At 37.3% G+C, this 60,948-nt stretch overlaps 2 protein-coding genes across 4 annotated transcripts in view; both read left to right on the forward strand.

Moving 5' to 3' along the window:
* Positions 1–7,733, forward strand: part of LOC127420696 (deleted in malignant brain tumors 1 protein-like) — a 24,133-nt gene extending 16,400 nt beyond the window's left edge. The window contains exons 10-16 of one of the 2 annotated variants that reach the window (XM_051663177.1): positions 232–336; positions 435–554; positions 742–816; positions 4,128–4,217; positions 5,138–5,275; positions 5,534–5,641; positions 7,259–7,733. In XM_051663177.1, the coding sequence (XP_051519137.1) occupies positions 232–336; positions 435–554; positions 742–816; positions 4,128–4,217; positions 5,138–5,275; positions 5,534–5,641; positions 7,259–7,395 (773 nt within the window). In that variant the 3' untranslated portion in view covers positions 7,396–7,733. The remainder of the gene's footprint in view (positions 1–231; positions 337–434; positions 555–741; positions 817–4,127; positions 4,218–5,137; positions 5,276–5,533; positions 5,642–7,258) is intronic. The other variant, XM_051663178.1, reaches the window with a different exon arrangement.
* Positions 7,734–15,602: 7,869 nt separating this feature from the next.
* Positions 15,603–60,303, forward strand: top2b (DNA topoisomerase II beta). 2 transcript variants are annotated; one of them, XM_051663136.1, is made up of 35 exons: positions 15,603–16,094; positions 17,362–17,556; positions 17,741–17,831; positions 19,776–19,839; positions 23,276–23,421; positions 29,573–29,670; positions 29,821–30,033; positions 30,144–30,317; positions 30,554–30,655; positions 30,801–30,938; positions 35,660–35,798; positions 36,045–36,202; positions 37,157–37,282; positions 37,417–37,527; positions 37,620–37,725; positions 37,812–37,921; positions 38,083–38,175; positions 38,638–38,752; positions 38,848–38,969; positions 39,689–39,837; positions 39,984–40,215; positions 44,148–44,282; positions 44,394–44,594; positions 44,885–45,080; positions 46,710–46,801; positions 48,555–48,710; positions 50,138–50,221; positions 50,315–50,512; positions 56,911–57,070; positions 57,168–57,332; positions 57,453–57,648; positions 58,764–58,849; positions 58,929–59,021; positions 59,446–59,669; positions 59,834–60,303. In XM_051663136.1, exons 1-35 carry the CDS (start codon positions 16,053–16,055, stop codon positions 59,987–59,989), a joined length of 4,866 nt encoding a protein of 1,621 aa, XP_051519096.1. In that variant the 5' UTR covers positions 15,603–16,052; the 3' UTR covers positions 59,990–60,303. The 2 variants fall into 2 exon arrangements, with proteins under 2 accessions (XP_051519096.1, XP_051519097.1); XM_051663137.1 differs by having other exon boundaries at positions 17,377–17,556.
* Positions 60,304–60,948: the final 645 nt, after the last annotated feature.

Raw genomic sequence — 60,948 nt, forward strand, 5'->3', positions numbered from 1 at the left:
TTCAAAATAGGCACAAATAAATAAGAAACAATTTGAGTGTATAATATCTTGCTTTCATTGTGAGTGCAGATGTTCTCTACAGAGGACACACCAAACCATACTTATGTTTCTATTCTGCAAACACTACAATGACGTGAAAAAAACATTTTATTTGCTATGTCTCCGGAGGTAATAGATGCATGCTTTACAGATACTGTGTGAAGAAAACAGTGTTTTTTCTGTCACTCTCAGCTTTGAAGGTCCAGCAGAAATTTGCAAACCTGCAGAGCAGCACAGAAGCCGAGGAGAATAACTACAGAGAATCCATCCATCTCGTCAAAGTCACAAACAACTGCAGTGAGTGTGTGTTTTAATCTGTCTGAGCTGATATGACATGATAGACAAATCACTGTTGTTCTCAATCATTTTAATGAGTCTTTTCTCTGTATTTGCAGTTCCCACAGTTCCTCAGCTTATATGGCCTCAGAGTAGCATTGAGAGCGGATCATATGACACAGACTATGAGCAAAATGATATCAGTCCAGAGGCGGCTTTTCCTTTATCCACTTTTCGAAGTTAGTTATTGTCACGTATGATGGACAGTCCTTTAAAAGGATGCAAAAATCTGATTTGTAAACCAACATTAGAACTAATTTCTGTTCATTAGATTACATTAGATTACACTGGCATGCTCAGAGTCTGAAACTAAACATACACAATAAACAGAATTGTGTGACTGCTCCACCCTATCTGTCCCTGTAGACTCAATGCGGTACAGTGCAGATGGCAAAGCTCCTGTTGTGAAGGCCACAAACCTGAACAGTGTTACTGAAGAGAGTAAGACCTTATTATTTTTATATTTAATTTCTTGTGACCAGCAAAAAAATACAGGGATAGTGTACCAAAAAAAATTAAAAATCAATTCTGCCATACTCATACTCATTTCTTTATTCCCTGAAACAAAACAAGATGTTAGGCAGAATGTTAGCCTCAGTCACCATTCACTTCCTTGTATAAAAAAATGCAACAAAATTTGCAAACGATGTCAAACAAATGATGACAGAATTTTCATTTTTGAGTGCACTTGCCCTTTAAAGTCAATATGAAATAAAAATTGACACTATTTACTTTATAAATACACATTTCTGGTCTTAATGTGAATTTACAGTGCATATTATTCTTTAAAAAAAAAATGTCATCTTTGTAATGTATAATCAAAATATAATAACATGTAATAATGTAAAAGACTTTCCTTTTTGGTAACATCAACTGGGCCACAGGAACTATAGAGCAAAACCTTTCCCCATAGGCAAATTTTAAACACTTTTAGCGTTTAAACGCTAACATTTTAACCTTTAAAGACAGACCTACTGTGATGTCTGAGGTTGTTAATCATTGGTATATGCTTCTGTTATATCTATCAGTTCACAGTACTTCAACTTCATTTTAAAAAAATCATGTTTAGTTGATGAATTCCTGGTGAAGAACTACACTACCAACTAGAAAAAAAAGTTTGTCAAGACAAACTTTGATGTTGGCTTGAGAAAGCCTAGTCTGAAAGTTTGAAGTAGTTGTAAAAGCTTGAAGTAGTTACAAGTTTTAGTAGTAGTTTTAAAAGTTCAAAGTTTAAATATTATAAGACCATTCAGTCTATCAGTTAGATAGATAGATAGTTAGATAGATAGATAGATAGATAGATGGATAGCTCATTTGGTTGCTAGGCAGTTACCAAGGTGATACTTAACATGGTTACTTGCCATCCTGAGTGAAATAAGACAACCCGGAAGTCTCTATGATGTTCTGGTGCAGAGATATTGGTGTTGTTCAATGGTTGCTAGGGTAACACCATCTGGTTGCTAGGCAGTTACCAGGGTGATACTTATCAAGGCTCCTTGCCATCCTAAGTGAAATAAGTCAACCTGGAAGTCTCTACGATTTTCTGGTGCAGAGATATGTGATTTGTTACTTGGTTGCTAGGGTAACCCCATGTGGTTGCTAGGCAGTTACCAGAGTGATACTAAATGAGGCTCCTTGCTATACTGAGTGAAATAAGTCAACCAGGAAATCTCTACGATTTTCGGGTGCAGAGATATGTGATTTGTTACTTGGTTGCTAGGGTAACCACATCTGGTTGCTATGCAGTTAACAGGGTGATACTTATCAAGGCTACTTGCCATCCTGAGTGAAATAAGTCAACACGGAAGTCTCTACGATTTTCTGGTGCAGAGATATGTGATTTGTTAGGGTGGTTGCTAGGGTGTTCTAAATGGTTGTTAGGGCATGGCTAGCCAGTGACCAGAGTGATTCTTATTGGCTGCTTACTAACCTGACTCAAAAGAGCCAATCCCCGAGTGTCTATGACATTCTGTTCTGAAGATATCCTTCTGAGCCATTTTGAATGGAAGTCTATGTGGGCGGTTGTTAGGGTGTCATATATGGTGGCTAGGGAGTGGCTACACCATTTCCAAGATGATACCTAAAGACTAATTGAAAGCCAGAGTGAAATGAACCCGCCCCCATGTCTCTACAACATTCTGATTGGGAGATATGATCTGACAACTTTCTTGCATTGACTGCCATAGTAGGGGGAAAAAATTGTTTTCATGGGCGAGACCCTTGCCATAGTATGTCAATGGGACATTTTCGGGACATTTTTTGCCTCCCAGGGGTGCACTGTACCCCCAACCCCTTAGAAAAGTCATAGCACAGGTGTCGTCAATAGGCCGGTCGATTTGACACCTCATTTGTGGGTCTACAACAAACGGTGCGGGACGAGTTAGGTGCCGAAATTTGTACGGAATAATAATAATAATAAGTATGTGAAATTACAATAGTGATGCTTAGCTCCGCAAGCACTACTACTACTACTACTAATAATAATAAGTTTAAATAAAATTTCAGTATGTTGGCATTCTCAAGCCAACCTAATAATAATAATAAGTTTAAATAGGATTTCAGAATGTTGGCTTTCTCAAGCCAACATAATGATCCTGAAGAGAGATCCACCAATCAGATAATCCCAGCCAACAAAGATGTCTGAAAAAGTGGGCAGGCACTGTTGCGCTCTATAATAGCATTAACACTTTACAATGAGGTTCCATTTGTGACATTAGTTACCAACATTACTGAACATGAACTAACAATGAACAATACTTTTACGGCATTTATTAATTTAAATTCATGTTAACTAAAAAATGTACTAATACATTTTTAAAGGCAGAAGTGAAAGCAACAAAAAGCATTTTCTTTGCACTAAGTGCAAATAGCGTTAGATGCTACTAATGCACTGATCCAACATTTTGACACATTCCTTGGTCTTGGTAGTGTGCTAAAGCCCCCTAGTGGGTCCCAGCCCCCTGGTTGAGAACCACTGCTCTAACCCACTAAAGGTCTAACCCATTAACCAGTTCATCGTCTCTGCCCCAAGGTGAAAAATTCAAATATGCCCGCCTTCATTTGACCAGTAGCTGACCCCTAAGAAATTAGTTTGGCTGTCTTAAGTTTGGTCTCAGCAATGATGAGTGGAGTTAGTGTAAATATCCTTTGCCAACAAGATGGGCTATTTGCACTTTTAAAATCAAAAGTTGTTTTTTGTTTACATTAGTTAATGCACTAACAACAAATAATTGTATTTTTATTAACAAAGATTAACAAATGCTGTAAAAAAATGTATTGTTAATTGTTTGTTCATGATACCTAATGCATTAACTAATGTTAACAAATGAAACCTCATTGTAAAGTGTTACCCGTATAATGATAGATTTGAAAATTAAGCATTACTATTGGGATATGTGGAGATGCTCTGCAGGGTGAACTTGACTTTTAATCTCCACGAAGAGTAGTGCTCCATAATCCACTAAAAACTCTCAAATTGTAAAAATATTAAGGTCTGCCTCCATTCTGGTGTGAAACAACCACTTTTCACCATCCAGTCAATTCCTGATGGATACAATCAAGTCTGGCCCCATATTTTTACTTGAATAACCTGTTTCACTTGATGTCACATTACACAAGTAAACTGGTTTGTGAAACCTGTTTCATGTTGACTTTAAACTCTGGCACATCATGCACATTAGTCTGATGAGTAATAACTGTTCAGTCTGTCTATCAGCATGTATTTACTGGTGAAACACTGATGTTTGTCTCAGCTGTCCCTGATGAGGTCAAAATTAGAGGATACCAACAAAACTGTGCCACTTCCTTTGATCATAACCAGATGCGTGTCTCTGCTGCAAGTGGTGAGTGAGAATTATTACAAACCTGGTGAAACTACCATTTGAAGCCAAGCCATGTTCTTAATCTTTGAAAACTTTAGCAGAGTAGAATGATATCAGTCAGCTGCAGTTCATAAGCACTTGAAAATTCAAAAGCTTATGTGTTTTCAAAGCATTTTGTTTTTCTCTCTCTCTCTTTATGTACATTAGATGTGCTTCCAAAGTCCTTGTTTTGCCCCTACAGTGAATATTATCATCTCCCCTGTGAGAATATGCACAGTCCCAAATAATATTTGGACAGTTAGGCCACACGTAAAAATGTATGTTGTTGCATTTGACAATACCAAAATATCAAAGTAAGTGACATTTATTTTGAGACAGCATAAAAACTTTAAGCAAAAAAAGTTTGTTGGTTTGACATAATAAAACAATAGATATATGGGTGAAAATGTCGATGTAACATTTCGGGAAAGAGGATGCGGGAACCGGAGTAACAAACGACAAAACTTTAATCAAACAGAACATCAAACTGAAAACACAACAACATAAACACACAGACACACACACACACACACACACACACACACACACACACACAGAGAGCGGCACATGTGTGTGTCTTTCTCTCTCTGACGTACCCGGCTCTTCCCTTATCTCTTACCCACTGATTAGGCAACTCAGCGCTGGGCGTGTATCCTCACGGCCCGGCCACGCCCTCCTCCTCATCACAGTAGGCAGAAAATGAACTTGAGAGGAACTGACTTTGAAAATTCAAAAATGTCTCGGTTCTCAGAAATGTTCTAGCATCATTTGTTTGCAGATACAGACATGTGCTTTGAAATTTCATCATCAAATGCATGACATTCACACATTTTTAAGTGTGATTTAGGTGAATACGGAAGGCTTTATGGGGCCACAGTACTGATCTCCTCTTCTTCTCACAGTGGACTCGTTCGAGTCGTCCTGCACCTCATCAGGAGAATGTTATGAGAACAGTTGCACAAACACACAGGATCGGTGCTCGCTGGAGTTGGCAGAATGTTATGAGAACATAGGAGAAAATCGAGATGGAAAGACTGCAGGTACTGAAGCTATCAGGAGTTTCATGAACATTTTGAAAAGCAAACACAGATGATGCAGGATAATAAATAAGAGTGAAAGATATGTGATGCCTTTTAAAATGATGTCAATTTAGACTTAAATATGGAATAATGAACAGTCAGCTGGTCATTATTGAGAAAAACAAAGAACCCTGACAGGGTGATCCATGCAGTTTGTCTTACAGCTGTGTTTCTGAAAAGCACAGACATACTTGTTTCATCTCTCCACTTCTGACTCAGATATGTTCCACCAAGACAACAAAATCCACATTAATGAAGATTTCCTAAAGCTGAAGTCTGGAAAACCAGTCCAGGGTCACATCACAGATCTTCCCTTCCAGGACCAAGGTGTGTATCTGCCAACAACAGAAAAATAAACATTTATTGTCCCTCTATAACTCACATTTTAGTAGTTTGTTGAGGTCAAAAGATGGACAGCTTTACAAAGAAATTGGAAGACTTCGCTGTAGGGTCCTGAACCATCATGACGTATCCCTAACAGCAAAGCTTAAGATCTCCAAAGCTGTTGTCCTCACATCACTGTTATACCGCTGAGACTCTCTGCTGCCATCACACCAAGCAGCATGAGAGCCCTCCGCTCCATCATGGGCATAAGATGGGAGGACAAATCTCTAACCTTGAAGTCCTGGACTGAGCAAAATCATCCTCCAATGAAGCCATGTTACTGAAGGCACAGGTACGCTGGTCAGGCCATGTGATCGGGATGGGCGTTGAGCGGATACCAAAGCAACTGCTTTTTGGAGAACTTGGCCAGGGATGATGCAGATGAGGACACCCATGCAAGCGCTACAAAGATGTTGTAAAGAGTAGTCTTTAATGGTGTGGTATAAAACTTTCAGAGCTGGAGGCAACAGTTCAGGATCGACTGGCATGCTCTTATACATGGAGCGCCTCTCGGAACTACAGTTGCAGTGCGCAACATCAGATTTAAAGTTCCCCAACTGCCTCGTAATGCAAATCCAGACTGGGATGCAGAGCCATTCCAGAGTACACAAGAGACTAGCACAGACTATATCATCCTTGTAATCAAGACAGCCAAGACCGACTCTTAAATACGTTAGACTGGGGCTAGTTGTCACACTTTTTACTTTTTAATATATTTTTCAAGCTATGTTTCTTTTTGAAGGCCATTTTCTGTACGGGTACATACCGTGAAGTCTAGGAGGAAGTTATCACTTACACAGCTTTTAGGCGTTCAAAAAAACAAAATAGTTATGAAGCACAAAATGTTTTAATATTCAAAAAAGGGTAACATACAAATTGATCAAAGAATTTTGTCAGATAATAGAAATGAATGTATTAAATACTGTATAAAATTTCAACATATACAACACGTATTAATTTGCCCCGACCTGACATTTATTACAACAGCTAGTACAAAAATAGTGTGCTGTTGAAATTTTAGTTTGGAGAACATAATTCACAAATATATGGTTGTTTCTTCAACTTTAGGCAACTTCATGTCCCAGGGGTTGATTTTTATTAAAACTAACCTTTTTCTTTTTGTTAAATGAAGGTGTCATTAAACTGACTTGGAAACTTTTTACCTGGCCTTCACCAGTTATATTTGGTAACTTTTATGTATAGATTTGACTGTTTTAGACTTCAAACTATGAAAATCTATTGTAAAAATACAAATTATTAAATGTTTAAAACTAAACAAAGTTTCAAAGTTGAAGAAACACCCATATATATTCTTTTGTTTTTAAAACCAACACCACTGCTAGAGAAAACACACATTTGTGTTATTGGACCTTTGACTCAAAACCTTACAGTTACTGAAATATTATATCCCTTGTGACAACTAGCCCCGGTCTCCCCTATATGAGGATCCACAGGTTCAGTTTACTGAATACAAACCTTAACTGTTATGATGCTTCATTTCGTGTTTATTGCACAGAATATGTGATTTACTTTTTTGTTTGTCTTGTCTTTCATTGTCAGAGCATGATAATGGGGGTGTCAGTAGAGAAGACTCCCCGCTGTATTCACCCGTCAGCTATGATCATGACGCCGTCTCCTGTGAAAGTGAATATGATGACATTGGCAACTACCTACAGCAACCAATGACATCAGCCTGAGTGGCTCAGAGACTGTGATGTCATAGCGGTCCTATTTACACTCAGAAACATTCATACCTTTTACATCGTCATAGCTGAGAACCATTTCATACTATTCTTCTGTCAAACATTTCAATGTTTTGTCCATTTGTGCATGCTTCAAAATAATTATAGATATATTACTGCAGAATGCTACAAATGACAGGACTGAAGGCTGTGAGATATCGGACCACTTTAACATGTTTTTAATACTGCTTTTTTATTTGAAACTGTAATTTCACTGTTATTGTTGAAAGGAAAGACATAAATATCTTTACTAAGTTCATTATTCTATTATAAAAAGGACAATTCTTCCATATCATCACACCATATCTCAATTCTTTTCAGACATCCTGGAGGATAGTTCGGTCTGTCTGTCTGACTGTCCATACATCAGTTGGGGTTGGCTAAAGCAATGTATATTTTGTTAACTAATCTTAGTGTAGATGATCTGTTTATGGTACAAATAGTTGTGAACAATTCCCATCACACTCACAAATTAGCCAAAGTCTCCTGTAAGTGCATAGCTTAGTTTATTTAATTTATAATTGTTTAAAAACTTAAATGGCTTAGATATACAGTTGTGCTCAAAAGTTTGCATACTCTTGGAGAATTGGTAATATATGTACCATTTTTAAAGAAAACATGAGTGAGCAGGCAAAACACATTTCTTTTATTTCTTATGGGATTCATATTCGACTGTAGGTTATAACAGAATCACAATCATAAAACAAAACATGGCAACAAAGAAGTCTTCATACCCTTAGTTCTTAATACTGTGTATTGCCCCTTTTAGCATCAATGACAGCATACAGTCTTTTGTAATAGTTGTCTATGAGGCCCCAAATTCTTGCAGGTGGTATAGCTGCCCATTAGTCTTGGTGAAATGCCTCCAGGTCATGCAAAGTCTTTGGTCGTCTTGCATGAACCGCATGTCTGACATCTCCCCAGAGTGGCTCGATGATATTAAGGTCAGGAGACTGTGATGGCCACTCCAGAACCTTCACCTTTTACTGCTGTAACCACTGGAGGGTCAACTTGGCCTTGTGCTTAGGGTCATTGTCATGCTGGAAAGTCCAAGAGCGTCCCATGCGCAGCTTTCGTGCAGATGAATGCAAATTGTCTGCCAGTATTTTCTGATAACGTGCTGCATTCATCTTGCCATCAGTTTTCACAAAATTCCCCATGCCTTTAGAGCTCGCACACCCCCAAAACATCAGTGAGCCACCACCATGCTTCACAGTGGGGATGGTATTCTTTTCACTATAGGCCTTGTTGACCCCTCTCCAAACATAGCGCTTATGGTTGTGACCATAAAGCTCTATTTTGGTCTCGTCACTCCAAATTACAGTGTGCCAGAAGCTGTGAGGCGTGTTAAGGTGTTGTCATTTGTGGCATTGGCACAGTAAAGGCTTCTTTCTGGCAACTCGACCATGCAGCTCATTTTTGTTCAAGTATCGTCGTATTGTGCTCCTTGAAACAACCACACCGTCTTTTTCCAGAGCAGCCTGTATTTCTCCTGAGGTTACCTGTGGGTTTTTCTTTGTATCCCGAACAATTCTTCTGGCAGTTGTGGCTGAAATCTTTCTTGGTCTACCTGACCTTGGCTTGGTATCAAGAGATCCCCGAATTTTCCACTTCTTAATAAGTGACTGAACAGTACTGACTGGCATTTTCAAGGCTTTGGATATATTTTTATATCCTTTTCCATCTTTATAAAGTTCCATTAGCTTGTTACGCAGGTCTTTTGACAGTTCTTTTCTGCTCACCATGGCTCAGTATCTAGCCTGCTCAGTGCATCCACGTGAGAGCTAACAAACTCATTGACTATTTATACACAGACACTAATTGCAATTTAAAAAGCCACAGGTGTGGGAAATTAATCTTTAATTGCCATTTAAACCTGTGTGTGTCACCTTGTGTGTCTGTAAAAAGACCAAACATTCAAGGGTATGTAAACTTTTGATCAGGGCCATTTGGATTATTTCTGTTATCATTATGATTTAAAATGGAGCCAAACAACTATGTGATAATAAATGGCTTCATATGATCACTATCCTTAAATAAAAGCCTGATCAGTCATATTTTCAAAATCAATGCCAAAATTTCACAATTTCTGCCAGGGTATGCAAACATTTGAGCACAACTGTAAGCTAATAATGACAAAGAGGAGACAAGAAAAGAAAATTAAACTTGGTCACTGAAGGCTGTAGTACACTACATGACTTTTAAAATCTGAGCAAATTCAAATGGTCAGAAGAACACGAAACATTTTGCACCCTCTCACTTCTGAAATAATAGAGCGCAACAACCCACCCTTCAGCTATCTTGGTTCCGAATGTATTTTTTCCATTCATTTTTTTTTTTTTCTAAAGGGATTTCATAAAATCATTCAAGAGTTGTAAGCCATGAACCAAACCAACAAGCTCTGAGGTGAATCACAACATTTCAAACTTTGATTTGAAGCAAAAAAGGTTTTTGAAAATCAGACCAAACCACAATGGTACAAGACTGTCTCCTAAACATAAAAAAAAAAAAAAAAAAGGTATCTGTTATGTTCGGGTCAAAAATGACCCATATAGAGTTAATTAGATTTTCAGTAAATTTACACTTATGTATAAATTATGAACATGAAAATTGGCTTAGGCTTACCTACATGTTTTCATACTGATAAAGACGTCTATAGTAGCATTGTAACTGAAAAGAGTTCCACCTATTTGTGAGTTGTGGTACTACATTTGTACAATAGATATAAAGTAAATCTTTAGCTTTACTCTATGGATTTACAGTACTTAGAATAAGCTGATACTCATATTACAAATTTAATTAGTCTGAAAGAAAAACATAATCATGGTTTCAATTCGGCAACATTACAACCATAAGAATATTGCAAACAAAACAACATATTATTGTCAGCTTTGTCAAATCAACATATTAAGTGTTTGTGTGCGCGTGCGTGCGCACTACACACAGTTTTGGCAGTATGTGCAGGTCTGTGTGTGATATCTGCAAATATTAACTTCATAAAGCTGTGTGTATCGTATCTCATAAATTATTTTCTAAAAATTCTACATCATCAACATGATAAATATTTTGCTGAAACCCTGTTGTATGCAATGTATTACATGTTTACTGCCTCCCGGTGAAAGTTTCTGTACTTCTGGAAGTAGAAGACATTGAAAAATGGTTGGCTAAAATGATCATATTTTTATTCACAAGTCTTTTTTAGGTGAAATCTTTGCTGATTTTGATAAAGTAAAAGTAACAATAATGTTTATTAAGTCTTTAAGAGAGAGAGAGAGAGAGAGAGAGAGAGAGAGAGATACACTATATTGCCAAAAGTATTCGCTCATCTGCCTTTAGACGCATATGAACTTAAGTGACATCCCATTCTTAATCCATAGGGTTTAATATGACGTTGGCCCACCCTTTGCAGCTATAACAGCTTCAACTTTTCTAGGAAGGCTTTCCACAAGGTTTAGGAGTGTGTTTATGGGAATTTTTGACCATTCTTCCAGAAGCGCATTTGTGAGGTCAGACACTGATGTTGGACGAGAAGGCCTGGCTCGCAGTCTTTGCTCTAATTCATCCTAAAGGTGCTCTATCGGGTTGAGGTCAGGACTCTGTGCAGGCCAGTCAAGTTCTTCCACACCAAACTCGCTCATCCATGTCTTTATGGACCTTGCTTTGTGCACTAGTGCGCAGTCATGTTGGAACAGGAAGGGGCCATCCCCAAACTGTTCCCACAAAGTTGGGAGCATGGAATTGTCCAAAATCTCTTGGTATGCTGAAGCATTCAGAGTTCCTTTCACTGGAACTAAGGGGCCAAGCCCAGCTCCTGAAAAACAACCCCACACCATAATCCCCCCTCCACCAAATTTCACAGTTGGCACAATGCAGTCAGACAAGTACCGTTCTCCTGGCAACCGCCAAACCCAGACTCGTCCATCAGATTGTCAGATGGAGAAGCGTGATTCGTCACTCCAGAGAATGCGTCTCCACTGCTCTAGAGTCCAGTGGTGGCATGCTTTACACCACTGCATCCGACGCTTTGCATTGCACTTGGTGATGTATGGCTTGGATGCAGCTGCTCGGCCATGGAAACCCATTCCATGAAGCTCTCTACGCACTGTTCTTGAGCTAATCTGAAGGCCACATGAACTTTGGAGGTCTGTAGCAATTGACTCTGCAGAAAGTTGGCGACCTCTGTGCACCATGCGCCTCAGCATCCACTGACCCCGCTCTGTCATTTTACGTGGCCTACCTCTTCGTGGCTGAGTTGCTGTCATTCCCAATCACTTCCCCTTTGTTATAATACCACTGACAGTTGACTGTGGAATATTTAGTAGCAAGGAAATTTCACGACTGGACTTGTTGCACAGGTGGCATCCTATCACAGTACCACGCTGGAATTCACTGAGCTCCTGAGAGCGGCCCATTCTTTCACAAATGTTTGTAGAAGCAGTCTGCATGCCTAGGTGCTTCATTTTATACACCTGTGGCCATGGAAGTGATTGGAACACCTGAATTCAATTATTTGGATGGGTGAGCGAATACTTTTGGCAATATAGTGTATCTTGTGACACCCTTCACTCAAGAGAAGCTTACTTGCATTGAAAACCAGCATTATTTACCCCGGGTCAGATTTGACCTGAACATAATAGGTGTAGACAAAATGTTTGACATTCCATATATATAAACAGATATTATAAACAGATATTATAAAAACCTAAAAACTTTTTTTAACATATTAATTTTGTCAATGTTGTGGATAAACCAAAAGCATTTTGACCAAACTTAAGATTAAGTCTAGTTTTTCACTGATTTTAACTCTTAATGACCCAACAATGACCCAAACATAACAGGAAGGTGAAATGATGTTTTGGGCTTACTCGTCCTGAAAGTTTGATTTGATTTGACATTGTGGTTTGTGTTCTCCAAATGTGAATTATGGGTTCAATGCATCACAAGATGTCTCTCTTATTGCCAATATCTGTGGAATCTTCTTGACTTCACAGACCAAACTTGCCAAAACCATAGCTAAAATGTTTGAAGCAGGCTAAAGTCTAAAAGATTACCAAGTGAATATTTTCAGACACCTAGGCTGCCACCTGGAGAATGCAGGTATTGATCCCACTATCTCTTGCATCCTAAGTGGGCACTCTTCCATTTGAGCTAATTCATCTGTGCTGACAGAAGCCTCAGACGCGCTCTGTTTTTCCTACTTATTGCAAATAGCGTCTTGCCTTTCAAATGTCCTTCGGAAGAGGAAGACAGTTAACAACTGGTAGGCTAGTTGATCTTGAGTATGATTCTTGCTTTGGGTACGAGAGGTCCTGGAGGCAAATCCCAGATGAGCCCGGCTGTAGGTTCCAAGCTCTATAAACAAGGATGGTTAAATGACACTTTGGAGCTTACTTACTCTGGGTCGTTGAATTTTGAGTTGAAGTGACATCGTGGTTTGTGTTGTCCAACTGAGAATAATGGGTGCAGTGTCACAAGATGTCTCTCATATTGCCAATATCAGTGGAATCTGCTTGACTTCACACACCAAACTTGTGCCAAAACAAAAGCTAAAAAGTTTGAAGCAGGCTAGAGTCTAAAAAATTGCAATGTAAAAAATTTTGAACATCTAGGTTGCCAACTGGAGAATGCGGGCACTGATCCAGCTACCTCTCGCACACTATGCGAATGCTCAACCATTTGAGATTATTCCCCTGTGGTGAATGAATCCTCAGACACACTCCTTTTTTGCCTCTTAATTGAAAATAGCATCTTGCCTTTTAAATGTCTTTTGGATGATGAAATCAGAAAAAAACTGAGTGGATAGTTGGTCTAGGTGTATGATTCTTGCTTTGGGTGCGAGAGGTCCTGGATTCTATTTCTGGACAAGCCCGGCTGTAGGTTCCAAGCTCTGTACACGATGATGGTTAAATGATGCTTTGGGGCTTACTTGTTCTGGGTCGTTTGAGTTGCAGTGACATTGTGGTTTGTGTTTTTGAAATGTGAATTATGGGTTTAGTGTCACAAGATATCTCTCTTATTGCCAATATCAGTGGAATATGCTTGACTTCACACACCAAACTTGTGCCAAAACCAAAGATAAAAGGTTTGAAGCAGGCTAGAGTCTAATAAATTGCCATGTAAATATGTTCAAACACCTAGGCTGTCACCTGGAGAATACAGGAATTGATCCCACTACCTCTCACATGCTAAGCAGGCGTGCTTCCATTTGAGCTAATTCACCTGTGCTAAAAGAAGACTCAGACTCGCTCCTTTTTTCCCCTCCTTATTGCAAATAGCATCTTGACTTTGAAATGTCCTTCGGAAGAGGAAGACAGTTAACAACTGGGAGGCTAGTTGGTCTAGGTGTATGATTCTTGCTGTGGGTACGAGAGGTCCTAGATTAAAATCCTGGACAAACCTGGCTGTAGGTTCCAAGCTCTGTACACAAGGATATTTAAATGACGCATTGGGGCCTATTTACTTTGGGTCATTGAAGTTTGAGTTGAAGTGACATTGTGGTTTGTGTTGTCCAAATGAGAATTATGGGTGCAGTGTCACAAGATGTCTCTCATATTGCCAATATCAGTGGAACCTGCTTGACTTCACACACCAAACTTGTGCCAAAACAAAAGCTAAAAGGTTTGAAGCAGGCTAGAGTCTAAAAAAATTGCCATGTAAACATTTTCAAACACTAGGTTGCCACATAGAGAATGCAGGCATCGATCCTGCTACCTCTCACATGCTAAGCGAGCACACTATTACTTGAGCTAATTCTCCTGTGCTGAAAGTATCCTCATACATGCTCCATTTTTGCCTCCTTATTGCAAAAAGAGTCTTGCCTTCAAATGTCTTTTGGATGATGAAGAAAGTGAGAAACTGGTAAGCTTTTTGGTCTAGGGTTATGATTCTTGCTTCAGGTGTGATAAGTTCGATGTTCAAATCCCGGATGAACCCGGCTGTAGGTTCCAAGCTCTATAAACAAGGATGGTTTAATGATGCTCTGGGTCGTAGAAGTTTGAGTTGCTGTGACATTGTAGTTTGTGTTGTCCAAATGTGAATTAAGAGTTTAGAGTCACAAGATGTCTCTCTTATTGCCAATATCAGTGGAATCTGCTCAACTTCACACACAAAACCTGTGCCAAAACCAAAGTTAAAGGATTTGAAGCATGCTAGAGTCTAAAAAATTGCCATTTGAATATTTTCAATTTCACTTCCACCTGTCAAATGCAGTTATTGATCCCGCTACCTCTCACATTTAAGCTCATTCACCTGTGTTGAAAGAATCCTCAGACATGCTTCTTTTTTTGCCTCCTTATTGCAATTAGTGGCTTGCCTTTCAAATGTCCTTTGGATGATGAAGACAGTAAAAAGCCGGTTGGCTCATTGGTCTAAGGGTATGATTCTTGCTTTGGGTGTGAGAGGTCCTGGGTTCAAAACCCAGCCAGTCCAGCCTACAAGCTCTGTACAATGGTTAATGAGGGAATAAACTGCAACCACTTAAAGCATTGTGAATGATGTAATAAAATTAAAAACAATGGAGAGATATAAAGTTTGAAATTTAAAGTTGTTGAACATACTGTAGGTATAGAAACAATATATTTTAATTGTATTGCAAAATATTCAGATATTCACAACTGTATAAGTAGTTAATATATAATTCACAGTTCATCATGCGAGTGGGCAGTCACTGCAGAGCTCTTCTGGTGCCCTTTGTTTGCAGCAATTCTCTGATTGGAGGAGCGTTTCTCTTAAGGACGATAGTGGTTCTTGACCAGGAATGATTTCTTAATACATTAAGATGAAATAATAATGGACTGCTTCATCAGAAGCATATACCATCGATGAACAACCTAGGAACTCATGGTAGGTCTGTATTAAAAGGTGTATAAGTTATTAATGTATCTTTATTGCACATTACAAAAACAGAACATTAGCACTGAGAAGAATTGAGAAAAAAATACTAACTAATTAACTAACTAACTAATTAATAATTTTAAAAAAATTCTCAGACAAAAAAAAAAAAAAAAAAGGTAATAATATTTTAGAAATTCGGACAAGCGTTTTTTTTCCCCGAAATTTAAAGTACATAACGTCACATACCACCTATTATAATCTGATTGGTTTAAATACCGGCGTCTCAGATTATCTTGTATCCTATTGGTTGGGTGGAGCGGTGGGGGCGTGTCGCCGTGCGGATGGTGAAGCCGGACGGACGCCGCGGCTGTGTTATTTAATGAAAATCCTTTTTATCGAGCAATAATCCTACTTAGTTCATGGGGAAATTAAGTTTATTTGTTTGTGTTATTTATTAACTTATTTTGTCTTTATTAGCGTGTAATTACGCCGTTTATATCACTATTTAATATTAAGGAGCGCGTTAAAAGTCTTAGTTAGTGTCGCAGGCCTTGAGCAGACGCCGGTGGTCGATTTTAACAATAGCCGAGGAACATTCTCTCTGTGCGGGCACAGTGCCTTCAAGAGACCAGCTCTCAGAAACCCAGCTCTGTTACGGCAGTAAACAAAGAAAAGAGAAACCACACCAGCCCGGATGGTGCCGGGCGTTTGAGGCGTTTGCAGACCACATATGGACAGTTTCTGATTGTTTTTCTAGGAACACACACACACAATAGAAAATGTCTAACGGTGCAGCGGGAAGCGGGGGTTTAACATGGGTGGTAAGTCATAAGTGATTATTAACATGATAATGCATGCGTTATTACATGCACACGTTGACTGTGAATGATTATAAGCACCGTGTGTTGACCTGCACACATGTGCTTTAGCATTTTAGCTGTGAGATTCATCAAGCCCGATAGAAATGAGCTCATAGACTCATCTGCATTCATTTATTACTCATGTGACGCACAATATATCCATTTATATTGCACCTCTTCTCTAAACTACACATGTAATCCTAATTGTTTGGTATGGTAAGGATTTGTGAAGCTCTTGGTGGTAATGTAGAGGAAAGTTCTTTTGTGTTTGATTCACGTTAGCTGTGAATAACTGACTTTCCTCTGATTTCAACTTTTTCGTGAGTCAAATTCACTGTTGAGATGTTTATATAGAGAGGTCGTGCGTTTATTTTACCCCAAAGCCCTTAAAAGCCTCAACGATTATTATTACATGAGCTGGATTTGAGCGTTTGATCTGCATTTAAAAGCACCCAGAGCCAAAACAAAGGGGTTGCCGGTGGTGAGACACATGGGGTCACATGTGGTCCTGTTGATGCTGATCCCAGACCAGTATTAATGCATGAAGTTACTATGAGCATAGATTACAGATCAAAACATATGATGTGAAGGCGTTGGAAATGCAACCATATAGGAGGATGACGTCAGTACACATAGTAAACATGACCTTTGACCCAAAAATGCATAGTTGCACATTAGTAATTGGATTATCCCTTATTAGTGACATGTTTGTCTGACTTGAGGAAGTTTGTATTTAGTAAGTCCTAATATACAGGAGTCATGAATCGAGCACAAGAAAATTATGAGAATACAGGCCTGATATCTCATCATTTTCACTTTGAGCACAGAACTGCTGCTATTATGCAGCTTAATACATGTCAAAAGTGTGACAAACAACAATAACTATATTCTTGGAAATAACTGTAGAGAGCAATGTAACTGGCACTGACACTTTTTGCCTTCTCCAGCCTATATATATATATATATATATGTGTGTGTGTGTGTGTGTGTGTGTTTTCCTCAATTTATAGAAATGTTGAAGGACGAGTATCTGTTGCACAAATGTATTTGCATTTCCAACCTCATTTAGTTAGAACAGTTAGGCAGTCTTAGTTACCCTGAACATTTCTCCAGAATGGCATAATTCAGCCATGAAAGAGTGAAGATGACTACAGCAAACCGCTTTTAAGTCATCATTTGATAGCCATATAGAAGTTTAACAGAGTTGCACGGATGTATCTAACAACAGACCCTCTTTGACAAGAACAATGGTGCGAAGAAAGACGAGCTGAATGGCCGTGGAGATGCAGGCAAGAGTGAGGCAGGGAAGAAAGAGACTTCTAAGAAGATGTCAGTGGAGAGGATCTACCAGAAGAAGACTCAACTGGAGCACATCCTCTTGCGTCCGGACACTTATATCGGCTCGGTGGAACCCGTCTCACAGGTGAGAGCCAACACAGATTTAACCTGGATCCTGTGGCAGGTATCAGGATAAAGATTAGGGATGTTGTCAATGATTTAGACTGTTATTCAGGAAAATGTGATCCCAAACCTTTGTGGTCAAGCATGATTGTTTCAATACCGTGAAACAACTGTACATAAAACTCAACCGATTGTGTGTTTTTCAGCAAATGTGGGTTTTTGATGAAGAAATTGGAATGAACTTGCGGGAGATCACGTTTGTCCCTGGATTATATAAAATCTTTGATGAGATTCTTGGTAAGATTACTCCTTATGTTTCACTCAACGACTTTATACCTTGTTTGTAAAAATGATAATTTTTAAGTACCAGTTAGTGATCATTTATATTGCATGACATTTGGCATGCTGTAAATTAGTCTGTTTCATCTGATCAGCAATTGGAAAATATTTTCCAGAGTTGCTTAAAAGAATTTTAGAGAATTGTAAATAGTGCAGCAGATTATGTCTGCCTTTTGACGTTCAATGTTTTAATGTTTTTCATAAACAGTGTACAACCCCAACTCCGAAAAAGTTGGAACAGTATAAAAAATGCTAATAAAAATAAAAAGGAGTGATTTGTAAATTATATTCACCCTTTGCTATATTGAAAGCACTACAACTACACATTATATGTTTTAACTTGTGAATTTCATTGTTTGTTTTTTTATGTACCGTAATCTCAAATCAGATGATTGCAACACGCTCCAAAAAAGTTAAGACTAATAACAATTTGATGAGTTGAAATAACATGGCAGTGTGAAACAGGAGATGTTAAACAGGTGGGACAATCATGTCATAGTATATAAGGAGCCTCCAAAAACAGCCTAGTCCTTCAAAAGCAAGGATCATTCGAGACATGTCAATTTGCCAACAGATACTTCAGCAAATAATCCAGCACTTTGAGAGCAATGTTCCCGAAAAACAAATTGGAAGGATTTTGGGCATTTCACCCTGTACAGTGCACAATATAGTTAAAAGATTCAAGGAATCTGGTCAAATCTCAGTGCATAAAGGGCAAGATGAAAACCATTTCTGAATGCGCGTGATCTCTGATCCCTAAGACGTCACTGTCTTAAAAAACATCATTCATCTGTAATGGATATCATGAACATGGGCTTGGGATTACTTTAGTAAACCTTTGTTAGTCAACACCATTCGCCGCTGCATCCACAGATGCAAGTTAAGACTTTATTATGTAAAGGAGAAGCCATACATCAACACTGTCCAGAAGCGCTGCCGACTTCTCTGGGCTCGGTCTCATCTTAGATGGAAAGTGGAACAGTGGAACTGTGTTTTTTTGGTCTGAAGAGTCCACATTTCAAAAAGTTTTTGAAAAACAAAGCTGTTGTGTTATCCAGGCCAAAGAGGAAAAGAACCATCCGATCTGTTATTAGCGTCAGGTCCAAAAGCCAGTGTCTGTATGGGCCAGGGGGGTGTGTCAGTGCCCATGACATGGTTAACTCGCACATCTGTGAGGGCACCATTAATGCAGACAGATATGTACAAATTTTGGAGCAACATATACTGCCATCCAGCACCGTCTTTTCCAGGGACGTCCCTGCATTTTCCAGCAGGACAACTTCAAACCACATACTGCCCAGATTTCAAGTGCATGGCTGTGTAAGCAGAGAGTGCGGGTTCTAGATTGGCCTGCCTGCAGTCCTGACCATCTCCAATTGAGAATGTGTGGCGCATTATTAAGCGCACCATCCGGCTACGAAGACCCTGTACAATTGTGCAGCTAAAGACTTTCTAAACTTAACAAACTTGTGTCTTCAGTGGCCAAATGCTTAATAAGTGTTATTAGAAGAAATGGTGATGTTTCACAGTGGTAAACACTCGACCAACTTTTTTGGAGCGTGTTGCAATCATCTGATTTGAAATTACTGTACATTTTCAAAAAACAATGATATTCACAAGGTAAAACATCATATAATGTGTAGCTATGGTGCTTTCAATATAGCAAAAGGTGGATATAATTTACAAATCATCCCTTTTTGTTTTTATTAGCATTTTTCATACTCTCCCAACTTTTTCGGAATTGGGGTTGTATAAATATTCTTATTAATAGCATAACCATTAGTAGTAATAATATTGCTGTCTTTGCTGTTGTTATAATATTACTAAAAAAGATCTGTTGTTTTCCAATAAAAGCTGTCTGAATGGAAATGTTTGTGATGTTTTATTTTTCTGTATCAACAGTCAATGCAGCTGATAACAAACAGAGAGACAAGAACATGACCACCATCAAAATCAACATTGATCCGTGAGTACTGCTGTAACATTCTTATTCCCATTTGCTGTAATACAGATTTATACTTCTGTGCTGAACCCTCACCGTTGGCTCTGTGTGGTGGCTAACGCGGTGGTTTGCCTTTATAGTTCTGTGTTCGTGTCAGTCTGTGAGTACACAGCCAATGTGCCTTCATTCCTGAAATAATTGTACATATAATAAAGAAACAAAAGCAGTGTGATTCATGGATTTCAAAGTGTTTATTAAATTATTTTAGCATTAAAAACAAGTTCATTAAAGTGTGTGAACATGTTTTGATTTAGGTACATATTATTTACTGTACATGTTGTCTGCCATGCAAAGAGCAAATAAATCATGGATGTACTAAATGCTTACTCTTGAGTCTCTTAAGTAATACAAATAAATATTTTATATTTGCCGCTTCTTACTGGGAAAAAAAAACACCCATCATATTAAAGAATAACTATTTGCTTGACCAACACAAAACATGTGTAATTTGAAAGCTTAAAAGCTGGTTTTTACAATGCATATAGGCAATATAACCAACTCTAAACAGGTGCTTTTTAATTTGCTGACAAATTAAAAGTGTTCATAATATATGAAATATGATTATTTACTGTACACCACTGTCTAACTGGAGCCCGACCGATATGGGTTTTTTTGAGACCGATACCGATTTTAGAGGGGGAAATTCACCGACTACCGATATGGTGGCCGATATAGTTAATTTTTGAGCTAGAATGAAAACAGACCTTTTCTATGTGGCTTGTTCACCGATTTTGCACTGATATGACTATGCAAAGGTACTCAGAAGGCTGCTTTCTTAAATATTTTTATCAAAGAATATTTGACATTATTATCATAATTGTCAACAAATTCTAGAAATGAACACTGAGAAAATCAAGAATAAATAAAAATACAATAGCCAGCTAAATAAACATCAGTACTGTTTAGTTTCAGTCGATTGCTGACCATTTAAATAAAGAATAAATAAAAATAAAAATAAATAGTTAAATAAACATCAGTAGTACTGTTTAGTATCAGTCAAATGCTGACCATTAAAATAAAGAATAAATAAAAAATAAAATAAATAGCTAAATAAACATCAGTACTGTTTAGTATCAGTCAAATGCTGACCATTAAAATAAATAAATAAAAATAAAATAAATAGCTAAATAAACATCAGTACTGTTTAGTTTCAGTCGATTGCTGACCATTTAAATAAAGAATAAATAAAAATAAAAATAAATAGTTAAATAAACATCAGTAGTACTGTTTAGTATCAGTCAAATGCTGACCATTAAAATAAAGAATAAATAAAAATAAAATAAATAGCTAAATAAACAAAAGTACTGTTTAGTATCAGTCAAATGCTGACCATTAAAATAAAGAATAAATAAAAAATAAAATAAATAGCTAAATAAACATCAGTACTGTTTAGTATCAGTCAAATGCTGACCATTAAAATAAATCAATAAAAATAAAATAAATAGCTAAATAAACATCAGTACTGTTTAGTATCAGTCAAATGCTGACCATTAAAATAAAGAATAAATCAAAATAAAATAAATAGCTAAATAAACATCAGTACTGTTTAGTGTCAGTCAAATGCTGACCATTAAAATAAAGAATAAATCAAAATAAATAGCTAAATAAACATCAGTACTGTTTAGTATCAGTCAAATGCTTACCATTTAAATAAAGAATAAATAAAAATAATATAAATAGCTAAATAAACATTATTACTGTTTAGTATCATTCAATTGCTGACCATTTAATTAAAGAATAAATAAAACTAAAATAAATAGCTAAATAAACATCAGTAGTACTGTTTAGTATCAGTCAAATGCTATCTATTTTAATACTGCCAGTCAATTATTGGCAGGTTGTAAAACAAGAAGAATTTACACCTGCCGAGTCAAGAGATAAACAGCAGCAGCGGTGTTACACCGTATTCTGCTATACAAGTTCAGGGGAAACTTTCAGCGGTGGAAAACCAGACTTTTAAATATTACATTTTATAAATGCAATGACTGGAATTGTTCGGTTGAAGGTACCAAACTGCGAATCCTGAACAAAACTGTTTTCTGAATACATGTTAACACATTAGCTTCCACTCAGCTGACAAGCAATGAAAGTAGCTACATGGTTAGCTAGTTAGCTATAAGCTCATTGTCATGGAGAGTAAAAGATGGACCAGCATTGCGTCTCTCCAACTAGGTAACAACGTAGCGTGAAATCAACACTCAACAGACACAATCTACCATGCACCGTTGTCTGATGAGCTGCAAAAAGATGCTCTTATGTTTACCTTTAAATCTGCTACATTACTTACTGCACTGATAAACTATAGCTGGCTAACATAAACAGATGTGATAAACATGAGTGACATGGTTCTCAGGGACAGGGTTAACCTTATATTAGTTATAATGAAAAGGGAAAATGATGGGGTCATTGTTAATTAACTTTCCAGTATGTATTTCACAAACTAGTTAGCAACTTACTGTGAAGACACCGCTTAACTCCGCTCTGTCTGCAGAATGTCAGCTCAGCTCTGTAAACAATGGAGACTGAGCGCACTCTGCTGGACAAACTTCATTATGACACCAATTCTAAATCACCCCAAGCATTGTTTTCTGCATTATATGTTCTGAAAAAAGTTTTCATATCTGCACATATCGGAAAACATATACACCGATACGATATATCTGTGACAGGCTAATATCGGCTGACCGATAAATCGGTCGGGCACTATGTCAAACATACGGTCAAAACATCATACAGATCGGAAAGTTCTTGAGTAGTATACAACGAATATTGTGCCACTCACATACCAAATAAATTTTGAGTAAAAGCTTAGAGAAAAAAGTAAAGCATTAATACGTTGTAAACAGATCCAGTGGCGTAACTACAGGCAGTGCAGGGTGTGCAGTCAATAACGGTGGGGGAGAATCCTTTACACTGGTGTCCGAAAGATCCAAGTTATGCCACTAAACAGATGTTAATCTTTGTTGTGTTTTCACATGTAACTTCATTAAACATAAACAGAATATAAAAACAGCAGATGCTCCTGATTAAAACAAGCCCAAATACAATGTGATACCATGCAAATATCTAAAAATTATCTTGGAGAAAATAATTCAGTAGATTCAGATTTCAATAATAAGGGCATTTTTTCAAACAGAATTCTGCTTTTGCAAACTCCTTGTAATAAACACACTAAACTAGAACAATATTATTTATTGTAACATATATATATATATATATATATGTTGTTTATGTCTCACAGATTTATATATATTTTTTAATACTGCAGTCCTCCTCTTGAGAGGGCTTGAAATATATTCAGAGTTTAATAGCTAATAATATTGGAACGGCCTGATGTTATAAAATTGATTAAATAACTGATGATTTTGTTAACCTAATCTTTCTTACCTCATTCTAACAGGGAGTCAAACACCATCTCGGTGTGGAATAATGGGAAGGGGATTCCAGTGGTGGAACACAAAGATGAGAAGATGTACGTGCCAGCACTGATCTTTGGACATCTCCTCACCTCCAGCAACTATGATGATAATGAGAAGAAAGTCACAGGTGATGCAAACACATATTACATTTCAGCACCGGTCGTTTGCACCTCAGACTGAAAAAAGACTCATGGAATAGGCGTAAAAAGATGTAAAAATGTGTTAGGGGGAAGGGAGGGGGTCAAGAGCTACTTCGAAAACACTCACACAACAGAGGTGGCTGAACATCACATTATGAGTGGAGATAAAAACAAAAGAGTTTTTTGGGCACTTTGCTGTATATTGATCATGGGTTAAAAGTGTGAAGAGTGAAGATGATAGAACAGTATGAAAAACTGCTAAAAGATTTGGATGTTTTGAGAATGAAGTGAGAACAGCACTCAAGCCCTGTACATACATGCAGCGACTTTATTGCTTGTTGTCACTAGTCTCTGTACTGTGAAGTCGCTATTGGGCGTTCCTACTGCTGTCGCTCTAACGTTATTGGTGGACTGCACGTCTGGCCATGTCTTTTGAAAATATGATCACAGATGAGGTGTTTTGCTAGTAAAACTATGATTTCATCCTAATTTAACAAGGAATCCATTTTCTTGTCCCTAAAAATGCACATTCTGCAGGGGAGAGTGTTTTTATATGAACTGCAGCAGTGCTCACTGCATCATTAATAAGATGAACGATCTATCAATGTACGAATCAAACTCCCTCAGACTGCCGACAATTTCTTCTTCTTTTGTTTTTTGGTATCTCGCATTCCACGTGCATGTCACCACCTACAGGGTTGCTTGTGCAGTCTTTATCCTTTAACATTATTTCCTTTCCTTTATCCTTCTGTTTCCTTTTCCATAAAAAAAAAAATAAAAAAAACTTGGATCCTTTGCCCCAACTCTAGATCCATCAGAACTCAGGCTTCAGCTGGTGCTGCATGTTCAGCTCCTCCATCTTCCACACAGAGTCCCTCTCGATCCAGATTGAAGTAGTACATCATAACTCTGTTCTATAATACATTTAAATTCTCCTACTCAAACCTGTACTATGTGTTGTATTAAAATCCTGTATCCTACCTGATCTCTATTAAACTCCACTCAAAATCCTTATCTTTGCGACCACTTTTATTTAGATACTGCATTAATTACCTTCTCTCCCCAGCATACCTTCCACAATCAAATATGACATGCTCTACAGTTTCTTTTTCCCCACAATACTCACATAAACCATTTTCATGAATTCCTATTAAAGCCAATGATGAATTCAATCCTGAATGACCAAGCCTTAATCTGGTTACTATAACTTCTTCCTTCCCGTTTCTGCCACAAATAGTTCTTTTCACATCCACCAGTTTTTGAATTTTGTACAAATGTCTACCCTTAATATCCTTATTCCAATATCTTGACATTCTTTCTTAATATTTTTCTTAATAATAGATTTTAATTCACCCTTACCCAGTGGAACCCTAACATCCACTTCATTCCTTTTTAAAGCCTTCTTTGCTAGCTCATCAGCAACTTTATTTCCAGAAATCCCTTTATGTACTGGTACCCAACAGAAACCTTTGTATATGATACAACAACATGAATATCTCATTCATCAAATCCTCTTTGGGTGACTTCTGGGTAGATAATGTTGTTAACACGGATGCTGAATCAGAACATATCACTACTCTGTCAGGTCTTATTTCCTCTACCCATGTTAAACCTACTATAATGGCAACCATTTCTACAGAATATATTGATAACTCGGACATTACTCTTTGTGACATTGCTATACCAAGATCTGGAATATACACTCCCACTCCTGTAATTTCTATATCTGGGTCTTACGATCCATCTGTATATACTTGTGTACTTGCATAAAATCTTCCCTGAATATGCTTCTTTACATTATTTTTAAGTTTACCCATTTCCCCCATTCCCTTATCTTCTCTAATATCTCCAAATCAATTTCTACATCAGGAAAAGTCCAAAACGGTACATCTCCCCATACAGGTGACATGTTACACTCAATCTCTGCAATCTGATACCTTTCTGTTAAGAAGCTTATGCTCCAACCCCTTTTATTTTTTTATTTACATATTCCCAACAGTTATTTAATACATCAGTAGCAATATGATTTCCAGCATAATTCTTCATAAATGGCCAAAATACCAGGGACAATTTCACTCTGCACAGATTCAATGGTATTTAATTTGTCTCATCCAGTAGAGCATTAATCAGTGTAGTTTTAACTGCTCCTAAACATATCCTAAGAGCTCTATACTGTATTCTATCTAATTGATTTGATAATGTTATTGATGCAACCCCATCTATCATACATTCATAATCAAACACAGATCTAATCATAGCTTGATATATCGTCAACAATGCTGTTCTTTCAGCTCCCTGCTCATTCCCATCTATTGCCCTCATCACATTTAAGATCTTTCTTCATTTGTTATCTATTTCATCTGTATGTTTCTTCCATGTATATCGGCTATCAAACCAAATACCTAGATACTTCACCCATTCTAATGCTTTATATTAATAATTCACAATGATCTGGGATTTCTTTTTTATGAGTATAAAACATGCAACATGATTTACTAGTTGACATTTTAAATCTCCAGTCTATAGTCCATTTTTCCACTTTTTTGATAGCTGCCTGCATGCTTCCAGATGGCACCATCATCCACATATAATGCACATCCTATACCAGGACCTAAGTTTGCAAATGTATCATTAACCATAATATTAAAAAGCAATGGACTAATAACACTCCCTTTTGGTATACAATTTGCTGCATTAAATACAGACGACTGACTTGAATCCACTTGAACCACAAATGTTCTATCAAATAAAAACTGTAACAACCAATTGCACATTCTGCCTTCTATTCCTTTTCTTGCACTTTATTAATAAACCCTCTCTCCATATTGTATCAATTGCTTTCTCAATATCAAAATATACCACAGCCATGATTTCTTTCATACCAATTGTTTTTTCTATATCATTACTAATCTTAATAAAAGCATACATTGTTGATCTTCCACTTCTGAACCCACATTGATATTTACTATATTTACCCTTCCTTTCTAGATCATGAGATAACCTTTGTACTATAATTTTTTCCATTAATTTATGTAAGATTGCCTACAATTTTTAAAAAAATATTTATTTAATTCATGTATGTGGTTACAGATGAATCATATAGAACTGTGAGATTGCTCACAGAAACTTCTCTGTCTTGCCTGCACTCGACTCTATTATCTCAAAGGAGATGGATGACGTGAGCTCCACTGGTTGTCGGTCCCGAAAGTCACTCCTCATTTTCTCAACTTTGTCGCGTTGCTCGCCATGCCCACATCTAGTCGCAAGAGGTCGATGCCACTCATGTCACCGGAACTCTCAGCTCTCACTAATTACGTTTCCATCTAAGGATTTTTTGCGAAAAAGTTTTAGCGCATCAAAATAAAGGTGATGGAAACGCAAATTATCACAAATATTTCACGTGTCGACATAATATTTTTCCGTTTAACTCTAGTGCATAAACTCTATGTTGATACATCAAATGTCGTGAAAAACTGGTTTGGAAACACTTTTTGTCGAGAAAATTGCCATTAACGCAAAAATGTAGTGTCACATGACAGAATTTACCCCAATCGTTAGACTGTGTTAATCATGATGCCAGTATACATCCTTGAAAGCCAATTTATTGTACGTGATTATGAATTGATCTTAACGGCATAAAGATCCGATCACTGCAAACATGACACTTCCAGGAGTGCCAACACAAATATTTCTCATGCAACTGTCATCGACAAGTGCATGGAGAACAAATGAATGGCCACTGTTTGTGATTAATTTAATCGTGGTAGCAATCCGTTTATTTATTAAAGTTGCTTTTCCACACCATTCAAAACAATAGACGGCAGTCACGGAATTAGCCCACAATACAAAAAACATATCATTTCTGTGCACAAAGATGTTTTAAATTAAAAATAAACACAGTACTAGGAGAAAAACATCAGTGTGCTTTTTTGGAACATATAACCCAATTCTATAAAATTATTGTTTAGTTTACATTTGAAAAAATGCCGGCAAAATTCCCTATATTAAATTAAATAAATTACCAAATGAAAAAAGCATTAAATTAAAAAAATAAATTACCAAATTCAAAAAATTATATTTTTAGACCTATATATGCCTTTTCTTTACACAAACTGAAATTAGTCTTACCCTGTTCTGTAGACTAATAAAGTCAGCTGATTGACATTCTCAGAATGTTCTACACTTTTTTTCAAGACTATAAACTATCAGAACTATTTGTCCAATGAGTTCACTTTCAGAAAACGAGCTTTTGAACATTTTAAAATAATGTTAAATATTTTAAATCTAATCCTCTTTACCTCGATTCACATTTGCTGAGCTTCTTCAGAAAATGTTAAATTAATATTAGATGATAATCAAGTTTAGTTGGTCGTTAAAAGTTGCAGGACAAATATGTGGGACATAATGCAGTTGAGAGGCAATGCTTTAGATTATTGTTCAAAATAGCCTATTGAATATCAGGAATGTATCATATGCAAACCCTAATATTACACCGCATCAGTTTTTCTTTAATAGCTGTGCACACAGTATATACACAATGGATGGATGGTCCTTATACTAAGACCGAAAGTTTCCCCCACTACTTGGTGCAGGATGCCAGCTTGAACAGGGCCATGACGATTCACTTTCGAGTCGGAACCTACGATAAGCGTAACATCAGGACCAATATTACAGCCCTATCAGAAGGGAAACTGCTCTCTTTTGATTGCAATTCCTCATCTTCTGATTGCTTTTATTTGTGAAATTAAAATGACAGTAAGCTGGTTAATTTCAATGAATTGTCTCAATACTCTCCCCATTTTACCAAAACTTCAGAGGGAAACAAATTAGGGACATCTGGGAGGCGAATTAGTGATAAACACACATTTCTGTATGGAAACGGCTTAAGGGCAGATTTCTTTTGCGATAAACCAAAACTTATGCGACAAAGTATTTTTTTAGGCATGACGTCATCATGCACACCATAAAAGACCATTTAAATGGAAACAGGCAGAAGACGGCAAATTTCGCAAATTTTTTTTACGCATTTTCACTTTGTCGATAACAAAATAGCACGAAAAGTGGATGGAAACTAGGCTATTGACAATGAAATAAGATGATGTCGCTGGAAGTGTATACAGGGCTTAATACTTTACAATAATTCATAGATATTTATTCTTTAAAGGAGTGTTTCGGGTTTAATACAAGTAAAACTTTATTGTCAGCATTTGTGGCGTAATGTTGATTGCCACAGAAAATAATTTTAACTCATTCTAAACAAAGAAATTGTGCAGTATAGCTCATACAATTAAAGTAAAGAGGTCCAATACACAAATGTTAAACACCTGTAAACCAGGTAGGTGTAAATCCCGTAAACATTCACATGATGTGAAAGATACAAAAAAGTGAGTTGATATGAATTTGAGTTTTCTTTTTTCATCATTGTCTTCTGTTTTTGAACAAGCCAACGTGTTATCCTGTCCATGATCAGACATGGAGAAGACGTAATGAAATATGTGCATCTTAACAAAAGCCTCCCCTCGTAAACAGATACTTTATATCTGCAGCCAAGGAACGTTCGCTCTGGTGCGGTTATCAACTGTGGTCCATTCTGATGAGTGATTTTGACCTCATCACAGCCTTTTGTGCAAAAGCCCCTTTTAAATCTGTTCTACGAGCGCTGTTGAACTTGCACCGGTCAGGAACCGCTGTCACGACCACATGTATTTTGAAATCTCTGCTGTAATGCAAGCTTATACATGATCATTGCAGTGCAGAGCAGTGCAGTGACTGGATGGAAGCATTCCTTCTCATGAATAATGTGGAGAAACGCTCAGAATCGAATGACGTATTAGTGTACTTTACTTCCAATGACAACTCAAAGTTTATACATATACCTTATATTTTATGATGTTGCTTCAAGTTGGTTTTTTAAACCAGAAGAAAATGGCTCAAAAAATGACAAATTAACCACATTCCTCTTAGTATTGAACATAAAGAGTGCTGTCATTGTTTTCAGCTGTTAACATCTCAAAAAATGTGTTTTGAGCTTTCATGACCCTTCAATGGTTTTTAGCTCATTTTGGAGAATTCCTTGATGCCTCGGTTGTCCATGGGCCCCTATTGTACAACTTAACTCGTCAATCTTTTGCCCTCTAGGTGGAAGGAACGGATATGGTGCTAAACTCTGTAACATATTCAGCACAAAGTTTACCGTGGAGACGGCCTGCAAAGAGTACAAACGCAGCTTTAAACAGGTACAGACTTACTCGATATCTGTATTTGGAAAATTATGGCTTACTTGTGACTTTGTTATACAGACTTGTTTGTTGGGCATCTGTCCAACAGACAAACATCTGGATGTCTTAAATATTTATCTCCAGTTTGTCTCCTCATTTCTCCCACAGACGTGGCAGGAGAACATGACAAAGACCAGTGAAGCGAAGATCAAGTTCTTTGATGGGGATGACTTTACATGTGTCGCGTTCCAGCCCGATCTGGCCAAATTCAAGATGGAGAAACTGGACAAGGACATTGTGGCTCTGCTGACCCGCAGGGCGTATGATGTGGCGGGCTCGTGTAGGGGTGTTAAAGTCCTGCTCAATGGAAAGAAACTGCCTGTACGTCGCCTGCCACTCAATTCCATTCATCAGAACAGTCAGTGTGATGAAACTAATAGATATAGGAGACAGTGAGAGCATGTGTCATGTGTTTATGTCCTGTGCTGCAGGTGAATGGTTTCCGCAGTTATGTGGATCTGTATGTGAAGGATAAGCTGGATGAGACGGGTGTTGCTCTGAAGGTGGTGAATGAGACGGTGAATGATCGCTGGGAAGTGTGTCTCACTATGAGTGAGAAGGGCTTTCAGCAGATCAGCTTTGTCAACAGCATCGCCACTACTAAGGTCTCTCAAACACACTCTTTTTTATACAGCAGCACAGCTGTAGTCTAACACACAATGCCTTAAGGATTCAAGAATAAAGGCTGAATGTATATTCAAGTTTATGTGCTTACTCTTTAATAGCTTCAGCTTTTGTTATTCAAACGTCTGTATTTTTTAATTTCCTCCTGCTCTGGTGTTAAGATGCATGTAATAAATGCTAACGATGTGTTATACTCACGAGTTGTTTGTTTTCTCAGGGCGGCAGACATGTTGACTATGTTGTGGACCAAATTGTGGCAAAACTGATTGAAGTGGTGAAGAAGAAGAACAAAGCTGGAGTCTCCGTCAAACCATTCCAGGTGAGCGCTCACTTCTCAACACTTTCATCAGTTAGAATATCTATTCAGCATAAGTCAAGAATATGTTAGTCTTAAGTACCTTAAGTGCTGTGTGCAATTAGTTCATTTATTAGGGAACATTGTATTTTTTGGGGGTTTTTTTCAGGTTAAGAACCATGTATGGGTGTTTGTGAACGCCCTCATCGAGAACCCAACCTTTGATTCCCAGACCAAGGAGAACATGACTCTACAGACCAAAAGCTTCGGCTCCAAATGTGCTCTCTCTGAGAAATTCATCAGAGCGGTAAGCGTGCTAAAGTTATCACCTGCGGAAATAACCTTTCTTGATATAAAACAAATGGAATTTCAACTAGAAAAAAAAACAGAAACATTTTTGATATCTGTAACTTGCATTTTCACTTGTAGAATTTTACAGGGTTCTGTCATCACTACTGTTCAAAATTAAGTTACAAATATCTGTAATTAACGCAAAAGGGTTGGTTTTCGTCCTATATTTCGGCCGATCGTGACCAGTTTCAGGGCCAATCTTTTTTAATTGCATCATACACGAAATCACACATAAACTGCTACTGTTATGAATGAGCACTTGCTCTGCCCTCGAAGCACTTCGGACACTTCGGCCACTGGAGCATGAGTTATTGGCAATTTTAAGCATTCGAGAATTCACATTTTCAGACATGATGTAATTTAGATGAATATGCCGGTTTGTTTTAAAAATGTGGATGAATTAAGTGTATAAATATAAAGGTTCCCATTTTCAAGAGTCATTGCGGTAGTAATTCTGACACTGAAAGGACAAAGATACTCCAAACGGATGTTAAAACGAATTAAACAACAAATAAAGATGCGAGTCGTGACAGTCAGATGGTGTGTGGAGCGATTATTCACGCTCTCAGTTTCACTCACTTAAACATGCACACTCTTAATCTCTCATCAGTCACTCATCCATCCCAGTGCTATTTTGTGAGTACCCCAGTTTAAATCAGAGATATACCATACCACTAATAACAGCAATTACGTATTAACATTAATAATAAAGTGAGTTGTGGTACAACAAAACAAATCATAGATACTAATGATTTCACACTGGAGTGGTTTTGGAGCTTGTAATGGATATATATCTCTTATTTTTGAACGTATCTCTGCTGTGTGTGATGCTCTCACGGTTTTTACTGGTTGCCAGGATGTCACAATGATATTTGATAGAGACAACAGAACTATTCAGAACAGTTTTCTATTCAAATAAATGTTAGCATTTCAAAATTGATGTAAATTGAATGCAATATAAACAGATAACTGCAGCATATAACTTGTAAAAGTGTGGTAAAGGGCACTTTAAAAATACTGTAAATGCCGGTGATTGGATCAGTAGGCCTGTCATGATTATTAAAAATCATCTGATTATTGTGCACTTCAAATTCCAATCACATTTTAATGCCCAAATAAGGGAATTTTAAACGAAAATATAAATGCTATGAACGCCACGTTTGTGTGTCATTCAGTTGAACTCCGAGTGCCACTGAGCTGCACCTCTGACATCAACCCAGGGCAGCTCCTGTCCGGAAGAGCGTGTGAAATACTTCTCAAATGCTCTGATGCGCGCACCGTCAGCAGAGGCTCGTGCCAAACTCCCACGAAAATATAAACGAGCAAAGGTAAACGTTGATAGTGAACGCTGAGCGCTCTGGTTTCACTTAATTTAACGATCGGGTAATGGCAAATGTTCCTGGTCAAAGCAGGTTCATTCACACATTGTTAATGACACAGAGGAGGTGACGCATGCTTACTCTGTTCCTGTGGACTGTGGAGTGATAAAATGATTAAATGAAAATTTAATTGAAAATGAAAATGAAAAAATTTAAATGAAAATGAAAAAAAGGTTTTGCTTCATGAGAAATAATGGCTCGTGGGTTTCATCAAAGAGCATTATATACAGGTGCATCTCAATAAATTAGAATGTCGTGGAAAAGCATTTATTTCAGTAATTCAACTCAAATTGTGAAACTCGTGTATTAAATAAATTCAGTGCACACAGACTGAAGTAGTTTAAGTCTTTGGTTCTTTAATTGTGATGATTTTGGCTCACATTTAACAAAAACCCACCAATTCACTATCTCAAAAAATTAGAATATGGTGACATGCCAATCAGCTAATCAACTCAAAACACCTGCAAAGATTTCCTGAGCCTTCAAAATGGTCTCTCAGTTTGGTTCACTAGGCTACACAATCATGGGGAAGACTGCTGATCTGACAGTTGTCCAGAAGACAATCATTGACACCCTTCACAAGGAGGGTTAGCCACAAACATTCATTGCCAAAGAAGCTGGCTGTTCACAGAGTGCTGTATCCAAGCATGTTAACAGAAAGTTGAGTGGAAGGAAAAAGTGTGGAAGAAAAAGATGCACAACCAACCGAGAGAACCGCAGCCTTATGAGGATTGTCAAGCAAAATCGATTCAAGAATTTGGGTGAACTTCACAAGGAATGGACTGAGGCTGGGGTCAAGGCATCAAGAGCCACCACACACAGACGTGTCAAGGAATTTGGCTACAGTTGTCATATTCCTCTTGTTAAGCCACTCATGAACCACAGACAACGTCAGAGGTGTCTTACCTGGGCTAAGGAGAAGAAGAACTGGACTGTTGCCCAGTGGTCCAAAGTCCTCTTTTCAGATGAGAGCAAGTTTTGTATTTCATTTGGAAACCAAGGTCCTAGAGTCTGGAGGAAGGGTGGAGAAGCTCATAGCCCAAGTTGCTTGAAGTCCAGTGTTAAGTTTCCACAGTCTGTGATGATTTGGTGTGCAATGTCATCTGCTGGTGTTGGTCCATTGTGTTTTTTGAAAACCAAAGTCACTGCACCCGTTTACCAAGAAATTTTGGAGCACTTCATGCTTCCTTCTGCTGACCAGCTTTTTAAAGATGCTGATTTCATTTTCCAGCAGGATTTGGCACCTGCCCACACTGCCAAAAGCACCAAAAGTTGGTTAAATGACCATGGTGTTGGTGTGCTTGACTGGCCAGCAAACTCACCAGACCTGAACCCCATAGAGAATCTATGGGGTATTGTCAAGAGGAAAATGAGAAACAAGAGACCAAAAAATGCAGATGAGCTGAAGGCCACTGTCAAAGAAACCTGGGCTTCCATACCACCTCAGCAGTGCCACAAACTGATCACCTCCATGCCACGCCGAATTGAGGCAGTAATTAAAGCAAAAGGAGCCCCTACCAAGTATTGAGTACATATACAGTAAATGAACATACTTTCCAGAAGGCCAACAATTCACTAAAAATGTTTTTTTTATTGGTCTTATGATGTATTCTAATTTTTTGAGATAGTGAATTGGTGGGTTTTTGTTAAATGTGAGCCAAAATCATCACAATTAAAAGAACCAAAGACTTAAACTACTTCAGTCTGTGTGCACTGAATTTATTTAATACACGAGTTTCACAATTTGAGTTGAATTACTGAAATAAATGAACTTTTCCACGACATTCTAATTTATTGAGATGCACCTGTATATATATTAATAAGTTCCAAAAACTTCAGTGTAAATGTAAAATTGACCAAAACTAAAGTTGACCAAAGAGACATATTTTAAGTATTTTGAAATATGCTGATATCTAAAAACATATTTTGATGTCATTCATATAGTTTTAAAGCCTTAAAAGAAAATCTTATATCCCAATTTTATTATTTGATTTATATATTTTAAATTAAATATGTAAAAATGACTTCTTAAGATGCATGAAGCACACTTTTGCCTTAAGAATTATGACAATTTATATGACAATTAATCATGAAAGCCCTGAAGGGACAATTAATCATCATAGCCCTCAAACAGACAATTAATCATCATAATCGCAATTATTTGTTTGACAATTAATCATCAGCCAAATTTCATAATGGTGACAGCTCTAGGTATCGGCCTCAAATGTCCTGATCGGTGCACCACTAATTCATTTCTTACTAGTTAAATTGCCAAATACAAATATCAGTTATATACTTCTTAAAAGTAAAAATGATATATATTTTATGTCAATAATTACATTGTTACTAGATTAAATGTTCATTTCTAATATCAACAGTAGAAGGACAACTAGTAAAAATGCTTATTTTTCATGTCTGTAATTTGGTTAATTTGAGATTTCTTTCATGTGATTGTAACTAGAAAAAAAGCCTTTCAATATATCTTTAATTAATCTTACATTTTTAGATATCTGAAACCCATTTCCTGATATCTGAAATTAACATTGCCACTAGTGAAAAGTAAATTACAGATATCAAAAATTAGCACTTTTTTCTAGTTGTCATTCAGTTGATGACATCAGGAATAGATATTTGGTCTAGTAATAAAGTAATTATTGATATCAAATATTATATATTTTACTAAGATTAGCTGATATGTGAATTTGGAATTTTAACTATTAAGAAATGTATTTTAGATATCTTTAATTGTGTTTTGAACAGGAGTGAATGACAAATCATTGTGAAATTCTACTAGTGAAATTGCAGATTTTAAACATTATGACTTTTACTAGTTGAACTTTCATTTCTGACATGAAGAATTAATGTTTTTACTAGTGCAAACTGATATCAAAATATTTTTATATAAAATTTATATAGTTTTTTCAGAGTATTTTTACTTGTAGTAATTCCATTGCTGATATCAAGAATTAGCTTTTTGACTAGTGAAAATTGAGTTATTGATATCAATAATTCATATTCTGCACATGATTAAATGTCGAAAGTGCTTGTAATACTTGTCATTCAAGAGCTTCTGGCCTCAAGTCAATTCCAGTCATTTTTATTTGTAGAGTGCTGTTTACAATACACATGGTTTCAAAGCAGCTTTACAGAAAATCATGCTGTGATGTCTTAAAGTCCACATTGTGCAGTTCAAATGAATAACGATTATCATTACTCTATTATTATTGTTATAAGATGTGTAATAATATGCATTAATAACTCGAGTTGTGGTTCTGAAGAGTAATTTTTCCTGCCACAGGCCACAAACTGTGGTATCGTGGAGAGCATCCTGAACTGGGTGAAGTTTAAAGCTCAGACGCAGCTGAATAAGAAATGCTCCTCTGTCAAACACAGCAAGATTAAAGGAATCCCCAAACTAGATGACGCCAATGATGCTGGTGAGTCCATGACACCTAAACTGCTCTGACAGGTCTGTCAGGACAGTCATGGTGTACTCTCAGACTGAGAACAGCCAAATTTTCAGCTTTTGCAGATTAATACTTATTTTCTGCTCTCATTGACATTATCTTGATGCATGGCAGCATTACTTTTATCTTTATGCAGCTGTAGGCCTTCTTCTATGTTTTGAAGATGTTAATGGATTCTCCTCTGACTGTGTGCTGTTTGATCTCTGTATCATGAAGGTGGGAAGCACTCTTCTGAGTGTACTCTGATCCTAACTGAGGGAGATTCAGCAAAGTCTCTGGCCGTGTCTGGTTTAGGAGTGATCGGGAGAGATCGGTACGGAGTTTTTCCACTCAGGGGAAAAATGCTCAATGTGAGGGAGGCCACACACAAACAGGTGAGATTCAGTAAACCTCCAGGAGACAATATGACTTTAAGAGCTTTTTTTAAAGCATATGTGGATGAATCTCATAAAACCAGTTAAAACATGTATGAGTCACATTTCACCCCAAAATCAAAAGAAAAATAATAAGATAAGTTAGATAAATAATAGGAATACAGGTCTATATGGGTGTTTGGGAACTTTTAGCACTGTGGATTTGTAGAAAGTGAAAATTTGTTTTACTCTCACTAGTTTCAATTTTTTTTGGCTAACCATGTTTGACAGTGTATACACACGCATCACAGGTAATATATGCAATTTTTGTCTTTTTTTTTTAATTTCCAGCACATCTCAAATTCTTTTTGTGTTGAACAGAATTCTGTGCTGGAAATGACACTGACGGAAATTAAATTTTTAATGTTTTTGAAATAAAATGAAAGACTCCTTTGTCTTGCTACGGCTAATTTCATATCTAACATTTTATGTATCCTAAATACACACAATTAAATAATATTTTAACACTTTTTGCATAATTTGGCAAAATTACAGCTTGATTGGAAATGACGGCCAATAAAAATCTTCTGCTCACAAGTGATATTTCTTTTGATTTATCTTTATTTTCTTCATTCTCTTTGTTTTTGTCTCATATTTCATCTCAAGCATGCTCTTCACTCACACTTTCGTCCACTTGGTTAACAAGTACACTAACTTTTGAAAAAACTTTAGGCGCAGAATTGTTTGGTGTGGTGTGAATGACTGCACAACTGTGGGACTGTTTTTTTTGAAAAATTGATAGAAATAATTTTCAAACAATAAATATTGAAATGGTTTATGTTTATTTCAGTCTTTGTTTAGATGATCACAGTTTCTTTATATCAACCCCTAGGACATGAAAAGTTGAAGAAACACAATAGTTTTGGGCCAGTTTTAGTTTTTACATTATTGGGATTTGACCCGTTTTGATTGTAGATCATGGAGAACGCAGAAATCAACAACATCATTAAGATCGTGGGTCTTCAGTACAAGAAGAGCTATGATGACCCAGAGTCCTTGAAGAGCTTACGCTATGGAAAGATCATGATCATGACCGATCAGGTGTGTTTTTATATTTGCTTTAGTTTGTCTGTTTTTATTGTTTTTCATTTTTAAGAGAATGAGTTCTTGCTGATCAGTTAGTATGCAGGGACGTTTCTATTACAGTAAGTAAGATTTGTGTTGTGTACTCCCAGGATCAAGACGGCTCTCACATCAAAGGTCTCCTCATTAACTTCTTCCATCATAACTGGCCATCTCTGCTGAAGCACACCTTCCTGGAGGAGTTCATTACACCCATCGTCAAGGTACAACACTCATCCAGCGCTGTGTTCAACACACAAGCATTCAGATTGCTGCTGTAAATCATTTACACTTAACTCAAAAACTTTCTCTGCAGGCCAATAAGAACAAGCAGGAGGTTGCGTTCTATAGCATCCCAGAGTTTGAGGAGTGGAAGAAACACACAGAAAGTTATAAAACATGGCACATAAAGTACTACAAAGGTTTGTTTTCTTTGGACTCCTTATTTCAAAGAGACTGCAGCTAAAAACTTGAGTTCACAATTGTGTGTTTCTTTCATACCTATCAGGTTTGGGTACCAGCACAAGCAAAGAAGCAAAAGAGTATTTTGCCGACATGGAGAGACATCGAATTATGTTCAAATACAACGGCACAGAAGATGACGCAGCCATCACACTGGTTAGTTTTGCGCTACATACAGTTTTACACTGGTTTGTGAATGTCTAGTTCAGGGCTACACTCAGTTTATTGGTGTTGGGTTGTGTTTCTACTGTATTGGGTGCTGTGTTCCGTCTGTGTTACATCAGACAGCTGGTTGACTGTGTGTATTATGTGATCAGGCATTCAGTAAGAAGAAAACAGATGACAGGAAAGAGTGGCTGACTAACTTCATGGAAGACAGACGGCAGAGGAGGATGCATGGACTACCTGAGGTACAGCTGTCAATCACACACTCCAACTCACACAGGAGAAATGATTGTCACATCAACATATCAGCATATAAAAGAGGACAAAATGATTGTCATGTGAACGTATATACATAAAGAGGTGCTATAGAAACATGTCAAGTTCATTATTCACCCCAAAATCAAAAGATAAACAATAATTAATATTTTACATGAAAAAATTAAACCCATTTTGTGTACCAGATTTTGTACCTAAAACACTTGACATTTTCTAGATAATTTTGAATACCCCCATTCCTGTAATTCAGTAACGAAAATCATCCAGTCAGAACAGTTAATTTAAAAAAATGAAAATCAGCATAAATTAAATTATTTTGAACAAATACTACCATGTATGCATTTAAAAAATGTACTCAACAGTTGAGCTCCTAACAGGGACTTAATGAATGTTTCTGATCTTTCATTGTTGTTCTGGTTTTCTCATCAAAGCAATTCCTGTACGGCACCTCGACACGACACCTGTCCTACAACGACTTCATCAACAAAGAGCTGATTCTCTTCTCCAACTCAGACAATGAGCGATCTATTCCCTCACTTGTTGACGGTGTGTTTTAAAACAATTGTCTTGATAATGTTTAACCTAAATGATGATTATTTATATTTAAAATCAACAACTGCTGCTTGTATGGAAACATGCAGGTCTGAAGCCTGGTCAGAGGAAGGTGTTGTTCACCTGTGTGAAGAGGAATGATAAGAGAGAAGTCAAGGTGGCCCAGCTGGCCGGATCTGTGGCTGAGATGTCTGCGTACCACCATGGCGAAGTTTGTAACAACCGTTTCATTACATTAACTGCTCATTTAATACAATACAATAACTGGTCATTAAATATTGTAGAGTGTGCAGTATTAGATATGTAGACAGGCAAACAGAATTTATCTGTGAGTGGGAATGTAGTGTAAAACAGCAGCCACATCTAATATGGACTGCAAACGAACATGCACACAAGATAGCCACTTGAATTCTGAAAATCTTCAGAGCTCTGCACATGCAATTTCCATGTGGGCCTGCTCATAGGTGTTTCTGACAACACTGTGATGACTTGTACAGCCTGACCATGACTCATTACACAGTCAATACAAAGTTCTACACCTGTTTCTTGTAGCTGCTGTTGTCAGACTCGTCTATTGATGCAGCCTGTGATGGAAGTAGTCATTAGAGTGCAGGTGATACTAGTCTGTCTTATACTTGAAATCTGTTGCGTAGAGGATGAACAGGAAAGGATCCAGGACAGAGCCTTGGGGTACCCCAGTGCAGCTCTCGACATCATCTCCTGATATTTCAGATTTAGTTGCAAATTTTGCAAATATTTTCTTCAGTCAACAACATATGGGTTGTTCCTCAGATTTCTGATTTCCTACATTTGCAAAAATATTGTGACTCAAAATAACATTGTTTGATGAGAATATTATGATGTTGTGATAACAGAATGACAGATTTTAAACAATTGTTTTTTAAATAAACATTTTTGTCTTACATGCAGCAAGCCCTGATGATGACCATTGTCAATTTGGCCCAGAACTTTGTGGGCAGCAACAACATCAACATCCTTCAGCCTCTCGGTCAGTTTGGTACTCGCATCAATGGCGGTAAAGACGCTGCCAGTCCTCGTTACATCTTCACCATGCTCAGGTAAGACTTGTTTGGTTTTGGCAAATTGTGTTGTGAGTGGTTAGAGCATGTGCGCTGGTGCATGCTGGGCTTTTTCGATGTCTAATATTATTGAGATGTTGAGATCTTCAGGATGTTCATATGTATGGTTTTCTCTTGTCTGCTAGTCCATTGGCCAAACTGCTGTTTCCTGCGGTGGACTCAAGTCTGTTGAAGTTCCTGTATGATGACAACCAGAAGGTGGAGCCAGAGTGGTACATTCCCATCATTCCTATGGTGCTGGTGAACGGAGCTGAGGGCATCGGGACTGGCTGGGCCTGTAAGATCCCCAACTATGACCCGCGAGAGATTGTTAACAACATCAACCGTATGCTCAACAATCAGGACCCTCTACCCATGGTAAAACATTTACACTTGCAATGATCATTGCTTGTTTGACAGTTTTAGAACAAGTGTTTGTTTGCTGAGATGATAAAGTATTTCTGATTCTGTTTATATTACTGTTTAGTGTGCAAGCTTCATTTCTTACAGGTGCAATGAGTAATTTCTGTGCCACTAGTGGCACCAACAGAATTGCACAAGTAAAGACTGTTTTCAAACAAGTTTCTAACACTCTCCGTCTTCCATTGTTCGACAGACTCATAATCCCACCCCAAACTCACAATATTTTTGAGCTAGAAATTGTGATGTCTAGTCGGGTCGCTATGTACAAATACATCACGTAAAATTACGTTTATTGCAGTACAAATTAGGGCTGGACTGTATATCGACTTTTTAAGATATATTGATATATTTTTAAATGAGATATAGGATGAGACAATACCGTTTGTATCGATATAGTTTGATGTTGCGTTACATAACACGTTTCTTCCGAAAAGCCATTGCAGTGTTTGCATCTCTCCTCTGTCTGCGCGCAAACCCTGCCCCACTCGCTCACAAGTTCTCCTGCAACATGGAGGGAGAAAAAGCGCCGGTCCACACTGCCGAAGAAAGCTCACCCTGTGTCTCAATCAGCTGCCTAGCTCCCTATGTCGTCCCTGTGTCGTGAAGCAGTATATCATTAACAGGAATTCGAGCACTGGTAAGGGTACTGATCCACTGAACATTGGGACACTTGTGACTCAATCACCCGCGACACATTAACGAGCTTGCGCATTGTAGCGCAGCTGTTATTAATCAGCCCCATCGCTGTATAAATGACACTATCATTCATTTTCATTGAAGATATTCAAATGTACAGTGTTATAGACCTTTTTCACACTCCATGTTCTGGAATGCGGAAGTAAACGTTTGCAGGGTAAACTTTGACAGCGGTGAATGGGAGTGAATTGGAGATCTTAGCAAATATTATTTTCACTTACCCGATTGCTCCAAGAGCTAAATAAAAAAATCCACTATTATGTTTGAATGACTTTCCAGAAGAGGAAAAAAAAAAGAGAGCAGTGGATTAAGACAGTAAAATTTACTGTCACTCTCTCAGCAGCTGTAATAGAAACCCCCCTCACAGCTGTGGTAATTCATTTTTTAAAACTAATTCCAGGGTAATATAACACAAAGCATAATGTTTTAAATTTACACTCAATATTAAAAAAATGTATAATATAAAAAAAATTGCGAGATTTACACTGATAAATAAGGTGAAAACACGTCATCACAGTCTGTGAAAAAGGTCTATTATAACAGATAAATGGCATAAAGAAATCAAAATATAAAGGAGTGTATTTTAAACATTCTTTTAACAACTTAAATATTTAAAAGATTGTTTTCATGGTAATTATGAATGAAAGACATTGCAAACAACATCTCGTTTTAAGAGAAAATAATGCTTGGACTTCATAGTTTTACACTTGTGCTCGTCATCTAACGACTTGAGAGACTTCAGAAGACGCGAGGACGTAGGCAACGTGGCCAATAGTGGGCAACGATGCTCCCTGGTTTTTACAGTGCATTGTGGGATTTTTTTAGGGGCAAACATAAACTGCAGTACGAAGAGTGTTTTAAACTTCGTGCTGCTGCTGCAACCCCGGCCGCAAAGCCTTCACAGCCGAAAAGTCTTCTGCCCTGAAACAAAGCACGTTGCAAGCTTCATTTACCATCTCACTTGTGGCTTTGACTTACAACTGAACATTTGCCCACTTCGTAGAAAATACCGAGATATATATAGTGTATCACCATTCAGCCTAAAAATACAGAGATATGATTTTTGTTCCATATCGCCCAGCCCTAGTACAAATGTCTCTTTTTTTATTTCCTTAATATTAGGGCTGGGTTAAAATATTGATTTTCCAATTAATCACAGTCTTTATTTGAACAAACCTAATATATATTCTTAAAATCCCAAGATCGATCTCTTACTCTGTGTGCAACCCAATAAAAAGCTCACTCGCATATGTGGCCAAATTTAGGCAGACTGATAATCCCACCCCAAATTTTAAATTTTGAAGCACTACGCAACTAAATATTTCTGTAATTCTCCATGGCTGGTAAATGTTCAGATTTCGCTCAGCAGTAATTGAGTCATATAGAGGAGAAGAAGTTCAGCAGCGAGATTATTTCACTGTGTGTTGAGTAGGGATGTGTGAGAATAGTTGACTAGTCGACTAAACGTTTCTGATGCTACTAGTCAGCACTGGAATTACTTTTCCCCCATTAAACTGTTCAACATTTTTACACATTACGTTTGATTATATTTTTACGAGGCTGCACTTAAATTACTGTCATATTAATGTTACATATTTTAAATAGAATTAATAATACAAATACTATTTAAAAAAAGAGGATATCTGGAGCAGATACAAAGTTTAATTTCACCTCAGTCTGCGTGTGCTTCTCTCTCACTCTCAGCGCAGGAAAATATCCTCTCGCTAGACAAGAAAACTCAGCAAAGTAGCTCTAGAAATCACTTCGACGGTGGTACCGGAAGCGGATTTCCAAAACGTTGGCTTGAAAGTCAGATATTTTCACATTTGAGTCTTCTTTAAATCAGTGTGTGCTTGTTAGTTATTTTTCCGCTGAGCGGGTTTTTTCAAGAGCAGGATAGCCGCCTCAGGTGAGCCAGGTCCTGCCTTTCGCCGGACCATGTCGATGTGTTATTTTTGCTGTTTGAGGCAAGGAATGCCATTTTTTTTAATCTGCTGATTAAGAAGGCTGTTTTCAGTGAGGTGCCGACTGCTTAATGGGTTAAACTGTCTTTTATTCTGTGTGCACGTCATGTTTATTTGGCTTAGCCTACCTATTAATTATTTTCAACAATGTCCTGACTGTTTTAATATGTTAAGTAACATTTACTTGGTGAATTCCATTTAGAACAGGCTATTATGGTTGCTCTATTGGTCCTGCCATATTCATTCAATTGTTTTCAATAAATAAACCTGTATTCGCTAACGTTGATTCAGTGAATGCGTGTCATGACCTATATTTAATGTACAATGATAATTTAAGGAGAGCATGTCACAGATAAATGCCCATTTTCATCTGAATTTAGCGTCGGATTTGGAATAGATTAAGTATTTTAAATGGGTCGCATAAACGCTATTTTTTGACTGTTTTCTGAAGGCTGGTTTCTTTTCAGACTAGTCGACTCCAAACATTTTGTTTAAACGTCAGTGAAATTAGTCGTTCCGCACATCCCTAGTGTTGACAGTAAAAGTTTGACTCGTTCCTTGTCCAAAGACGAGATCCACGCAATCTGTTTGCTCAGGCATACTTAATTTTTCCACGTTCCGGCTCATCTTGCACAAGCACAAGCGAATAAGAAAGCGTTTGACACACACAGAATAGGAAAATCGTGCAGACTGTGTTGATGATGAAATTTGTGTCACACATACTGTGCGTGGAGTAATCAGCAACGCAGACAACCAAAGTATACTTTGGCCTTTAAAGAGACAGAACCGTTGTACAACTTGTTTTAAATATCAATGTAAATACTTGTAAATAGTACAAATAAACATTTAACAACTTACATACATATGAAATATAATGTATGTAAATTCAAGATATATTTATTTATGGAATACATGGTATTTGTGTCAAATTACAATTTTCACAGTGTACAAAGTTAGAACGTCCACTGTATAATTAACAGCATCAGCTAAGAGAGAATCTCTTTCATTTTTAAGGTAAATGGACATTATAACTGAAATAAACCCAAATTAATCAGATTTGAATCAGGAAATGAATTAGAATCTGTATCAATACCCATACCTTTGGATTTTGTATGGTCAAATTTATTTTCTCAGTATGAATTTGCAAGTCAGAGTTCTCTTGCGTGACTGCTCCTTAAGAAGTGTGCAAAATGTATCTATTAGTGTAACTTATTTTGTGTTCCTCAGCTGCCCAGCTACAAGAACTTTAAAGGTGTCATTCATGAGCTGGGGCAGAACCAGTATATGGTCAGTGGAGAAGTGTCTGTCCTTGACAAAAACACCATTGAGATCACTGAACTTCCCGTTCGCACCTGGACTCAGGTAAGATCACCTGACCAGGTGTCAGGACTTTGAGAAACTGGACTTGAGAACTTTTTTACTGTAATATTGGTGTAGGAATGGTGTCTCTATCTTTCTCTTTGTCTCTCTCAGGCATATAAGGAGTCAGTTCTGGAGCCCATGCTGCAAGGTACAGATAAAACTCCTCCTCTCATCAGTGACTATAAGGAGTACCACACTGACACCACAGTGAAGTTTGTGGTGCGTATGACAGAGGAGAAGCTGGCACAGGCAGAGGCAGCCGGTCTCCACAAGGTCTTCAAACTGCAGTCATCTCTCACCTGCAACTCCATGGTACGGACAAAAACAAAAACTTTAAAAACACATAATTATTTAGTTTTTTGTAATATTGAAATCTATAATAAAGTGATAAAGCACTTAATGTAAGTAAACACTCAGTAAAGATAACTCCACATTACACTGTATCGAGTTCATGTTTTCTGAGCATCTCTCTCTCTGGTGACAATTTTTAAGGCATGATTTTCAGTTGCAGCATGATTCTGTAAAGCTGCTTTGAAACGGTGTGTGTTATGAAAAGCGCTAAACAAATAAAAATGACTTGACCTGACTTGTGTTTTCTGCAGGTGCTGTTCGATCACATGGGCTGTCTGAAACGTTATGAGTCCGTGCAGGAGATCCTGAAGGAGTTCTTCGAGCTGCGACTGCACTATTATAAACTGAGGAAGGACTGGCTGGTGGGCAGTCTGGGAGCAGAGGCGGCCAAACTCTCCAACCAGGCTCGATTTGTGCTCGAGAAAATTGAAGGAAAAATATCAATCGGTGAGATGTTTTTCTATAATTCTGTCCGATTTCATTGTTCTGTTGTGATTCTCTACTTCAGTTGAGTTCAGTAATAAACAGCCTTACTGCAGAGGACACATGAATGAACCAATTAAAAAGTGAAATCCTATATTTTCCTATAATATTGCCACATTCTCAAACGTTTATTGTTTGTAAGACGTCGCACTCAACGGTTCAGTGTTTTCAATGTTCAAAAGTGAATGTCGTGTGTAGTGGTCGACCGATATAACGCAGAGGCGATAAATATTCCTGTTTGGCGCTTTTTTCTTGAGGGCGCCGAAAATCGGCTGCTTGCATGAGAAGCGACTGAGACATGTAAACGACCAGTCATGGTTCGATTTGTTGTTACGTGCATCATGTTACTACTGTGTGCAACACAGTGTCATTTAAACAGTCCGAATATAAGAGCCGAGGCAGACGTGTTTTAGCTCATAATGTTAAAGTGCTCGTCTGTTTCATTCTCCCTCTCTTTCCTCAACAGTTCCCTCTAACTATTAACTGTCTTGTCTAATGATAAAAAGGCTAATGATAAAACTAATATCATGTATACCGTCTGCTAATATGCACATATCTCGTTTAAACAGATGTAATAAACCAACCTCACACAACTTGGGCAGATCCAGCATCCTGTGGAGCGCTCATAAATCTTCCTCTAAAGCACATATTCTATCAGCCTCTCTTCAGCAGTTCCCTGTCATTTTTAATGTTCTTTTGTAATGATTAAAGGCAAATATCAATAAAACTTCTATTAAATACCGTTTGCAAATATGCAAATATCTCATTTAAACAGATGTAATTCACGAACGAAAATCCAGCATTTTCTTCTCGTCGAGCGCTCATCTAATATCTTCCTCTGAAGCGCATATTCTATCATCCAGAATCAAAACTTCCGAATCTGGATCAAAAGTTCCTCTCATTCACAAATCATGATGGTCAGTGGTCACAATCCAAGCAGGCGATCCAAGCTGTTTAAACTTTCAGGAGATTGTTGCTCGCGCTGCGTCTTTCTAGCAAGTCAGTCCACTGTCGGCCATGTTTGGAACACTCTCGGGAGGCTATTTCCAGTCATGGCAGTGCAGCTCCTATATACTTGAATGGGGAAAGACCAAAATCTCCAAAACAGTTGGTCAAGATTACGATCAAAGAGGCGGGACTTCCTATATGTACATCCGTTGGATGCAGTTGGCCGTTCTAATTTCTCCCATTCATTTTAATAGAAGTGGCCCATCTCTGCTAAATAGACTCGGGTGCAACTTCAAAGTAAAAGCGCTTCACGTGTGCTTTAAGTAAATGTCTTATTCACTATGCACTGTATGTACAACTGGTTTGATTCAGTATTGTTTGAGAAAATACGATTGCTAATGTGGACATGCCATCCATGTTTTGTGTGAAATTGAGTAAATATAGTGCTAAATAAGAGTTTATTTTATTTTTAGCAATTTTATGTTTGTTATTTATTATATTAAATTGTATTATATGTCGGCATTGTATTGGCCTATCGGCTACCCTGCTCTCTGGATATCGGCATCGGCCATTAAAAAACCCATATCGGTCGACCACTAGTCATGCACTGTCAGTGTGATTTAGCGGTCTGTATTATTTTTCCAGAGAACAAATCAAAGCGTGATCTGATCAGATTGCTGGTACAGAGAGGATACGAGTCTGACCCTGTCGCTGCCTGGAATAAAGCCCAGGAGAAGGTATGCGATAGCCGTGTACATACTGTATTTGTTGACAATGGGTTGATTTGATAATGTTCTTTACTAAATGGTGGAATGCATCATGAAATTTGAAATGTGCTCATTATTTCCAGTTTGTTAAATTATTTTGTTACGATTCATTATTGTTTTCAAAAATATGCTAAAGACACTCATGTAACTGGAGGGATGGTTTACACTTTGAAGTAGATTTGATGGTAAAATAGGAGTTTTATGTTGTACAAGAACAGGTAGGGCCCTATGTGTGGATGGAATAGCAGGATTGAGTCATAAAAATTATGAGTAAAATTTGAATTGCACAGAGTATGACATTTTTGGGATGGACTGAATGACAATTTGACAATTAATCAAATTAAAATGGCAATATTACCAAGTGTGATTAACAGGCTGCAAAAGGATGCAGTTTATTTAAATAAATATAGTCTGCATGCACTGCGCACTTCAGAATGAAAGAACAGTGCTGGAACCAAAGTCCCTTTCAGGGAAAGTCAGTCCACTTGACGGCCAACTTTGGAACACTCCCGGGCAGCTGTTTTCAATGTAAACAAGTGGCTTGAATGGGGAAAGACCGAAATCTCCAAAACGGTTGTTCAAGATTACGATCAAAGAACATATTTCAAATCAACATTAAAATCTGACAACAATGGTATAAAAATATATAAGTGCTTCTTTAGTTCAGATCACACTAAAAAACGCTGTTTTTCAGGCTGGTTCAGCTAATCTGCATGCATGATCTTGAGTTGACTAACAGACAATGTCTGTATCTAAAAGGTGATAAGCTCTTTTATCGTAAGGCAGGACTTTTTTTTGTATCCCCTTTTCTCTCCAATTTGGAATGCCCAATTCCCACTACTTACTATGTCCTCGTGGTGGCGTGGTTACTCACCTCAATCCGGGTGGTGGAGGACAAGTCTCAGTTGCCTCCGCTTCTGAGACAGTCAATCTGCGCATCTGATCACGTGGCTCGTTGTGCATGACACCGCGGAGACTCACAGCATGTGGAGGCTCATGCTACTCTCCGCGATCCACGCACAACTTACCACACGCCCCACTGAGAGTGAGAACCCCTAATTGCGACCACGAGGAGGTTACCCCATGTGACTCTACCCTCCCTAGCAACCGGGCCAATTTGGTTGCTTAGGAGACCTGGCTGGAGTCACTCAGCACACCCTGGATTTGAACTCGTGACTCCAGGGGTGGTAGTCAGCGTCAATACACGCTGAGCTGGGACTTCCTTTTCAACATCCGCCATACTGGATGTTCCAATTTCTCGAGCGAAATAGTCTCTGCTGGAACTCAAATACACAAAGGAAATCAAAGTAAAAGTGTTCCGTTTCAAGTTTAATAAATTTTTTGATTAGTAACAATAGTTTTAAAAGTAACATTTAATGAAAACATAAAACATGGAATCCAAAAATATTCAAACAAAAAACACGGAATTTGGGAAAAATTAAACAGAATTTAGATTCATAGGTCATTAAACATGCAATACATTGGATTGGGTATCATTTTAGTAATTCAAATGCATTATTAAATTCCATAATTCATTCTTTGAATTTTCATGGTCAGATCAATGCAGAAATGCATTTGTATGTATAAATATGTTTAGGTTACTTTGATTGCTGTTCATTTAAAGTTGAAATAGATTTCATAGTTTGTAGTGTCCTAATGAGGCTGCTCAGCTCCACTCCTCACTCTGTCTCTCTCTGATTGGTTGGGCTGATGGTGATGTCAGTCATTGGAGGAAGAGGATGGTGAGGGTAATGAGAGTGACAGTTCAATAGACTCTGGCTCTTCATCTGGACCAAACTTCAATTACATCCTCAACATGCCACTGTGGTGTCTCACCAAAGAGAAAGTGGAGGAGCTCCTCAAACAGAGAGACATGAAGGTACATCTGTCCCTAGAATCATCACTCATACATTCAGTTCTTTCATGCAAATGTGACACATTTTATTTTGAGTCCTGATAGCTTTGTGTGAAGAAAAGACCAATATGTAAAGCTGCACTACGTAACTTTTTGCTCTCTAGTGGCATCTGTGGTTGAAACTTAAAATTGAAAGCAATTTGCGGAAGAATACTTTACGTCAGTTGTGTTCTGGCACTGCTCTTCTGGCAGATGAATCTCCCAATTTGAGCTTACCTTGATATCGCCTATGTGTGATCATGACTGGAGCCGGAGTCATAACGTGCATTTTCATGTTGATATTATGTTACACGATTAAACATTTAAAATTGAAATATTACTTGTTTGATGAAGATAAACAACACTCTTATTTACATATTTGAATGAATTTTACACTTAAATCGCATTTCAGAGGACAGGGGACTCCTCAGCCACCACCAGTATGTTTTAATATGATTATTCAAGTGTTTTATCTGCTTCTAATGTTTGAATTGTAATACAATTTTCAATTTAAGAGGTTCAACTCGTGATATGGCTGATACGAGTTCAATAGAAGACTTTATTATTTTTATACTATATTATCCAGCCTCAGTTACTACAATAGCATTTCTATGCACTGTACACAATAACACTGTAAACTAAAAACATAAAACGAGGATTCAGTAATGATGGGGGTGAGATATACTTTATTAATCGTAAAAATAATATGCTTAAATATGCAATATAACAATCAAACAAGTCAATTTCAGAAGTCATAAATATTAGTAAACATGTCACAGTAACTTCACTGGACACGGCAGAAATATCATGATCGGTTAACACACGAGTAATGTTCGATTAATAAAAGCATGACCAGAAAACATATCCAAGCATTAAAGCAGGGAAACAACTTTGCCAAATGGATAACAGATAAACATTCATCTAGACTGCAACGATGCTGTCCTGAACTGTGTGAGCATGACTGAACTGAGCTGAACAGCATAGTTAGTTTCTCCAGCCGGAACATGAGACAGCCGGCCCTTCTTTCCCGTGTGTGCGGACATGACGTAATGACGCAAGAATGAACATCATAAGCCAGCGATTTCGCACCAAATCGAACCCGACAGCTCAAAATACAAATCATTTTATAGGCTTACCGCAGTGAATCGGGGTAAGGTAAGGACATTGTTTTGAACACTGATTGCTGATGTACTCAATCGGTAATAGCAATTTGTTCATTTTTAACAAAAAAATATTACATAGTGCAGCTTTAAGTAACTTTTACTGGAAATCATGGGTGAACGAAACCGTCAACTGTAGTTTACCATGTGTGTTTAGTAGAGCGCATACGAGCTGTAGTGTAATCCAGTTCCCAGCAGGTAAAATGCCTTGAGTGTTAACTGTGAGCGTGTGCTGTTTAATGTGTCATGCAGAAAGCAGAGCTGAATGAACTGCAGAGGAAGAATTCAGAGGATCTGTGGAGAGAAGATCTGGCCGTCTTCGTAGAGGAGCTGGACGTGAGTCTCTTTCACGCTGGTTTACGACTGGGTGGAAGATCCAGCGCTGTTGTAACCTGATGAATCATGTGAGTGTTATGTCTCTGTGTGCAGCGTGTGGAGGAGCAGGAGAAGGAGAGTGGGAACTCTGGGAGGGCCGTGAAGCTGGTAAAGGGGAAGGTGGGGAAGCCCAAAGTGAAGAAGATGCATTTGGAGGAAACGCTGCCCTCTCCGTTTGGCCGCAGGATAGAGCCGCAGGTCACACTTGCCATGAAAGCTGACGCCTCCAAGAAACTCACCAAGAAGAAGAAGGTAAATATGTGTGTGTGTGTGTGTGTGTGTGTGTGTATTAGTGTTGTCATAATACCAAAGTTTCAGTAGTCTGTACCAATACCAGTCAAATTTCAGGATACCAGTTTCGATACCTCAGCATATGCTATTGAACACACTTCTTTAACCTATTTAAAAAGTGAAATAATAAGTTAAAACAATGTCATGTTTCCTTAAAGTGTTTCTGAATTGTGAAAACTTTGCTTCAAGGTTTTTTAAAGTAATTACTCAGGTAAACAGTTATAATAATAATATAGAGCAACTATAATAATGTAAACTAAACAAAGAAAATGAAAAAATTAAGCATACTGAGTGGCTTTTGTTTCAGTATTGTTGTTTGAATACAGTGTAATACACAGCCACTGCAAGGTCTAATGCTCAGATCTGATATTTTTACACATAACTGATTATTTTTGTTCCACCTGTTTGCAGTTGTTTGACTGTATTTACATTAATACATCTTCTGACAGCCATTTTTACCATGAAGCGCATTTGATCGTTCATGAGTGTAGCCGCATGACCGCATTTACCACTGATTGCTTCTCAGTTCCTCTGGTTAAGCTCTGGCTCTGACGCGACAATCAGCAGCTTTTTGGTGTAAAAGGAGTAACAGAACAAGTGCCCAAATACAGTAAATATTTTAGCACATGAAAGCACCTGTGTGTCAGTCAACATATCGAATTAAGGGATAGTTCACCCAAAATTCTCTCATCATTTACTCACCCTCATGTCATCCCAGATGTGTATGACTTTCTTTCTTCTGCTCAACACAAACAAGGATTTTTAGAAGAATATTTCAGCTCAGTAGGTCCATAAAATACAAGTAAATGGTGTCCAGAACTTTGAAGGTCCAAATGTCACATAAAGTCAGCATAAATGTAATCCAAACGACTCCAGTGGTTTAATCAGTGTCTTCAGAAGCGATCCAATCAGTTTTGGATGAGAACACACCAAAATATCACTTTTTCACTGTACATCTTGTCATTGCAGTCTCTAGGCACGATCATGATTTCAAGCGTGATTATGCTTCCTAGTGCTTGATGCATGCGCAGAGTGCTAGATGGCGCTATAGGAAGTGTAATCGAGCTTGAAATCATGATTGCCAAAGATTTATAGAAAAGGAGTTATATTTTGGTCTGTTCTCAACCACACCTATCATATCTCCTGAAGACATTGATTAAACCACAGGAGTTGTATAGATTACTTTTATGATGCCTTATGTGATATTTGGACCTTCAAAGTTCTGGTCACTATTCACTTGCATTGTATGGACAAACAGAGATGAAATATTCTTATAAAAATCTTTGTTTGTGTTCTGCAGAAGAAAAAAGTCACACACATCTGGGAAGGCATGAGGGCGAATAAATGATGAGAGAAATACAATTTTTGGGAGAACTATTCCTTTAAGTTGGTGCTCTGTACTTCCGGTACTGCAGAAACACTGGTATCATTAAATCTTTTTTAGTTTAGGATCGACTAGTACCGAAGTACCAGTACTATTGACATTCCTAGTGTGTATGAGGCCTTGTTAAGGAACTCTTATCAATCAGTGTGTGAATATACACACATTTAGAGTTAGGGCTGCACGATTTGGACAAAAAGTCATATTGCGATTATGTTGAAAAATATTGCTATTATTGCTATATTAAATATTGAACTGCGATATGATAAACAAAAAAACTAGTAGGATAAGTTTTGCCCATATTCTTAAACTTAGGACACTCTTTGAGGGTTCACACTTCAGTCCTCTTAAAAAGAACCAAACTCTGACCATTTTCACTACAGCCACAAATAAACAGACAAATAAATAAATAAAACAGTGAAAAAAAACCCACTCTTCTTCATATTCACATTGTGTCTGTCTACATTGCACCTGTGTTTGTAAATTTTGTAAAAGGGGTCTCAGCCCACTATTTATCATCATTATTTTTGGAGCTCAGTGAACTTGAATATTATAACAGTATTTTGAATATAATAATAATAATTATTATTATTATCATCATTATTATACAATAGTAATATTTTTCTGTAATAAAATCTTAACTTGCACAGGGCATTGCTATGTGGTTGAGTTAAGCCAAAGAGTTCTTAACTGTCAAGATGAAGTTTCCACGTGTAGCAGAATTGACAACAGCTGTATAATGTGCCCCTCATTGTAATGTCTTCTCCCCCTCTGTCCACAAATACCTGGTGCCATGTACACATGGAATACATGTATTTGTAATTTGACTAGGGCTTTCAATTGATTAAAATTTTATTGAAATAATTACACAGTATGCCGATGAATTAATCCAATTAACAGCAGTGAATCGCATATATAAATATTTGCTGAGAAAGCCCCTCAAATAAAAAGAATTCAACATGTGACTAAATAATTATAAATAAAATCTATTATAGAAAATTTTAATTCAGATAATTAAAATGCATTAAATTATTGTGGCAGATGACTAAAGCTTTGATTAGACAATTTGTCAATCTTAAAGATACTGTATATTTATTATAAGGGCTTGTCTAAGGACGCATCAGTGTACACCTGCATCAGACGGATGGTTTTGGAAAATCTCACTTTGTTTGCGTTGCATCATAAACAGCATTTTTAAGTAGCTGTGTCAAGTTTAACGTAGTTTAAACTTAGAAAAACACCTCTTGAGATCCCTGCATTCAGATTTGTGCTCATTTGTGCTGTTTGTTGTGGGTAAATGTGATTTGTTCTCTGTGTAAGATGCGTGTTGCCTTAACAGTAGTGATGTTTTGTTTGTGAACGAATCAGTCTTTTTGAACGAATCTTTTAAGTGAACGCATCGTTACCGTTCATCTCTAAACACTGACTGATATCTTTCCCTTTCAAAAGCCAGAGAGCTGTAGTTAGAAGCACGAGACTGCTTTGGTGGCTTTTCATGTCTGTAAAGACTGACTATAGTGTGAGCCAGTAGCATTCAAGTGCGGTCTGTGAGGGAGCATATCATTGGTTCAACCCACTGAACGAATACACCCCTTCACTGAACTAGCTCTAGTCTATCATTTGAGTCTGAATGAGATAAGAGGTGTTGTTCATGAACAAACCGAATGTACTGGCAAACTCTTTCTTGAAGGAAATGAATGACTCACTCACTCGTCTCATCCGTGAATGAGTATCTGCTAAACGACTGAACAAGGAGACATATCATTCATTCAGTTCAGCATGTGAGTCAGTCGTGCTCAACAAGGAGAGAAAGGAGTGAAAAGCATTTAAACAGGTTTATATTTATGCACTAAACAGAATCCCCAGTTTGAAAACTTTTTGGAGAATTGAAGAATTTAATGAAGAATGAAGAATTTTTAGACTAATATTGTTGTCTTTTTTTCTTTCTTTTTTTTTTATAGCTTGATAAATATTCATGCTCAGCAGTTCAGGATATTATAGATATGATTTATTGTCACTTGTGGGAAATACTTATGATGCTTTAACACTCTGCAGTGCTGAAGTCTCTTAGTAGAATTTTAATAAAAGATCATTAGACTTGTTCTGGTTGAGAATGACTCATCTGGCGCCATCTACAGATGCAGAGGCGTAACTTAAAGAAATGGTCAATAAACAAATCAATGAATGAATCTGAATGAATATTTTTGGTGAACAGAAGCAAAAGAATTGAGTCACTGAAATGAATCAAAATCACCACCATTACTTAACAGCTGGAGTTTCACTTACTGTCCCCTGGAGAAAACTGGTGCTACTTCAAGCTTGACTTGCTCCGATGGTAGGAATATTCCTTATTACCATCCAGAGACATGATCAATTGTTATTTTTTTATATGATTAATCGCACTGAATTAACGCATTAAATTGACAGCCCTAATATCAGCTGATAATTTGTATATTAAACAAGCAAATCTGGAGCACTTTAAATATGACGTGCTCAGTGCAAACTGAACCAATCAGAGCACATCTTTTACTTTGAGCATGAGATGTAGTTGTAGAGCACAGAACCGCTCTGAAAACACTTAATAATGCGCACATGAGCACTGCTCTGAAATTGTGCAGCCCTATTTAGAGTGGTCAGGTTTTTTTTAAAAGGATGTTTAAAATGGACATTTCAAAGCACAATCTGTTGAGGTTCTTCTCACACAACCCAAAATGTCTTTTGTCATCTCTAGTAAATCTAACTTTTGTTTATTGAAACTAGTGATAAACTAATATATCAGACAGACCAATTAATCAACCAATATTTGGCTGTTTTGAGATTATCAGCATCAGACAATAACTGTGTGTGCTTGCCAATTAACAGGAATTGTCATTTCCAGAATCTACCGGCAGTCTCTTTAGTAGTTAATGAACATTATTCTGTTTTCACACTGTTTTCTAAAGTAAGTGTTCATTTAAGGAATGCTCCCTGCTCTCGGCCATTGAAACCAATAATTGTGTGAAAATGATGTTGAAGCATTCCTTATGTAATCGGGGGAAGTGATCCAAGTAAGCCCACCCAAATCTAAGTTTAACATGTTTTCTTATAGAAATGTTAACAGCCTTACACTAAAATAAGTACTGAATCAAAGATTAATCTCACATCTAAACACTCATGTTGTGTTTTGTGATAAACTGACAGAATTAAGTTACTTTATTTAATAGCAAACGTGAAAAGTCCTGAGTGGGCTTATAAGGAACATGTGTACCATTTAAGCTCACTTGCGTTCTTAATAAGCCCACTGTGCTTTCAAAAATGCTTTATATTTTACTAAATAAACACCTCAATTTTGATATATTTTTTTAGATTTACACCTCAAACTTCAAAACCAGTTAATGAAATATTACATTTTTGAATCCTGCAAGCTTTATTCACATTGGTTTCTGGCTATTCATTTTCTCCCTGCAATGAAAATGGATCCAGTATGTGGAGCTGACAAGGAGTTCAGTTTAATATGAGGTTCATTGGGTTATTTGCTCAGTGGGCTTATTAGGAACAATAGGGGTCAATGGAAAATAAACCTTAATAATTTATAGTGGAGTCAAGTTAAACACATAATATTGTTTCCATGAATAAAAAACACTATATTTGACAATGTAGAGCATGTTTGTTATTGGTGTTTAAATAAAAAAAAAAAAATTCTGCTTTTAAGCTTGGAGGAAACAGGCTTTTTGAAGGCACTGTTCCTTATAAGCCCACATGAAAACAAAGTTATATTTCTGGATAATAATTACAGACAGAGCACTAAAACTTGTCTGAGCTCAAGAAGCTTCTGAAATATTTTCATTTAATGTGGTTATCGGCCGTTTTTATTCATTTATTTCTTTTACTGCATCTATCTTTGTGAGCATCACTAGACAGTGTCCTGCACTAGCACCAGATACTCATGAAATCAGTCTTTTCAAATACAAAGTATTGCTGTTAAATACAAACAAAATAAATAATATCAAGTATCATTTAATTTATTACTCTCTTAATTTTTAAATTTGCTCATTTCTCCTCATCATTTTCATCAAAAACTGTGACGTTTTGGAGCAACTTCCAAAATGGCCACCGAACAGTGGGAGCACGTGTTCCCAAATAACTTGAGAATGAAACATTTGATTGGCTCCAAATAAAATGTAAAATAATACCAACGAATATGTGCATTTCCTCTGCAACAACAATTTTTTTATATTTCAAAATAAATCAGTAAGTGGGCTTATATGGTACGTGGACTTAATATAGGGGGTCACTTCCCCCTATATAAAAAGAAAACTGTTCAGCAGATTCATTTTTAAGACCCCAATCTTTTGTTTTGACTTTCTTTGAAGGGGTGGGGCATCAAGTGTAACAGAGTGCAACAGTGCCCGCCCACTTTTTCAGCTGTTGGTTCTGGATGTGTTTGTCCCATTCCACAGGGATTTCAGAAGTCTTTATTAAAGGGGCATGAACCAAACCAACCAGCACCGAGGTGAATCACAACATTACAAACTTTGATTTGAAGCAAAATCAGTCAAAAAGACAAAGGTACAAGACTGTGTGTTTAACATCTTTTTTGAGGAAATGAACTACAATTCCATGAAGCATTGCAAATGACATAATCGTAGATAATGTAGAGCTCTGTTTTTGTTGTTAACCTGGATTATCTGATTGGTGAATCGTTTCCCATCAGGATCATGGTAATGTAGTTCTTCACCAGGAATTCTGCTATTAAACATGATTTTTAAAATAACACACACTGATGACTTCCACAGAGGCATATGCCATCGATTAACAGCCTCAGAGATCACGGCAGGTCTGTCTTAAAAGGTTTATAAGTTATTCTTACATTTCAATTTGCCTATGGAGAAAATGGATGGGATTTTTTCTTCCGGCACCAGACTGTTGCGCTCTATACTGCACATGTGTAAATGTGTGTCTCTGTATGTGTGTTGATGTGATTTTTTGTGTGTATCAGAGTGAAGCAGATGCAGCAGTGAAGTTGGAGTTCGATGAGGACAGTGCTCTCGGTTCTAATGGAGGAACAGCAGAAAATTCACTCATCTCTCCTTCAGGCCAGCCAAACCCAGGAGCCAAACCCAAAGCCCCACGCATCAAGAGAGAGAAGAAAGAACCTGGTCAAAACTTTTATTTCCACAATTATACCAGTTTACAGTCAAACACTTTATCACTATGATCACTGTTATACTGACATGACACACTGTATTTGTTCAGGTGCCCCGAGACAGAGGAAGCCCGCAGGTGCTAAAGGCCCTGCTAAGAAGATGAAGAAGAGGAACCCGTGGTCAGATGACGAAGATGAAGATAAGAAATCAGACAATGAACTGGATGAAAATGAACCTGTTATTCCCAGAGACACAACGTCCAGAAGAGCATCAGGTGTGTGTGCTTATATGCATATTCTTATTCGTCATTAATATGTTTTACTGATTTAATCAGTGTAATGTTGTAATCCAGGGAACAACTTGATTTGTTATGTGTTGTGTTGTCATTTGACAGCGGTGAAGGCCAAGTATACGTTTGACTTCTCTGAGGAGGAAGAGGAGGAGGATGGTGATGAAGAACAGGAGAATGATGCTTCAGCCTCTCCAGTTCACTCCTTCAAGAGCACAGTGCAAAACAATGATGATGAAGATGAAGAAGATGACGATTATGATGAAGATGATATATTCCCTCCAAAAACCACATCTACTTCGTACGTGCATCTCTATTCAAATCTGATCACTTTCAGATGCTCACATGAGGGTGAATCTCTCATAAGTGTTCAGGTCATATTTCACCCCAATTTCAAGAGAAATAAAATAAGAAATTCTATTTTCCATTAAGAAAATGAAGCATTTAGATTGTTGGCATTGTGACATTATTTTCGTGATACCTGAGCACATTTCCCCAACATTTGAATTACTGTAATTCCATCTGGTTGTTTTACCTTTAAGATTTTTATGTTTAATTGTCATTAGATCATCATTACTGTGATATAGGAAAAAGGATACTGTAATTAAATTATTTCTTTATTTAAATCAGTGTAAATTTAAGGCAGTACAACAAATACAACATGATGTACATCATGATCAGTGTTGGGTTAGTCACTCAAAAATAATCCAATATTACAAATTACTTCTCTGAAATTGTAATCAGATTACTTTACTAATTCCTACATTGAAAAGTTAACCACATCACTAATTGCTTTACTTTTAAGTTACTCTAAGACTCTTTTCACAGAAAGGTAAGTGTTTTTCTGCTCAGCGAATTCAAAATAATGTCTGTATTTCCTCTTTGTTGTCGCAGGCAATTCATACACTCAGCAGCACCACAAGTTTCTCCCTTATGATTGCTCATTAGTGATTCTTCAGCTGTCACAGAAACAAACAGACATACATTTGAACATAATTCATGTTATTATACATTTAATATTATTTTTGAAACGTGTGACCCAAGTTATGAAATTAAAAGTCATTAACTTAATTGAAAGGCAGCAATTGTAATCTGATTACAAGAATTTAAAATGTAATGTGTTACACTGCATTTTCACTAAAAGTAATTATATCAAAGTTACTAATTTGTAATTACACCCAACACTGATCATGATGTACTCATAGTTTACAATTTCAGTAATACATCATTATTTAATAGAAAATATAATTTCCTTTGATTTTGGAATGAAATATGACTTGTAAATGTTTGTGACAAGTTTTGTGAGATTTACCCATTTACCCACTTTTTTCACAAAACATCTGAAAATAAAGACATGTATGTGACCTACATTTACTATGGGCAAAAAAGTGTTCATTTTAAATAAATCCTTTTCAGGTCCACCTCACAAACAGTGAAGAAGAAAGAGTCAGAGATTGTGTTCTCATCTAAACCTGCCTACACTGACAAGAGTAGTGATGATGGTATGTGTGCTTTATAGTTGTTTATCAACATGAACTGATTCATTTAAGTGTCTAATTTAAGTTTTTATTTGTTGGTAAGATATAAAGTCAGACAGTGATGATGACAGGGGTCCAGTGTTCTCATCGTATTCCAGCAGTTCTGCTTTGGAAAAACCATCACCAGCTAAAAAAGGTACTTGATCATCTACCAGGTGGCTGTGATGAATGAATCATGTGGAGTCAATATAAAGTCAAAATTGATCCAATCTGCTTTGTTCCTGGTCTGATTTTACACAATTCATGAGTGCACGTTGTTTTTCATAATCTTCCATTAACATTCTAGTATTGAACGCCCACTTTTCACTATTTATTCAATTCCTGATAGAAAAATCAAGTTTTACCCATTTTTTTCTATTAAATGGTCTGTTTTACTTTGAAATATGTCACATTATGGAAGAACTATTTTTTGCCTTTTACCAAATTACAAATTACAAAGAGCACAAATGCATTGGAGCAGAAAGATCTTCATTGGCGCCTTGTACGGGTAACACATAAATAGCTAATTTTCCAGTCCATTAACATCATTTCCACTGTTATGTTTTGTTTTATTACTCCAGCTAAGAAGTCTGCAGACGCAGCACCTAAACAGAAGAAAGCTCCAGCTAAACCCAGGAAGCCTGATGTATCTGTCTGGGACTCGGACTCAGATACAGTCGTTAAAAAAGCACCAGCAGCAGCTAAGGGGGGCGGTAAAGGCCGCGGAAAGAAGAGGAAACAGTCAAGCTCAGAGGAGGATGAGTATAGCCCTGTGAAGAAGACTGGAAAGACTACCACAAGCAGGGTGAGACATTCTCATATCATACAGGCTGCATCAGGATTAATTACTACATAATATGAATATTATTGACACAAAATCTCATTCAAATGTTACTTTATTAAGTAAAGTGTCATCCATGTAAAGTAATGGTGTTTTATAATGCTGTGTGTGTGTTTTTTGGCATATAGAAACTGAAAAAGGCAGTGTCCGATGATGATGATGAAGATGCAGGCATGAACAGCTTCAGTCGATTTGACTCAGGCAGAGATCGGTCCGGTCGAGCCAAGAAAGAAGTCAAATACTTCGCAGAGTCTGATAATGATGACGATAACATGTTTGACTAGAACACGCACACATACACTCTGCCCAGCAGAATTTTGTAAATTTTCCCCTCCATTTTATTTTTTCTTCAAATGTGATGTTCAATTCTTTCTACTGTGTAGCTGTTTTACTCTTTTTATTATTATTGGTATTATTATTATTATTGGTATTATTGTTATAATACATTTACAATGTTGTTTTTTATCATTGAACTGTATTTGTTCTGAGCAGCTTTTAGAAGTTTAGACCGCTGTGCTGAAGCACCTTTTAATGGTTCAAAGTTAGCGACAACATAACTTTTTGAAATGACTTGGAAATAAACATGAAATGTGAATTATTTTTTGAGATCTGAACCATTTTTTCAGTATTTCACTAGCCTAGTTTCCATCCACTTTTCACGCTATTTTGTTATCGACAAAGTAAAAATGCGTAAAAAAAAGTTTGGGAAATTTGCCATCTTCTGCCTGTTTCCATTCAAATGGCCTTTTATCGATAAAAATGGTGTGCGTGATGACGTTATGCCTAAAAAAACACTTTGTCACATACGTTTTGGTTTATTGCAAAATAAATCTGCCATTAAGCCATTTCCATACAGATGTGTGTATATCGCTATTTGTGTATCTTTCGCCTCCCAGATGTCCCTAATTTTTTTCCCCCGAAGTCTTTGTAAAATGGGGAGAGTATTGAGACAATTCATTGAATTAGCCAGCTTACTGTCATTTTAATTTCACAAATAAAAGCAATCAGAAGAGGAGGAATTGCAATCATAAGGGAGCTGTTGCCCTTCTGATAGGACTGTAATATTGGTCCTGATGTTGCACTTATCGCATGTTGCCATCGGTTCCGACCCGAAAGTGAATCGTCATAGCCCTGTTCAAGCTGACAACCTGCACCAAGTAGTGGGGGAAACTTTCGGTCTTAGTATAAGGACCATCCATCGATGTGTATATACTGTGTGCACAGCTATTAAAGAAAAACTGAT

The sequence above is a fragment of the Myxocyprinus asiaticus genome, chromosome 30 (genome assembly GCF_019703515.2).
Source record: "Myxocyprinus asiaticus isolate MX2 ecotype Aquarium Trade chromosome 30, UBuf_Myxa_2, whole genome shotgun sequence".
NCBI classification, from domain to species: domain Eukaryota; kingdom Metazoa; phylum Chordata; class Actinopteri; order Cypriniformes; family Catostomidae; genus Myxocyprinus; species Myxocyprinus asiaticus.

Bases quoted from the DNA above. Each gene is read 5' to 3' on its own strand.
- top2b (XM_051663136.1), top strand. From the start codon at position 16,053: ATGTCTAACGGTGCAGCGGGAAGCGGGGGTTTAACATGGGTG. The intron at 48,711-50,137 runs GTACATCTGTCC...TGTGTCATGCAG, and splicing joins TCAAACAGAGAGACATGAAG to AAAGCAGAGCTGAATGAACT. The intron at 59,022-59,445 runs GTACTTGATCAT...TTATTACTCCAG, and splicing joins ACCATCACCAGCTAAAAAAG to CTAAGAAGTCTGCAGACGCA.